The 72,089-nt window shown below is 32.2% G+C and overlaps 2 protein-coding genes across 2 annotated transcripts; one reads left to right on the plus strand and one right to left on the minus strand.

Annotated features, from left to right (window-relative positions):
* Positions 1-19,794: 19,794 nt before the first annotated feature.
* On the plus strand, positions 19,795-21,456 carry LOC126883586 (matrix metalloproteinase-16-like). Its single transcript, XM_050649235.1, has one exon. It carries the CDS (start codon positions 19,795-19,797, stop codon positions 21,454-21,456), a length of 1,662 nt encoding a protein of 553 aa, XP_050505192.1.
* A 19,027-nt stretch (positions 21,457-40,483) lies between these two features.
* Positions 40,484-52,015, minus strand: LOC126883587 (uncharacterized). Its single transcript, XM_050649237.1, has 4 exons — positions 51,863-52,015; positions 49,383-49,672; positions 47,037-48,636; positions 40,484-40,489 (listed from the first exon to the last, which is right to left on the minus strand). Exons 1-4 carry the CDS (start codon positions 52,013-52,015, stop codon positions 40,484-40,486), a joined length of 2,049 nt encoding a protein of 682 aa, XP_050505194.1.
* Positions 52,016-72,089: the final 20,074 nt, after the last annotated feature.

Consider the following 72,089-nt stretch of genomic DNA (forward strand, 5'->3'; position numbering starts at 1 on the left):
GTCCAAAACAAAATTTAAATTTTTTAATTCGACAAAATATTTCCACGCACAGGCTGTGGTCTGTATTAATTCGAGAACCAAGAGAGACAGCTCATTAACCGCCTTTCATTTTTTCTTAGAAAATAAACGATCTCTACACAAAGTACTTATAGGATAATACGCCGCCGTTATGAAATGATTGTAGGATGTTAAAATGACGAAGGATGTTTTACCCGGAAATCCGAATTTTATATACTTTTGTTATATTTAATACCCTAATAGCACACGACGTCCTTTGGACGTCCAAAATAGGTCAATTTTTGGTCCTAACGTCCATGGACCATAAACGGACGTCCTTTGGACGTCCGACGCTGGACGTACTTCGGGTGTACTAAATATGTACGTCCTTTGGACGTCCGGCGTTGGACGTCCGGCGTTGGACGTCCTTCAGGTGGACTGAATATGTACGTCCTTTGGACGTCCGGCGTTGGACGTCCTTCGGGTGGACTAAATATGTACGTCCTTCGGACGTCCGGTGTTGGACGTCCTTCGGGTGGAATAAATATGAACGTCCTTTGGACGTCCGTACTCGGACGAAATACGGACCTTTTCCAATCGTCCATATTGGACATATTCTACCAATAAGGGGATTAAACAGCAAAATTATTTAATAAAATATTAACTTAATTATGTTAATAAAATAGTTTAAATGGAAAAGATTATAAATCATATTTAATTCAAAACTGTATATGTAGTTTAATATCTAATACATGTTTTTGTTTTTATGTAAAGTGTGAAAATCTGATCGGTAAATTATTCGTTATGTCCACTCTACATCAACAATAAATTGAACAAGAAATTGACTAAGTTATTCAAGGCCAAATTTGACGAGTACAAAATGTATGATTTGTAAAAGAAAATGAAGGAATTTGATGAAATAGAACAATGGGATATGTTTTATTTTGTCAAATTTCTTTATTTTCTGTTTATTCACGGCAAAATTGGAAGTAGAATTGTGTTTTGTATAAGCCAAATTTGACCTTGAATAACTTGTCGTCAATTTCTTGTTCAATTATTGTTGATGTAAAGTGGACTTTATAATGTTTTATTATTCCCGTTACCAAGATGATAGAAGTTTGGTGGTTAATTCTAATAAGCAAAAATATAATTTTTATCAATGTATCCTTACTACAGATGAATATTGAGAGCATCTTTTTGAAGTTGAGCGTACGTGTGCCCAAAATAGGTCCAGTTTTAGTCCTAATGCGGATGGACTATAAATGAACGTCCTTCGGACGTCCGACGTTGGACGTACTTACGTGTTGAATAAATATGAACGTCCTTTGGACGTCCATTGGACGTCCGTGCTCGGACGTCCGTTGGACATTGACATCGATCCGTGAGCGTCATCTGCAAAGAAGAAAATCACAAGCCAGGACAACCAATCCAAATAGTGAGTGTTTCAAACTTTTGTGTTGTGTTGTCAAAAGTTTATTTAATTATTTATGTTTTTCCTTACATACTTACATATTTTTTCAAGCTTTTTGGTATATTTTTCATATTTTTTACTATATTTCGATAAAAAAATTCTTCGCAGTTTTATCCTAATCAACATCATCATCATTCTATCCAAAAAGGCAAATCGCCAAAATCGCAATTTTATCATAACATGATATGTATATTTGCATTTTACCACATTTTTTCGATGTTTTGAAACATTTTTGTGTATCTTTTGTGTATCTATCTATATTTTGTATATCACCCCTCCTCGGGGTGAAACTCACCCCCCAAATTCACATACTAATTTGTAAGTACACATACTTTGTAAGTATGGAATAAAGGTTGCTTAATATTAATCAGTTTATCGAAGTCCGGACTTATTTTGAACGTTTTTCACCCCAGAGAAAGAGTGAAACTCACCCCAGGGCAATAGCACACATTGGCACAATATCACTTTTTTTCTTTGGCATGTTAGCTATGCGTATGCCAAATTTCATGTCAATCCTTTAAAATTTACAGCAAAAACCATCAAAGAATGTAGTAATTCTTGTTTTCATGAAGTCGGTGATAGAGTTTGACAAATCTTTATGGTTGTTAAATATCTTTTAATTTGTGTATTCGATTTTTAAAGGTAGGTACTATATACGTCCATTTGGCACAATAAAAAATAACCTTCGACCGGTACATATTGCTTGTATCGATGCTCGGTGCATTGTTCAGTCATAAATTTTACCTGTCCCTATAGCGTCGGCCGTCGGGTCCTATTGTAAATTATTATAATAATAGTCCGTCTCGGTATTTTATTATTTCTGTCATAAGTATCTCTGTGGAAATGCAAATGCTGCTTGTAACATCCCAAAAACCAGCTCTACTATTAATTGTACTCGTATAAATAAGTGTATAATATGTACCTACCTACTTATTTATTGTATTCATTTATAGACCTGGATCCCGCGTAATAAAAAAAGTTGATTAACAGCAAGCTGAAAATTTGTTAATAGCTTCACGGTGTCTAGTCGGACAAACTTTGATGTACGGGAATACTGGAACCGGGGAAGTTTTAATTGTGGAACAGGTTAAAAACTTGGAACATCAGACTACCGAAAACGTTCCATGTATTTTGTCGGACAGAACTTCCAATTGATTTGTTACCATTTCATTAAACTCTTATGCAAAAATCAGACTGCGTACCAGTCTACTTTTATTCTCTTAATATTTTTACTTAAAAAAAGTGTACTACAATCATCTCGCTAAACTTAATATAACTGTTTTCGAGATAAACCCATTTTAAATCTGCGATATAACATAATTTTTTGCATAATATTGTAGTTAAATCCGAAAAATCAACTTAAAACCATAATAATAATTGTGCCAATTCTCATTTATGTCATTTATATTTTTGGAGATTTTTATGGTTTATAAGTTATTTTTCGAGTTTAGCGAGACGAATGTAGTATATATTTTTTAAGTAATAATATTAAGAGAATAAAAGTTTTGATTCGAAAAGTATATGTAATGTAGAGTTCCCTCAGCGATGTGATATAATATTATTACAGTATAGCTCCCCGTGCATGACAAGCTTATGGAGGTAGCCCATATAGCCTAGGCTATAATATTATTAAAAAAATCACTTAGATGGGACAATGGCTTTAGGAAATTCGAGACATCAAAAATGGCCCATTTTTAAGGTGGTGCGTTAATTTCTTAGAGAAATGTAATTATAATTTAATGTAAATAATCTAATATCCAATAATTGTAAATTAATATAAGATGTAATATAAGTTCCTTAAAAAATATATTTTTTATTTCCCACAATACATTCTCCACAGGTATAAATATCGTCTCTAGACGTCCACCGAACGTCCTCCCAGGACGTTAGATGGATGATCGGCAGCAATACATTGGACCAAACTGGGACGTCCTATGAAGGCCCAATTGACGTCCACCGAACGTCCCTTCGGACGTTAGGTGGACCTCCATTGGGCGTTTGGCAACGTGAAATTTGGACCAAAATTGGACGTCCTGTTAAGGTCCAATTCACGTCCCCTAAGACGTCCGATTAAGATCCAATTTACTCCGATTAAGGTCCAATTTACGTCCGATTAAAGTCCAATTTACGTCCGATTAAGGTTCACTTTACGTCCGATTAAGGTCCAATTTACGTCCGATTAAGGTTCAATTTACGTCCGATTAAGGTCCAGTTTACGTCCGATTAGGGTCCAATTTACGTCCCCTAGGACGTCCGATTAAGGTCCAATTTACGTCCGATTAAGATCCAATATATGTCCCCTCGGACATTAGATGGACGTCCAATGGACGTTCGGTAGCGCGACATTTGGACCAAAATAGGACGTATAAAGGACGTTCCTCGGACGAAAACGGACGTCCAATGGACGTCCCTAAAGTCCGTGAAGGACGTCCATTGGACGTCCTTGTGCTATTAGGGTAGGTACCTACCTATAATTCTGGTGATTTTTTAAATCCTCTATTGTTAAGAGAATTTACACCTTTAGCCAAAGTTTTACGATTTTCTAACGGAAATTAACAAGTTATTTTAAATACGCACCAATTATCGATGTTGAAAGGAGTTTTTCAAGTTATAAAAATATTTTGTCTGATCAAAGAATATGTTTCCTCGTAAAGAATTTGGAAAAACACATTGTAGTGAATTATAATCGAAGATATATTTATAGTGATATTGTTGTTTTATTTTAAATAGGTAACTATTGGTAGCAGTTTTTGTAAAAACTGTGAATAAATTGCATATATAAAAAATGTTTTTATTTGAAAAATAATAAATAAGATTACTAAATAAGACAGAAAATTTGTGGTTTCCCGAAATGCGCATTTTTTGAATTTTTGTGCATATCTTGCGCATATTTCGTAATTTTTTACCGCATATATATGCGAATATTTCATCAAAATTGATCGCATATAAATCCGCTCCCTAGTCATTGTATTCTGTTGGCTGATTCCAATGATTTGAGCCGCCGTACGACACGTTGGGACCAATGGGAGTGAAGATACGTAACTAATACCTATCAAGAGGTTTACTCAAACTTCTTTTCTGTACTTATACCTACCACTCGGTATAAGTACAAAAAAGAAGTTTGTGTAAACCTTTGCACAACTGTGTAAATACTAAAGAAAAATCTAAAATATTAAAAAAAAATAGTGGAATCCGTTAATCTGTTCTCGAAAAAATTAGCTATGAAAATGAGCATAATTTTCTATATCCCTAACTTTTGACGAGCAGTTTAGCTTAAATGGGGAAAAGCGGTAAGCTTAGACCAAACACCAGTAGGAGGCATTCAATTAATTGAGGAAAAAAATTAAATGGATAACAATATTCATTTCAGTTATAGAAAAGGCATTGCCCCGCTAGAATGGTTGAAATCACAAGTAACAATTAATAGTCCTACAAAAAAGACAGGCGCTTGAAAGTGATAAGACCATTGAACAATAAGCCTGCGAACTGCCTTTTAAACACATTCTTAAAAATAATCCATAACACAATTAAAAAAAGGTTTGTTAAGAAATTCTTTTATAAACTAAAAGGGAAGTTCCCTAGGTTGGCTGTATACCATATAGTTAAAAAACTCTAACAAGAAGTAAAACCACTTCTATGTAAATTGGTATATTTATTAAAACTTAAAATCCCAAAGGATTGAATAAAATATGTCCAATTCAGAACGTTTTCAGACCTATCGGTCCATCATCAGTGAATCTACAATAAAATAAGTAATCCCACCATTAGAATTGAAAGATGGTTGAAAATTTTTTTAAAAAGCTAAAAATGTGGTTAGATTACTTACGTGCATACTTGCTAAATAGCCCCAGAACCAAACAATGGTTGAATTTAAAATTCGATTTACATTATTTAAAAATAATATTCAACAGGCTAAACGCCGATGTTACAGGATATTGCCTATGGGAACATGGTGAAACCCTACCAAAACCTCAATCAACCATCTTAGGCCAACTTTGACTATAAAGTGACACTAGTGTGTATGGAACTGTTTGAAGTGACATTGACAGTAGAGAAAAAGGTAGTCGATTTTACAGTTAATTAACCAATAGGTCATGACCCACAACAAATGATAAAAATTTTAATATCTGGAAATGTCTAACATTTTAAATCTATTGGTTATTGAAAAGAACTTGTGATATTCAAAATTAATTTAGAAAATAAGATTATTTATATTGACTGTATACCATAACATTAGATTGATCAAATAGATAGAAAGAAAGTTGAGCTGCTGTCAATAATGATAAAAAGATAAAAATAGATGAAGGTGAGAAAAAGAAAGAATCAGTATTAGTTGGAATGTTATTGTACAAAATGAATAAATTGGTAGGCAATTTAATCTAGTCTATATTGTATTGGTGGTTGTACATGTAAAAGGAAAATATTGTTATTTAAAAAAAATAAATGTAAATTTTTGTAAATAATGGATTTGAGTTAGGATACAGTCAAATAATTAAAAGTGTGTAATATGTGAATGAAAAAGAATTGTAATTATTATGAGATGTTTTATTTTTTTAATTTTATTTCAAAAGTTTTGAGAGAATTCTTGTGACAAAGTGAGGGTATGTGAAGTTAGAGATAAAGAAAAATATGATTATATCTGTTAAGTCCAGTTGATACAGGAATGAAATTAAAATGAAAATAATATTGAAAGTGTACTGAATAAAATAAAACCAAAGTAAGAAAAAGAATATTGATATAATTTAATTGTAATGATAATGGATCTGAATGTGAGAACTGAAATTAAGTGATGTGATGTTAGTTAGAGAGGTAAAAATTTTCTTGGAAAAGTCAAAGACAAAAAGTAGAGGGCTGTGGTGTAGGGTATAAAGACAAGATTTTAAGGGAAAGAGAGGGATAAAGAAAAGATAAGGTGTGGAATTAAACTGAACGAAGTAATGAAATGAAAAAGAAGTAAAAAGATAGTAGGGTGAATTAATGAGGTGATGGTTAATAGGGTTCAGTAGTTAATAATGTTAGTCGGGTAAAGGAGTTTGAAACAGTGAAGGATAGAGGAAATTTTGAAAAAGAAGGGAGAGAAAGTTGAGAGAGAAAGAATAGGATAAAACGAGGAAGTTGAAAAATAGGAATTATGAGAATAATTGGCGGTGAATGGGGACAAAGTTGCGGTTAAGGGATGTTTGTCTATTGACACAGTTGGGACTCTTCTTCATGTCCTTGCCAATCTCCAAATCTTCGTATAAGTCTAAACGGAGTGTATTGTTTTGTTGAATATTGTGTATCAACTGGACACCTTCAGGAATCTTAAGTTCATGTTTATTGACTTTTAAATGGTGTGAAAATGCAGAAGTGGTATCTCTCTTGCTGTGTTCAGCAGATCGGGTAGAAAGGGATCTGTAAGTTCTGCCGATGTAGGTGGCATCACAATCTGAACAAGAGAGTCTGTATACCCCACTCCGGTTCATATAATGGATAGGATCTTTGGTATTAGTTAAACTTTTGCTGAGAGTGTTATTAACTTTTGCTGAGAGTGTTTAATTCTTTTATAGACTTCAGAAATTCAACAACTTCTCCTGATTATGTTTAAAAAACGTACGGAATGCACTAAATGAAAAAAAGAAGAAAAAGATTTATCATACCGTTATACTCTAATATATTCTTACGTTGAATATTTGATGCTTCCCTGTAGAGTATAAAACGGACAGTTGTGTTTTTCCCGTGAGCTGCCTTGTTTAGTCTTCTTTGTCGTTCTATTCGTTAAATCCTATCCTCTCAAGTCACAGCGTCAGAAAGCAGTGGGTATATGCAGTGAACGGGAGACCTATGTCGAGCAGTGAACGTTGGGGCCCTTTCGCGTTAATCATATGTAGAGAAGTCGCTTGTCAAAACCTGGACGTATGTAATCGTATTCTATTTGTTAAATACTCTCACCTAATATGTCATACCATGTGTGTTAATCCATTTTATTTCTACAATTTTAAAGTGTTATTACATGCCGTTATTTTCATTTGTCTACACCATCTTATTCTGCCAGTTAAATCCCATCATTTCAGACGCTGTACGTCACGATTGAACCAATAGAACCGTAGATACAAGACTAAGGCCCTTTTGACATGATGCTGTAATTGATTTTCATACGTCATTGTATTATATTAGTCAAATCCAGTTATTTTAGGTGCTGTACGCCACGATTGGACCAATAGGAGCGAAGATACGTAAATAAGGCCCTTTTGACATATTGCTGTATTTGATTTTTCTGTGTCATTGTATTCTGTTCATTAAACCCTACCATTTGAGCTGCTGTACGTCACAATTGGACCAATAGGACTAGATATACATAACTAGGGCCCTTTTGACTTGCTGCTGTATTTGATTTTTCTGTGTCATTGTATTTTATTTGTCAAGTCCTATTATTTGAGATGCCGTACGTCACGATTGGTCTTATAGGACCGAAGATACGCGACTAAGGCCCTTTTGACATGAGGTTGTATTTGATTTTTCTCTCATTGTATTCTGTTTGTCAAATCCTATCATTTGAGGTGCTATACATCACGATTGGACCAACAGGACCGAAGATACATAACTAAGGCCCTTTTGACATATTGCTTGTTTGATTTTTCTGTGTCATTGTCTTCTATGATGTCTAAGGCATATCTCTGATATGCCCTATTTTTAAATTGGACTTCGTAAGTCCTAGGTTTTCACCCAAAAGCTTTTATTTGACACCTCATTTGTCATTCTACCCGGTATAATGGCGGAGGAGTTATATTGGCGGTCGTACGGACCGACAGAAAGAGTACCCAGCTCAAATATCTCACCTTTAGTACCATCCTTGGATTATAAGCTTTCATTTGACACCTCATTTATTATTATAGCTGGTATAATGATAGAGGAGTTACATTCGCGGTCGGACGGACCCACCGACAGACCGCCTAGGTCAAATATCTCACCTTTAGTACCATCCTTGTATTACCAACTTACATTTGACACCTTATTTGTCATTCTACCTGGTATAATGACGGAGAAGTTATATTCGCGGTCGTACGGACCGACAGGAAGATTGTCTAGGCCAAATATCTCACTTTTAGTACCATCCTTGGATTATAAGCTTTCATTTGACACCTTATTTATCATTCTACTTGGTATAAAAGTAGTGTAATTATGTACTAGCAAAATGAGCAGAAATGAGCAAGGGCCATCTGGCAGTGAACACCTGCATCCGGTCTAAAAATAGGGTGGGGGAATATATGATATTGTATGAGCAAAATGAGAAACATCTGGCATCCGGTCTAAAAAAATAGGGTGGGGGAATATATGATATTATTGTGTGCAAAATGAGGAACATCTGGCATCCGGTCTAAAAAATAGGGTGTGGGAATATATGATATTGTGTACAAAAATGAGGAGCCCAATGAGGGTATATCTAGTCTAATATTTATCCTTTTAGGGAGAGAAAAAGATTCTAAACAATATCCGCGTTAAAAATAGTCTAATTAACCACTGGTCACCCACCCAGCAGGATATCGATTACTAAACAATAATTTTAAAGGTCATTTCTGGCTGGAGTGGGCATTTTTCAAATAAACAAAAAGAAATTATTTTAATTTTTATCATAAAAAATAAATTACATAACTCCATTACCGATGGACATCATGGACAGTGGTCATTTCTGGTTGGGTTGGACATAGTCCCAAATAAACAAACATAAATTATTTTAATTTTTATCATTAAAAATAAATTACATAACTCCATTATCGATGGGCATCATGGACAGTGGTCATTTCTGGTTGTACTGGACAGTCCCAAATAAACAAAAAGAAATTATTTTAATTTGTATCATTAAATATAAATTACATTTACCGATAAACATTGATCACGAAACAATAATTTTAAATGAACTTCTAGCTGGCTGGATTGTCGCAATGCATGTTAATTGCATAAATTAAAAAGTCATTCCCGCCAAATATGAAAACTAATTAGACGGGAATGTAAAATACCATTCGTTCCCAGTGTATAATTACAAAACAAAACAACAAAAAGTTGGTTTTTTAGACAAACATATTCCCCCGGCAAATTAACTGCAATAGTGTCTGACTTTCAATTCCCATCGCATCTTTAATCACATCTGGCTTGCTATTACGCACCATAAAAAATTTTCCATATATGCGGGATGTTTGCCTCTACTTATTATTAAACGTTATAGCAAGCACAGGGGCGTCCTAAGATCTATTTATCTCTCTTTAAGCTATCAATTATGTATACATATTTTTTAAGACAAAAATTATTGAAAATAACCATATAATAATGCTCTTATTAATAATATATGTTATAGCAAGCACAGGGGCGTCCTAAGATCCATTTTCCTCCTCTTTAATCAATTTATGTATTAATATTTTTTAAGACAAAAATTATCGAAAATAACCATATAATAAGTTGTCATACATTGTTTCTGTCTTTTAAAATCAGACTCATTGAAAAATTATTCAATAGATGGCTACGTTTTTATTATAATCGGTTGCATGTGATTTTTTTCAATTATTTAGGTATGCTTCAAAAAATAAGTTTTATAACTTAGTCAAACTTTGGTTAATGCAAAAATCTTTATGTAAAAATTAATAAAGCGTCCTTTTATCTTTTCAAATAATTATCAGAAATACGCAAACACTGTTTAAATTTTTTCTTAATAACAAATGAGAGAAAACACATGATATTCATGTGGGAATTCATTTCATGGTTTTTCTCACGCAAATTTGAAGTTGTCGTAAAGCATAAAAGACATCTGGACCTAATTAAAAATTTAACTGAACCCCTACACATACGTGGGTGGTATTTTTTGTGAAAAATATAACTATGCAGAAACATAACACAAACAGACTGTGAGAGACACATGGATGGTGTTTTTTTTGCAAAAATCATATAGATGGTGATTCAGTTCCCACAGTTCCTTAAGAAGGAAGCTCTATTTCCATGGAGGGGGGGTAAAAACTTACAAGCCAAGCACCGATATGGGCGTGGTCTAGCTATCCCATTGGTGTGCCTCGTGGGTAACAAAATGTTCTAAGAAGCGGGGGATTTTAAAATTTTTAGATTGGTCTACTTTCTTTCCCACTTCAAAAAGCTATAAAACCATATGTAGCAAGTAGATTAGTTTTATTAAAATCAGTAAGTTCTGTCGAATATTCCAAAATGAAAGTGAAGTTTGCAGTACCTGAATGTTCGAAATCAAGTGCCAAAATTATTTCGCACTTCAGTCCCCCAATGGGAAAAAATTTAGTGAAGTTAAACTCCGGCGCGGACGGGGAAACATTTAATGAAGTGATCTTCCAGCGTGGAACTAACCGAAGGAGATTTTACTTGCCACAGACCAATGGAGGCCATTTGAGCAACAAGTTATGGCGTCATCCACCCCAATGATCGACCCAAAATACGATACATCTGACGACGAAGAAGAAGAAGAAATAGGTAATCTTATTCAGAGTGATGATTTTAATGAAAGCATGGAAGTGTACCTCATGGTGAAAAAGAAGAAGACGATCTAAATATTACCACAAATTATGATAATATTGACAAAACTGTCAAAACTACAGATGATGAATATGACAGTAAACATTTGTAAGTGAAAATACTCGTTATTTGGAAGAAAACCAGATGGGCTGTGCTACTTAAGAAGATTAGTGGTTATGAGAAAAAACGCGATAGGGCGCAAAGGAGTTTGGACAAAGTTTGGACATTGGCATCTGCAACCAAATTCTGACATCTATAATGACCTGTAAACCTGTGGATAATTAGTGTGGATTGCAGTGATAAAAAACGTTATATTTTTATGTTGTATTCTAAATTGTTTGCTTAACTATGTAAATTAATTGTTTTTTTAACTATGTAAATTAATAGCATTTTTTGCTTATTGGTTTATTTAGTTAAACAAACATATTCCAAAATGAAAATTTTACTTTCATTTTGGAATATTAGACAGAACTTACTGATTTTAATAAAATAAATATTTTATATAATATTTTAGTTTTTTTTACCCACACCTTAATAGCAAATCGTCGGTGATGTGGCAATACCTTCTACCTGCTATTACATGATTTTTTGCAGAAGTGATAAAAAACCTTTTTCCTGTTTTCATATGATATTTTTTGACTTATTTTCTAGTAAATTCATAATGAATTTACTAGAAAATAAGTAAAAAAATATCATATAAAAACAGGAAGTGAACCTAAAAAAAGACGCTTGGTCGCTTCTAAAAAATCATGTAATAGCAGGTAGAAGGTATTGTCACATCACCGACGAAGTGAGTTATACTATAATGCACACAATAATAACATGCAAAATTACAAAATAGAGCCAACAATACAACTACCTAGTTTGCCAATAATTACCTCGTAATATATAAACATTCACCTATGTAATATTCCGATATTTGTCATCACAAAACACAAATCAAATTCCCTTTATAAACTTCACTAAACACATTATTTGTCCTTCTCGAATATGACCCGCATTTCAACCGGAGAAGACTAAATTTAAAAATAGGCGCCGTGCTCTCTTCATTATGCGAGAGGTCAGAATGTAGAAATGCATCCTAAAATAATTATGTCATAAACGTACTCGAAAAATTTTTAAGCTAAAATATTTATTGATTTAAAAATTAATTTTTCACTTCATTTATGAAAATTAAGAAAAGATATTTTAGAATCATATTTTAGAAGTATAGGTCTAATCAAAACTTGAAAAACAAATTTTTATTAATAATTTTTAACAGGGACCCATCAACAAAAATTTTGTCAAAACAATATAATGTTGCATATCAATAGGAAAAAAAATAAATTCAAAAATATATAACTTATTTAAAATTTAATACAGGGGGCGTTTCATTTGTACTTAAATAAAATCATTTCACCACTCATTTATGAAAATTAAGAAAAGATATTTTAGAATCATATTTTAGAAGTATAGGTCTAATCAAAACTTGGAAAACAAATTTTTATTAATAATTTTTAACAGGGACCCATCAACAAAAATTTTGTCAAAACAATATCATGTTGCATATCAATAGGAAAAAATATCAAATTCGAAAATATATATAACTTATTTAAAATTTAATACAGGGGGCGTTTCATTTGTACTTAAATAAAATCATTTCACCAATCATTTATGAAAATTAAGAAGAGATATTTTAGAATCATATTTTAGAAGAATAGGTCTAATCAAAACTTGGAAAAAAAAATTTTATTAATAATTTTTTACGGGGTCCATCAACAAAAATTTTGTCAAAACAATATAATGTTGCATATCAATAAGGAAAAAATAACAAATTCGAAAATATATAACTTATTTAAAATTTAATACAGGGGGTTTTTCATTTGCACATAAATAAAAATTAAAGGGAAAATGGAAAAGGGAATTGAATAAAAACCTTTTTATTGTTGTAGATTTATATTATTACAAATAATACAGTATTTACATAAGCAGTATATATACAAGTTCATATTGCAACAAAAACAACTACGTGTACTAAGATCATCTGCTTTCCCACTTGAATGTTCCGTAATATGAACAGCTGGAACGTATGATGGCACTCCGCTAACAGTCTCAAAAAAAACAAGAAGGGCACAAACTGTCATTGTCTTTTACGTAATAATATTTGGTCATACATACTGTTTGTCCGCTTTCATATGACAGAAAGCGGACATTGTTGACATCATCCACTTTCATTATTTTGTTCTCTGCCTCTGGGGAATCCATATCCAACACCTCACAATCTTCCAGGTCTGACAAATTTTCGGTGGATATCGAAAAAACAAAACTTTCGTTAGAAGAGGCACTATCACTATATTCAGCTTCATTTGGTGGTATGACATCCAATGGATTAATAACTGCTTCCTCCATTGCCTGATTTTCATGATCACTATCTTCATGTGGTGGTATGACATCCAATGGATTAATAACTGCTTCATCCATTGGATTTATAACTGCTTCATCCATTGCTTGGTTTTCATTTTCTAGCACCATTTTGATATTACCACAAAAATTATAAATGCATCAGTTTATATATTTTCAAGTAGAATAAAGAGGGGGAGTTAGTGCCATATGCTTTTCACATCTAAAACTAGTTCAAGGGTCAATTAACTGGACATCTGGTGTGTCTAGACAACATCCGGTCTAAAAATAATTCAAGGTTAACGGCCAATATCTAAAAATAGCTCAAGGTCAATGAACTGGCCATCTGCTTGTCTAGACAATATCCTGTCTAAAAATAACTCGGGGTTAAGGACCAATATCTACAAATAGCTCAGCGATCTGGGCATCTGTTAGTCTAGACCATATCCGGTCTAAAATGAGGTAGAGGGGGGGGGGACCCATCTGCAACTGGTATCAATGAGAGTGGGGAGGATGTAAGAGTACAGAAACATCGATAATGTTAACAGTATGTGCTCAAGAAGTCTTCGTGAACGTGTTGAACAATTTAGTAAAGGTATTAACAGAATAAAGCGTGATATTTTAGTTTATGAAAAAACAAGAAATATTAAACAGTTAGAAAAGAAAACCAGTTAATAAAAAAATATAAAGACAAAGAATATATGTTTAAAAACTTTTCACGACTTAGTATAAGTGATGCGTTTGCGTAGTGGAATACTCCAGAAGAAGAAAATAGACTATTTTTTGTTTCCGCAATCGAGGAGCAAAAGTGGATAGACTTGGTGTTTAAAAACATTAATCGTTTTAACAATAATGGAATGTTGCCAGAAAAGAATTGTGATGAATCAACACCCACAAAAACCTTTGTACCTATTCACAGAAGCAGAACTACAAAACTTTACCATACCATACATTAGAAAATTTGTGGATCCATACGAACTACTTCAGTCTTGGCATCTCCTACCCCAGAAATTTGTGCAAGATTTTGAAATTCGAACTCGACTTCCGTGTTTTGTTCATTTCAATCGTCCCGAATGGAGAACAGAGGAAGAAGGATTAGCTTCTGCCCAATCCAGTTGCCGTTTATGCAGATTTGCACTGGAAAATTTATGTAACAATTATAGCGGTTAAATAAAGTACTATTTTTTATTAAGGTTTTTTATTAATAAAACAAAATGTAAAAAAATTCTTTATTACATCATAAAAGTATCATACAAATAAAATACATTAGATAACGCACATACACTATTATTTAAATGGTAAGGACATTTGGGTTCCATAAATTGAGTAGGGAGCCGCGGAAGATAAAAAAACAAAGAAAAACTGTGGGTTGGTTTAGGGTCATATAATAATAATAACTTTTCTGGAAATTAGCAAACATCTCACATAGTTTGGTAAACCTATTAGTTTTAAAGTCTAGTTGAAGGTCATTATAGGGATATCTTTCAGAATTTAAAAACACTTTGATATTTTTTAAATTGCAATGATCAAATTTACTCACATCTTTTGTTAATTTCAATTTTTTGGTTCCCACTGACCATGTATGACGTGTATAGTTAGTTAGCGCTGGATATGGTAGAGTTATATAGTGCATAAGACTAGGGTAGTTAAAAGTGTAACTATGGTAGTTTCACCCCAAAAGTTCCAAATTCTCCGGCAAGATGGGAGGGACTATTTTAATGGAATCTACAATATAGGCTGTCATAGTTCGGTTATTATCCGCTAGGTGGCTATTTTTACGACATTTTCTAATTTTAATTAGAAATTAATATGAATACATAAAACTTGATTGTTGTAAGGATGTAGGTATATTCATAAACTAAACATATTTCTTACAATTAACTATATATAGATGTAAGTTTAGATAGCAGAGTCTTTAATTGATATAAAATATTTTCGTTTGGACAAGGCACTCCAAATAGATTCCAACTAAATTGTCCACCTGCGACAACTTTTACTTTAGTCGGACGGAAAACTGAATGGTGATAAGTTTTCCAGTTCCATGCAGAAGCTTCAAAAGATAGTAATGGTGATTGCCTACCTCCGTGGAGGGAAAGGTATGTGGAGAAAAAATATAGAAGGTGGAAATAATAAATTTCGAAATAAAAAACACAAAAGAGAAAAAGGATTTAGACCGCGAAGATCATGAAGGAGGACATGGAAAGACGGGGACCTCATTTGGCAGGTCAAAGGAAATGTTGACGGAAATCGACTGCTTTCAGTATATCTACGAATTACTTGAAGTGAAAACGGAATGCAACTCTAGTAAAAATTCAGAAAGTATATGTCTTCAAAAAATATGTTAAATTAAAATTAAATATTACAAAAAAATAAATTTATAAGATTTTAAGCATAAGTAAAAAGATTGCAATACTCAATTTTTAGTATCAGTCAATCATAACTAGAATATACAACCTGAAATGAAAACAATAACTTATTAAAACCATTTAGAAGGACCTATCTACGTCTCTGGTAATCTAAAAATACCATATTAGTAGTTCAAGTATAAAAATATACGGTCATAAACTTCCAGATGCGAAATATGAATGAAAACGTAACGCGTAAAGGCGGTGTAAAAATAATTCTTTAATATTAATAAAAATACATGAAATAATTATCTTTTCAGTATGTTTATTATTAAAAGTATGCTATATTTATAAATTCTTCCGAAAAGATTGTTAACAGCGGTTAGAGAAAAAAATTTAGTTCAAACAAATATTTAAACACAACAATGTTTTGTGTGTTTTTTTAGAAACATTTGATTTGATTATATATGAGCTAGCGTCAGAATTAGGTAGTATTTCGCCTCGACATACAAGAAAGAATGAGGAAAAGAAAACAACGGTTTACAGTTTTAAAATTAATGTACAATATGTTAGATTTAATTATTTCGATTATAGTCTAAGTGAAACACTCTCTATAATTTACTGAATTTATTTAAACAAAATTTTAATAATTGTTAAGTTATAAAGACTGAGCATGGTTGAAAATAGAAATTCGTAGTATAAAACAAAAAAAAAACATATATTAAAATCATTACTAGGTGATTTCAGAAAGGAGGATTAAATAGTTCAGTAATAAATTTAAGTTATTTTAGAACAGATGTAGGATAGATTTAGATTTCGTGTGAAAATAGGGACACATCAGGGATCCATGTTAAGGGCATATTTCTCCCCATTAGAGCTGAATCAGTTAATATCCAAATTGAGCCATGAACTCCGCCTCCACTCTTGTCTGTGGCTGCTTTTCCCCATACACGGACTCCTAAAAGAGCTTGTACGTCGCTGTTTACTGTGTCTTTCCAGCGCATTCTTGGCTTTCCAACTGGTCTCTTTCCCTGCATTCTAGCATTCAGTGATCTTTTTGGTAGCCTATCCTCTCCCATTCTTATCACATGTCCCCCCCCCCCCCCCAATCTTTGTATTCTAATATAGTCTGACAGAGGTGTTTCCTTATGAACTAACTGACCCAACTGAAGCCAGCAATGGGATAAGACAGGGGGATTCCTTGAGTCCTTTATTGTTCAACCTGATCATGGACGAAATGGTAAAAAAGTAAGAACTAAAAAAAAAGGATACCAAATGGGAGAAAAACAACTTAAAATAATCTGCTATGGGGGACGATGCAATACTAATCTAAGTGAAGACGATTTACAACGTATGCTGCACCAATTCAACATAATCGCCAGAAAATTTAACATGTTAATTTCCTCAAAAAAGACAAAATGTATGGTTATAACAGCAAATTTACTAATATATAAATTAGAGCTGGAGGGTCAGGTAATAAAACAAGTGAAGGAGTTTAAATATCAAAGCATCACACTATCTAGCTACGGACAGATCGAAACAGAAGTGGAAGATCAAGTGAATAGAGCAAACAAAGCCTGAACGACACAATATGGAGAAATAAAAATATTGGAAAAGAAATGAAAGGTAGAATTTACAAAACACTCATCAGACCGATAATGACATACGCGACAGAAACACGACCTGACACAGAGTGGACAAAAAGATTGCTCAAAAGAGCGGAGATGAAAACCTTTCGAAAAATCGATGGTAAGACTCTATGGGACATTGCTACAAGTACAGATATACGACGGAGATGCAAGGTAGATAACATTAATAACTGGGTAAGAAACAGAAGAATAGAATGGAATGACCACAAAAACCGAATGACAACAAATAGGGTAGCCAGGGCAGTGAGAGACGGTTCCCACTAGGAAGACGATCAGTGGGAAGACCACGAAAACGATGGAATGACAACTTACTAGAGGCACATTGAAAAAACACACAGAGTCATGTCTATACAAAAAAAAGAAGAATAATAAAGTATTTAACAAACAAATTGCAAGTAGAAATCGATAGCATACAAAATTTTAATATTTAAATTGTTTTTTTATTTATTTTTGTGTTTTGTGATGATATTATCTAATTATGTTTAATATTTTCAAATTACTAATTATAGAAATAGCTTCCATAACTTCATCATTTTTCACTAAATTTTTTAATCTACCTACTAGAATGTTTGAATCGGTTTCATACTTAAAGTTTTCGTGTAAAAACAAATGTTTCGTAACTCTCACATTATCAGTATTCTGTATATGAGAACATAATCGTTTATTTTTTTTAATAAATAGAGATCTAATGATATTTCCAAATTTCTGTGGGTCGGCTCGGTGGTTTAATCTACCTTTTAAATCACGGTGAACACCTGTTATTTCTAGAATTTGCTTATAAATATATAAATCTTCTTGCGTAAAGTTGGTTGGTTGTTTGAAAAATATTAAATTAAGTAATCCGGGGGTAGCCTTAAATTCTTTTGTTTCAAGATAAATTTTTTCATCTTTAAAAGATATTTTATAATTTCCCATATTCCATATTGAAGTTCTCCAGTTATAGTTAGGACCGTATGCTTTATCGATATCTATTGAATCTTGCCAATATTTTTGAAAATATGAATTCTGTAGATCTTTTATAGTTTGTGTCAAACCAGATTTTGGTGTGGATTCCTTATTTACCTCATTTTGATTCATTTTTAATTTTATTGAGCTGTTGTACTGGTGCAATATTATAAACTGAAACTTATCTATGTTTTCCTTATATATACGGTTAATTCTATAGACAAAAACAGTGACGGGATAGGGGGGGCGAGATAAACACGTGATAACCACGGGATAAGCACGTGATAAGCACGAGATAAGCACGTGATAAGCACGAGATAAGCACGTGATAAGCACGAGATAAGCACGTGATAAGCACGAGATAAGCACGTGATAAGCACGAGATAAGCACGTGATAAGCACGAGATAAGCACGAGATAAGCACGTGATAAGCACGAGATAAGCACGAGATAGTGACGAGATAACCACGTGATAGGGGCGGGGTAGTGACAAGGAATGAAAAATAATTTTATTTAAATTTTTTTATTAATTATCTAAGTCAATAATATTTTCATCAATCACCTATCATTTCTGTCCATCGAGTCTTTTCCACCCTTCCTCTAAAGTTCTCTTCCAGAAATTTCTTTCATCTTCTCCTTGATGAAGAAGCTTTCTTCTAAGTAAGTATCTCTAAGTTAATATAGGTCTCGATTCATTCATTCTAACAGAACTATCATTCGTTACACTTAGTTTTCATTTTTGCGTCTAATGTGACGCAACTTCAGTATTTGTTCTTAAATATTTTTTTAAAGCCTTAATCAAGCCGTTCCTGTTTAACTTAGCATCAACTGTAACATTTTCATTTCAGCTACCTCCATTTTTCGAATCTTCTTTATATACTACACTTCACCAACACACTCTCATTACACTCTTGAATAGCTTTTCTTCCGACCCTTTTCGATTTTGTGTCTTTCAAGTAATCCAAAAAGTGTCATAGTCGGCTTTTATCTCACTTTTTTATTGTTTAACAAAGACCATTTAAGATTTATTGGTCATTTGTATTAAGATATAACTCCGTCTACAGTTTGTGTGACTGTGACGATTATCAACGATACCGTAATCTCTTTTGATATAATAATTTGTTAAGACGAAGGTTAAGTGGTATGACTATTTATAGCGATAAAAAACTATTACATGAGATTTAAGAACTTATGTCAATATTTGTTGGGTGCAGCATTTCGATATAATAAAGTAAATAAAATTTGTAATGCCATTTTTGCAGTAAGGCAATGATAGAAGGTAAAGAAGACATACTGCAACTATCTTAAATAACTCATGTGGTCCTGTTTGCTGGATAATTAAAAGTGAGAATAAAGTTGCAGAGCGTAGAAACCTGGTGTCGCTTTTACGAACTTGCACGGTCCCAATATTCCCATCACCAATATGAATAAAAGTAGAAATCTTAAAAAATTCGTAAGCGATTATATTCTTGTTATTTAATATTTTAAAATTAGTCTTCATCAAGATGTTGAATGGGGTAGATGTATTAGTTTTTCTCCTAAGTCTCACATATGTGCTTTGTGCCGATTTTTCTGAAAAAGATGCTATTGTTTATCTAAATAGATATGAACATAATATCGATAATAAAACAGATCTCTCAACTTCGTTGATTACCTTCCAAGAAAGGTATAATTTACCGGTGGATGGATTGCTTAATAATGAAACTATCAAATTTATGCGTCGCCCGCGTTGTCAACACAGTGATAACGATTTTATAGCAAGAACAGCATGGAAGAAACATCACCTGCAATGGTATTTTCCTCAAAGAACGGTTGATGCTCAGAAAGATGCGGAAATGGCTTTTCAGATGTGGCAAAATGTTTCAAACTTAACATTCACAATGGTTACAACTCCAGGTGTGGATCCTCCTGATATTACCATAACTATGGTAAGTAAAACTCATTATTTTAGAAGAAATTGTATGGGTGGTGATGAATGCCCAACTAAAGTAGGTGGAGCTGTTTTAGGGCATTCTTACTTTCCTAATGCCGACGGAACATGTATAGAAATCCATTTAGATATAGATCAGTCCTGGCATTTTGGAACTGATTCTATTCCCGAAGGTCGTACTAGTTTTCTTATGGTATTAGTTCATGAAATCGGACATGCTCTCGGAATAGCTCATAGTGCTACTCCAAATGCTATCATGTATAGCGTCTATGCAGATAAGATTCGTGTTTTACATGATGATGATATAAATGCTGTGCAATATTTATATGGGGCTAAAAGTAAATACGCTCCAATCCCAAAGTTCACAAACATGCATATACCAACAAATATCTCAACAACCACAATACTACCACCTTCTAGTAGGCAGTCAATCCACCCGCACCATACAACGCCACATTTAACATCAACTACAACCACAAGACCAGCACCTCCTAGGCAGTCAATCCACCCACACCATACAACGCTGCATACGCCATCAAGTACAACGACAAGACCTACGACTCGTAAACAGCTGATCTTCAAAAATTTGTGTGATATTATTCCAGATTTTATGTTTCTAGCCACTGCTCCAGAGTTCTCAAATTATCGATTATATATTGCTCATAACAAATTTATATGGAAACTAGACTTGAATGGAATGATTATTCCATCTCAACCAGAACTCCTTATCGATTATGTACCTACAGAATTACGTCAGTACACTTTACAACACATTTTTCAAACAACAAGCGGTGATTTGGTTACAATTGTGTCTCCCAACAAATATTTCTCAGCATCATTCCCTAGTATTCAATATATTGATAATTTTTCACTTAATATACCTAATAAAGCGCGCATCAATGCTATTTTTCAATCAAATGCAGGGCGATCCTATACTTTTTATAATAATATGTCATATATAGAATTTTCTAATGATTTTATGACTGAGAGTGGTAGAGGTAAAATAAAAGACCTATTTCCTGGTATACCTGAAGATATTTCTCTCGCATTCCGATGGACTGATGGCCATATTTACTTTTTCCGTCAAAGTAATTACTATAAATTTAATGAATTTACAAGAAAAGTTGTCGCAGGTGGACAATTTAGTTGGAATCTATTTGGAGTGCCTTGTCCAAACGAAAATATTTTATATCAATTAAAGACTCTGCTATCTAAACTTACATCTATATATAGTTAATTGTAAGAAATATGTTTAGTTTATGAATATACCTACATCCTTACAACAATCAAGTTTTATGTATTCATATTAATTTCTAATTAAAATTAGAAAATGTCGTAAAAATAGCCACCTAGCGGATAATAACCGAACTATGACAGCCTATATTGTAGATTCCATTAAAATAGTCCCTCCCATCTTGCCGGAGAATTTGGAACTTTTGGGGTGAAACTACCATAGTTACACTTTTAACTACCCTAGTCTTATGCACTATATAACTCTACCATATCCAGCGCTAACTAACTATACACGTCATACATGGTCAGTGGGAACCAAAAAATTGAAATTAACAAAAGATGTGAGTAAATTTGATCATTGCAATTTAAAAAATATCAAAGTGTTTTTAAATTCTGAAAGATATCCCTATAATGACCTTCAACTAGACTTTAAAACTAATAGGTTTACCAAACTATGTGAGATGTTTGCTAATTTCCAGAAAAGTTATTATTATTATATGACCCTAAACCAACCCACAGTTTTTCTTTGTTTTTTTATCTTCCGCGGCTCCCTACTCAATTTATGGAACCCAAATGTCCTTACCATTTAAATAATAGTGTATGTGCGTTATCTAATGTATTTTATTTGTATGATACTTTTATGATGTAATAAAGAATTTTTTTACATTTTGTTTTATTAATAAAAAACCTTAATAAAAAATAGTACTTTATTTAACCGCTATAATTGTTACATAAATTTTCCAGTGCAAATCTGCATAAACGGCAACTGGATTGGGCAGAAGCTAATCCTTCTTCCTCTGTTCTCCATTCGGGACGATTGAAATGAACAAAACACGGAAGTCGAGTTCGAATTTCAAAATCTTGCACAAATTTCTGGGGTAGGAGATGCCAAGACTGAAGTAGTTCGTATGGATCCACAAATTTTCTAATGTATGGTATGGTAAAGTTTTGTAGTTCTGCTTCTGTGAATAGGTACAAAGGTTTTTGTGGGTGTTGATTCATCACAATTCTTTTCTGGCAACATTCCATTATTGTTAAAACGATTAATGTTTTTAAACACCAAGTCTATCCACTTTTGCTCCTCGATTGCGGAAACAAAAAATAGTCTATTTTCTTCTTCTGGAGTATTCCACTACGCAAACGCATCACTTATACTAAGTCGTGAAAAGTTTTTAAACATATATTCTTTGTCTTTATATTTTTTTATTAACTGGTTTTCTTTTCTAACTGTTTAATATTTCTTGTTTTTTCATAAACTAAAATATCACGCTTTATTCTGTTAATACCTTTACTAAATTGTTCAACACGTTCACGAAGACTTCTTGAGCACATACTGTTAACATTATCGATGTTTCTGTACTCTTACATCCTCCCCACTCTCATTGATACCAGTTGCAGATGGGTCCCCCCCCCCCTCTACCTCATTTTAGACCGGATATGGTCTAGACTAACAGATGCCCAGATCGCTGAGCTATTTGTAGATATTGGTCCTTAACCCCGAGTTATTTTTAGACAGGATATTGTCTAGACAAGCAGATGGCCAGTTCATTGACCTTGAGCTATTTTTAGATATTGGCCGTTAACCTTGAGTTATTTTTAGACCGGATGTTGTCTAGACACACCAGATGTCCAGTTAATTGACCCTTGAACTAGTTTTAGATGTGAAAAGCATATGGCACTAACTCCCCCTCTTTATTCTACTTGAAAATATATAAACTGATGCATTTATAATTTTTGTGGTAATATCAAAATGGTGCTAGAAAATGAAAACCAAGCAATGGATGAAGCAGTTATAAATCCAATGGATGAAGCAGTTATTAATCCATTGGATGTCATACCACCACATGAAGATAGTGATCATGAAAATCAGGCAATGGAGGAAGCAGTTATTAATCCATTGGATGTCATACCACCAAATGAAGCTGAATATAGTGATAGTGCCTCTTCTAACGAAAGTTTTGTTTTTTCGATATCCACCGAAAATTTGTCAGACCTGGAAGATTGTGAGGTGTTGGATATGGATTCCCCAGAGGCAGAGAACAAAATAATGAAAGTGGATGATGTCAACAATGTCCGCTTTCTGTCATATGAAAGCGGACAAACAGTATGTATGACCAAATATTATTACGTAAAAGACAATGACAGTTTGTGCCCTTCTTGTTTTTTTTGAGACTGTTAGCGGAGTGCCATCATACGTTCCAGCTGTTCATATTACGGAACATTCAAGTGGGAAAGCAGATGATCTTAGTACACGTAGTTGTTTTTGTTGCAATATGAACTTGTATATATACTGCTTATGTAAATACTGTATTATTTGTAATAATATAAATCTACAACAATAAAAAGGTTTTTATTCAATTCCCTTTTCCATTTTCCCTTTAATTTTTATTTATGTGCAAATGAAAAACCCCCTGTATTAAATTTTAAATAAGTTATATATTTTCGAATTTGTTATTTTTTCCTTATTGATATGCAACATTATATTGTTTTGACAAAATTTTTGTTGATGGACCCCGTAAAAAATTATTAATAAAATTTTTTTTTCCAAGTTTTGATTAGACCTATTCTTCTAAAATATGATTCTAAAATATCTCTTCTTAATTTTCATAAATGATTGGTGAAATGATTTTATTTAAGTACAAATGAAACGCCCCCTGTATTAAATTTTAAATAAGTTATATATATTTTCGAATTTGATATTTTTTCCTATTGATATGCAACATGATATTGTTTTGACAAAATTTTTGTTGATGGGTCCCTGTTAAAAATTATTAATAAAAATTTGTTTTCCAAGTTTTGATTAGACCTATACTTCTAAAATATGATTCTAAAATATCTTTTCTTAATTTTCATAAATGAGTGGTGAAATGATTTTATTTAAGTACAAATGAAACGCCCCCTGTATTAAATTTTAAATAAGTTATATATTTTTGAATTTATTTTTTTTCCTATTGATATGCAACATTATATTGTTTTGACAAAATTTTTGTTGATGGGTCCCTGTTAAAAATTATTAATAAAAATTTGTTTTTCAAGTTTTGATTAGACCTATACTTCTAAAATATGATTCTAAAATATCTTTTCTTAATTTTCATAAATGAAGTGAAAAATTAATTTTTAAATCAATAAATATTTTAGCTTAAAAATTTTTCGAGTACGTTTATGACATAATTATTTTAGGATGCATTTCTACATTCTGACCTCTCGCATAATGAAGAGAGCACGGCGCCTATTTTTAAATTTAGTCTTCTCCGGTTGAAATGCGGGTCATATTCGAGAAGGACAAATAATGTGTTTAGTGAAGTTTATAAAGGGAATTTGATTTGTGTTTTGTGATGACAAATATCGGAATATTACATAGGTGAATGTTTATATATTACGAGGTAATTATTGGCAAACTAGGTAGTTGTATTGTTGGCTCTATTTTGTAATTTTGCATGTTATTATTGTGTGCATTATAGTATAACTCACTTCGTCGGTGATGTGACAATACCTTCTACCTGCTATTACATGATTTTTTAGAAGCGACCAAGCGTCTTTTTTTAGGTTCACTTCCTGTTTTTATATGATATTTTTTTACTTATTTTCTAGTAAATTCATTATGAATTTACTAGAAAATAAGTCAAAAAATATCATATGAAAACAGGAAAAAGGTTTTTTATCACTTCTGCAAAAAATCATGTAATAGCAGGTAGAAGGTATTGCCACATCACCGACGATTTGCTATTAAGGTGTGGGTAAAAAAAACTAAAATATTATATAAAATATTTATTTTATTAAAATCAGTAAGTTCTGTCTAATATTCCAAAATGAAAGTAAAATTTTCATTTTGGAATATGTTTGTTTAACTAAATAAACCAATAAGCAAAAAATGCTATTAATTTACATAGTTAAAAAAACAATTAATTTACATAGTTAAGCAAACAATTTAGAATACAACATAAAAATATAACGTTTTTTATCACTGCAATCCACACTAATTATCCACAGGTTTACAGGTCATTATAGATGTCAGAATTTGGTTGCAGATGCCAATGTCCAAACTTTGTCCAAACTCCTTTGCGCCCTATCGCGTTTTTTCTCATAACCACTAATCTTCTTAAGTAGCACAGCCCATCTGGTTTTCTTCCAAATAACGAGTATTTTCACTTACAAATGTTTACTGTCATATTCATCATCTGTAGTTTTGACAGTTTTGTCAATATTATCATAATTTGTGGTAATATTTAGATCGTCTTCTTCTTTTTCACCATGAGGTACACTTCCATGCTTTCATTAAAATCATCACTCTGAATAAGATTACCTATTTCTTCTTCTTCTTCGTCGTCAGATGTATCGTATTTTGGGTCGATCATTGGGGTGGATGACGCCATAACTTGTTGCTCAAATGGCCTCCATTGGTCTGTGGCAAGTAAAATCTCCTTCGGTTAGTTCCACGCTGGAAGATCACTTCATTAAATGTTTCCCCGTCCGCGCCGGAGTTTAACTTCACTAAATTTTTTCCCATTGGGGGACTGAAGTGCGAAATAATTTTGGCACTTGATTTCGAACATTCAGGTACTGCAAACTTCACTTTCATTTTGGAATATTCGACAGAACTTACTGATTTTAATAAAACTAATCTACTTGCTACATATGGTTTTATAGCTTTTTGAAGTGGGAAAGAAAGTAGACCAATCTAAAAATTTTAAAATCCCCCGCTTCTTAGAACATTTTGTTACCCACGAGGCACACCAATGGGATAGCTAGACCACGCCCATATCGGTGCTTGGCTTGTAAGTTTTTACCCCCCCTCCATGGAAATAGAGCTTCCTTCTTAAGGAACTGTGGGAACTGAATCACCATCTATATGATTTTTGCAAAAAAAACACCATCCATGTGTCTCTCACAGTCTGTTTGTGTTATGTTTCTGCATAGTTATATTTTTCACAAAAAATACCACCCACGTATGTGTAGGGGTTCAGTTAAATTTTTAATTAGGTCCAGATGTCTTTTATGCTTTACGACAACTTCAAATTTGCGTGAGAAAAACCATGAAATGAATTCCCACATGAATATCATGTGTTTTCTCTCATTTGTTATTAAGAAAAAATTTAAACAGTGTTTGCGTATTTCTGATAATTATTTGAAAAGATAAAAGGACGCTTTATTAATTTTTACATAAAGATTTTTGCATTAACCAAAGTTTGACTAAGTTATAAAACTTATTTTTTGAAGCATACCTAAATAATTGAAAAAAATCACATGCAACCGATTATAATAAAAACGTAGCCATCTATTGAATAATTTTTCAATGAGTCTGATTTTAAAAGACAGAAACAATGTATGACAACTTATTATATGGTTATTTTCGATAATTTTTGTCTTAAAAAATATTAATACATAAATTGATTAAAGAGGAGGAAAATGGATCTTAGGACGCCCCTGTGCTTGCTATAACATATATTATTAATAAGAGCATTATTATATGGTTATTTTCAATAATTTTTGTCTTAAAAAATATGTATACATAATTGATAGCTTAAAGAGAGATAAATAGATCTTAGGACGCCCCTGTGCTTGCTATAACGTTTAATAATAAGTAGAGGCAAACATCCCGCATATATGGAAAATTTTTTATGGTGCGTAATAGCAAGCCAGATGTGATTAAAGATGCGATGGGAATTGAAAGTCAGACACTATTGCAGTTAATTTGCCGGGGGAATATGTTTGTCTAAAAAACCAACTTTTTGTTGTTTTGTTTTGTAATTATACACTGGGAACGAATGGTATTTTACATTCCCGTCTAATTAGTTTTCATATTTGGCGGGAATGACTTTTTAATTTATGCAATTAACATGCATTGCGACAATCCAGCCAGCTAGAAGTTCATTTAAAATTATTGTTTCGTGATCAATGTTTATCGGTAAATGTAATTTATATTTAATGATACAAATTAAAATAATTTCTTTTTGTTTATTTGGGACTGTCCAGTACAACCAGAAATGACCACTGTCCATGATGCCCATCGATAATGGAGTTATGTAATTTATTTTTAATGATAAAAATTAAAATAATTTATGTTTGTTTATTTGGGACTATGTCCAACCCAACCAGAAATGACCACTGTCCATGATGTCCATCGGTAATGGAGTTATGTAATTTATTTTTTATGATAAAAATTAAAATAATTTCTTTTTGTTTATTTGAAAAATGCCCACTCCAGCCAGAAATGACCTTTAAAATTATTGTTTAGTAATCGATATCCTGCTGGGTGGGTGACCAGTGGTTAATTAGACTATTTTTAACGCGGATATTGTTTAGAATCTTTTTCTCTCCCTAAAAGGATAAATATTAGACTAGATATACCCTCATTGGGCTCCTCATTTTTGTACACAATATCATATATTCCCACACCCTATTTTTTAGACCGGATGCCAGATGTTCCTCATTTTGCACACAATAATATCATATATTCCCCCACCCTATTTTTTTAGACCGGATGCCAGATGTTTCTCATTTTGCTCATACAATATCATATATTCCCCCACCCTATTTTTAGACCGGATGCAGGTGTTCACTGCCAGATGGCCCTTGCTCATTTCTGCTCATTTTGCTAGTACATAATTACACTACTTATAAAGACGCAGAAGTTATAGTCGCGGTCGTACGGACCGGCGGAAAGACAGCTTAGGTCAAATCGCTCACCTGTAGTACCATCATTGGATTATCAGCTTTCATTTGACACCTCATTTGTCATTCTACTTGGTATAAAGACGCAGAAGTTATAGTCGCGGTCGTACGGACCGGCGGAAAGACAGCCTAGGTCAAATCGCTCACCTGTAGTACTATCATTGGATTATCAGCTTTCATTTGACACCTCATTTGTCATTCTACCTGGTATAACGACGGAGGGGTTATATGCGCGGTCGTACGGACCGACGGAAAGACAGCCTGGGTCAAATATCTCACCTTTAGTACCATCCTTGGAATATAAGCTTTCATTTGACACCTCATTTGTCATTCTACCTGGTATAATGACGGAGAAGTTATATTCGCGGTCGTACGGACCGACAGAAAGATTGCCTAGGCCAAATATCTCACCTTTAGTACCATCCTTGGATTATAAGCTTTCATTTGACACCTCATTTATCATTCTACCTGGTATAATGATTGAGGAGTTATACTCGCGGTCGGACGGACCGACGGACAGACCATGTAGGTCAAATATCTCACCTTTAGTACCATCCTTGGAATATCAGCCTTCATTTGACACCTCATTTCTCATTCTACATGGTATAATGACGGAGGAGTTATATTCCCGGTCGTACGGACCGTCGGAAAGACAGCCTAGGTCAAATATCTCACCTTTATTACCATCCTTGGAATATAAGCTTTCATTTGACACCTCATTTGTCATTCTACCTGGTATAATGATGGAGGAGTTATATTGGCGGTCGGAGGGACCGGCGCACAGTTCGCCTAAGTTAAATATCTCACCTTTAGTACCATCCTTGTATTATAAGCTTTCTTTTGACACCTCATTTGTCATTCTACCTGGTATAATGACGGAGGAGTTATATTCGCGGTCGGAGGGACCGACGGAAAGACAGCCTAGGTCAAATATCTCACCTTTAGTACCATCCTAGGATTATCAGCTTTCATTTGACACCTCATTTGTCATTCTACCTGGTATAATGACGGATAAGTTATAGTCGCGGTCGGAGGGACCGAGTCACAGACCGCCTAAGTCAAATATCTCACCTTTAGTACCATCCTTGTATTATAAGCTTTCTTTTGACACCTCATTTGTCATTCTACCTGGTATAATGACGGAGGAGTTATATTTGCGGTCGGAGGGACCGACGGAAAGACAGCCTAGGTCAAATATCTCACCGTTAGTACCATCCTTGGATTATATGCATTCATTTGACACCTCATTTGTCATTCTACCTGGTATATTGATGGAGGAGTTATATTCGCGGTCGTAAAGACCGACGGACAGACCGCCAAGGTCAAATATCTCACCTTTAGTACCATCCTTGGATTATCAGCTTTCATTTGATACCTCATTTGTCATTCTAGCTGGTATATTGACGGAGGAGTTGTGGTTACAGACAGACGGACAGACGGACGTGGATAATACAAAGTTTTCACATTTTTTCAAAATTGGGTGAAAACAATAAAACATGATGCCAGACTGATTTCTTTATGAAAATAATATATACATTCTCAAATTGTCTATTTTTCGTTGTGAATAATATTGTATTCAACAGTGATGCCAAATTTCTGATGCCAAAATGATTGATAATGAAAGTGGGATATACGTTTTCATGTATATAACGGCAGCGACAAAACGGTAAAACACTGAACTAAATGTATATAATATTTTCACTGTACGATCATTTTGGACTCAAACATTTTATGGAATAAACTTATATAACTTAGTAAGAGGTAAACAAGGAAAGCTGATATATTAAAGTAACATCAAGGAATCAAATCTCTAACTACCGAGCTGATTAGACTTCTGGTAGCAAGTACAGGAATAAAGTTATTAAGGTAGTGTAAAGTAGCATCGATATACAGATGCCACTTTGCAAGACGATGCCAAATCGATGGTAAATGCATAATCGATATCGATATGCATATCGATGCCAAATTGATAGTAGGATGTATATATATATATATATATATATATATATATATATATATATATATATATATATATATATATATATATATATATATATATATATATATATATATATATATATATTGTATTTGCGTCCCTCGTGGCTTCTGTATAGTTTTGACTCTTCGTGACTTCCGATCAATATACAGCGTGTATATTAACAAGAATAATTTCATACAGTTAGCGCTCGCTTTGGCATCCGTTATACTGGCAACAACGTACTTATAATATCAAGTAAAATATTTAACCTTGGTCGTGTTTAAGTGCACATTTAGTTGTAGAACCCAGACAAATTCTATTTATAACTTTTGCCAATTAGGTGGTTTTGCTCGGATATACGATAAGGATTTGCTGTAAATTGTTTGTTTTCGTTTTTTTATACTCTTAAATCAGGTTAGAAAAACTTATTTCTTGGGTGTAGTTATGAATGATGTATTTTCTAAACTTTTAGATTTTCTATTTTATTTCGATGGAAGAAGATTATAGATTTCGGAAGATTTCGATGGAATAAGTTATATTGTAATATACTTAACAATACCACTATATACCCTTGACAAATTTTTATTTTTTAAAGTTAATAATTGTTTGATGAGCCTTTCGATAAGTTAGGTTAGGTATATTATTAAATTTTATTTTGATAATAATCGGTACTGTTTCTCTCTCTCTCTCTCTCTCTCTCTCTCTCTCTCTTCCTGTAATCCATTCCCAGCGCATCCTTATCTGTTTTATTCTTTCGAAATTTGCTATACAAATATTTTCCATTGCTCTCTGTTTCTCGCTCTCTGTTTGACTTCTCTCCATCTCAGGCCAATTCTTTCATGATCTCTTATTACAGTTCTTCTCCAGCTATTATCAGGTCTTCCTCTTCTTCTTCTTTCGTCTGGTTGGTATTCGAGTGCTTGTTTGGTTATATTATTTCGATCCTTCCTCAGAGTCCGTGTAATTCATTTCCATTTCCTATTTTTAATCGTGACTGTTATTTTCTCTTGTTTTGTTCTTCTCCGTAGATCTATGTTTTTTATTTTATCTGGCCAGTATATTTTTAGGATTTTCCTCAACGATTTATTTATAAAGGTTTTTAATTTTTTGCTAGTTGTTTCTTCCTGTCTCTTCCTGTAAATATTTTGATTTTGGTTAATTCTGATATATCGCGTGTGTTCAAGATTTTCCTTAATGCATTATGAATATATAATGAGTGCATATTGTGCCTTTACTATCCTTTTTTCTACATCTGATCTACTAGCGCCTTTTTTCCATGGTTGATCCCAGATAATATGTAAAGTTATCTACCTCCTGTATTTGTCTTCCTTGTATTTTAATTTTAGTTTCTTGGTTGCTGTTTTTAAGTTTTGTTTTTTTTGTCTTTATCTTCAGGCCCATTACCCTGGAGTATTTTGCAAGCTTCTTTTGCTTATGGCTGCTATGTTCGGTTAGGGGAAAAATGTCATCTGGGAACTACAAATCCTCCAACTAGTCATGCAATTTCAATCTAATACCTGTTTTATTATTGCTTACTTTCTGCATGATCCAGTCCGTTATTATTAGAAATAATGTCGGGGATAGCACACATCCTTGCTTAACTCCGCTTTGTATAACTACATCTACTACCATTTTTCCCGCATGTTCTAGTCTGGCTGTATATTTCTTGTCAAATAGTCTGATTAAGTTGATGTATTTTATCGGTAGTCCATATAGTTTTAGAATCTTCCACATTTGTTCTCTGTTTATACTATCGAATGCCTTTTCAAAGTCAAAGTCAAAGTAAACATTATGTTTATATTTTTTTGCCATTCACTAGCTTGTTCCAAGATAATTATAGAGTACAGGAGATACAGCGGTACAGGTACAAGATACAGAGGTGCTGATAGAGTACAAATGTGGTCGATAGTGGAGCGTTTTGCGCGAAAGCCTTCTTGGTTGCTTCTTAGTCTTAGTTTCTTGTCTATTTCTGGCTTCAGTCTATTCAATATGATATTTGACATTATTTTGAATGTGGCACTTAGCAGTGTTATTGCTCGCCAATTCTCGCATTTATTTAAATCGCCCTTTTTTGGTGTCTTAATGGTTACACCCTCGTTCCATTTCTGTGGGAGCTCCTGGTCGGCCCATATCTTGAGTTTGTGTAACATTTCTACTAATTTGTTTGCGTCCGCCTTTATTAAATTTATCGGTAGGTTGTCGCTTTCAGCGGCTTTGCCATTTTTTTAGTTGATTCAGTGTGTTTTGTATTTCTTCTTTCGTAATTTCAATTGTTCTAATGTTTATTTCCTGTATTACGTTATCTTCGTCTATATCTGGTGTTGGAGTATATTTCCTCGCAGTGTTGTTTTCATCTTTGTATTATTTTATGTTCTGATTTAATTATATTTCCTTGTTTATCTTTGATTTGTTTATTACTGTTTAGTGTTTTCCCTGTCAAATTTCGGATGATATTGTACTGTATCTTCAGGTCGTTTTCTTGCGCAGCTTTTTCTGACATTTTTATCATATCATATACATAGTATCTTTTATCTTTCCTGGCTTGCTTTTTAACCGCTATATTTTTTCTTTGTATTTCCTTTCTACTGCTTTTTCCTTCTTCGGTTGCTTCTTTTTGTAACATTTTTTTTTTAAGTTTCTTTCTTTCTTCTCTTAGTTGCAATAGTCCAGAAAAATAAGGTTTTTGTCGGGACACTTGACCAGCCAGGTTGCAAATGGGTTTTTTCGAGTTATACCTATTACATTATAAATACAACAATGCCCGTCACAGTTCGGACGAGAATTTTAGTAATTAACAAATAAGGGTCAAATATGACAGTTTTTAGTTTAAATCGCTACAGGTAAAAATAAGGTAATTAAATATCTTATTTAGATTATTCACCTTTTAGTAGATAAGCAAAGGTTTAAAATTTTTTAAATTTTGATCCGATTATTTGTTACTTCGGAAATTGCAAAATAAAACTAAATTTCGAAAATAAAAAAATTGTTATAACTTATAAAAACATTGTTATAAAAATGAAATTAAGGCTTTGATATTCCATGAAATGTTGAGTCAAACAGTCCATAATGCACAATAAATTTGAAGACGATTTGTCAATTAGTTTAAATTTTATTCGATTTGTTTATCACAAAGAGCTTCAATGTTATTGTTCAGAAAATTATAATAATACAGCAATTCTGTGGAAATCACAGGAAAGAAGAATACTTATATTTTTAACTTATTTAAAAAATCAATAAGAAGCCATTTTTAGCATTCTGAAAACATTTTACGAAAGTAGAATCATTTTTGGCTTCTAAACAATTTTAATAACCATATTAACATATTGACTAAATCTGCGTTGGGATTTGAAAAGCTGATATTTTTACACGAATTTTCAAAAAAAACTTTTCGCCTAGGTTAATTACGAGCAAAGTTAGCCACTTTTATTACTTATTTAATTCACAGTTACTTCTATGTACATAAAATTCTCCTGTAACAGTGTTAGTTATCATATTCCTCCGAAACGGCTTGACCGATTTTTATGAAATTTTACATGTATATTCTGTAGGACTGAAAATAGGTGGTAATCTATTATTTACACCCATACGTTATAAGGGGGGTTGCCCCCTGCCACTTTTTTATTGTTTTGGAGAAAATTGTCTACCTTCATTTTATATTATGTACCATTAAAAATATATACAACCCTTAATTTTCACCTTTCTACCACCAACCCTATTTTTTAATAGTTATCTATTTATTTACATATATAAAATTCTCCTGTCGTAATGTTAGTTGCCATAATCCTCCGATACCGCTTGAACGATTTTTATGAAATTATATATGTAGATATACATATACTTGTATATGTATACATAACATTTTGTATTGTTAGGTGGGTATATGTGTACATAACATACTCTACAAAACTACAGGTATATATAAATTAAAAAAATAATGATCAAAGTCCATCAACAAACTACGGAGATATTAAGCGCAACATATCTTTGAAAAGTTAATTTCATTTTTTGAGTGCACGGATTTTAATAATTCCGCTCCACAGACCACGAGTCGATTTCGTTAGGACGTCATTTTTAAAGATATATTAACAACTCTGTTCAAGTTTACTCAAACTTTTACACATAAACTATATACATACCTTGAACTTTAAAATAGCGCTAGTTAGGTTTTTTAATTGTTATAAAGAAACTAGCTGTGAATTAAATAAAAAAAGTGCCTAACTTTGACCGTAATTAATCAAGGTAAAAGTTTTTTTTAACATTTATGTAAAAGTACACATCGAAAACAATGTGATAACTACAGGGGTAATTTGTGTGTAAAAGATAAATTTTTCATATCTACAGTATTTTTTGATAAAATGCATATTTTTCGAGGTATTCTCAAAAAACCCTCTAAAAAAGTCGATTTTTTCGTCGAAAAACTGTTACTTTCAAGCGCGAATAACTCGAAAAATATTAGTTTTACGAAGAAAATGTAAAAAACATTTCTTTCTTAGAATTACTTTTTACATCGATTTACATGGTTAAAATGCAATAAAAATTTACCGTCCCCGAGATGGGGTGGCAACCACCCCAAGCTTTTAGCGTACAGCGGCATGATATAGAAAATGATCCTTGGCCTATTCCCTACGCCCTACCTTCTGTGAAAATTTCAAGTAAATCCATTCTGGACGAAAAAATTGCGAGTCAAAATGCTTCATTTCCTCGACTATAGAACGAGGAGAAACAATCAGTAAATGTAACGAATATAAATACCTGGGTATGAATATGAAAATCACGAATGATGGAACACTAGACGGAGCCGTTAAAGAACGAAACACTCAGGGCAGGAAAGCAATTAGGCTCCTAAACTCAGTACTCTGGGACAAGCAGGTAAACAACCAAAACAAGAAAAAGATCTATAACGCCGTAGTGAAAAGCATTATAACATACAGCTGCGAAGTATGGCATATGAAGGAAAAATCAAAACGAATGTTAGAGGTCACCGAAATGGATTTCTGGAGAAGGGCTGCAGGAAGATCAAGAAGAGAACATGTCACCAATGAACGGATACGAGAAATAATGAAGGTCACACATACAATAAATGACGAAACCAACGAAATACAACTACGATGGTTTGGTCACGTATAAAGAATGCATGAAGACAGAATCCCAAAACAAGGGCAAAAATGGAAACTGCAAGATAGAAGAAGATGAGGTAGACCGAGGAAAAGTTGGCAGGCAGGAATAAACAAAGCCATGGATGAAAGAGGTCTGCAAGTAGATCAATGTACGGACAGAGAGGAATGGCGAACGGGTATCGGAAGACGAAGAACGTTATAAACCGATAATATAATAATAATGTAAAAGTACCAGCTTTTTAAATCCTAAAGTCTAGGGATGGCGCTTGTTGAACAAAAAACCGGTTTTTGGTTATACCGGTTTTTTTAACTTACGGTTTAACCTGGCGGTTATAACCGGTCAAAAAATCGGTTGTTCCAAAAACAGGTTTTCGGTTTTTTTTAATCAAAAGCAAATACTCAATAAGTTATAATGTTACATTTATATTGCACTTTAGTTTGCTCAATTTTCCTCCCGAAAAATTCACCAACCAATTCAACCTATAAAAATTTTCCCAGGCGCTTTCAAGTTACCCTAAAAATGGGCCAGAGTACCCCAATCTCTGATTCGTCGCTCGTTGTAGACGGCGTCGGCGTATGTTGCGTTGTCAATAATTGGGATATTCCCAAAAGTGATGATCCTATCGATCTATCAAAATGTCCCTTGGATCTATCAAGTTTTAAAAAATGTCCAAATGACTTATAGGTATTTTACAAAATAAATTCGATAAACCAATTCAGTATTTACTTCTCTATTGCCATCAAAAAATTTCAGTAGGTAATATTTTTTAATACGTTTGTATAATACCTACCATTTATTTCGTAAGAATTATTTATTGTTTAAAAATTACATAATGGAGATTCCTAATCGTATTTCGGTATTCACATTATACAAGACTCTCAAGTCTCAAGTACTCAAGTATAAACAATTTTTTAGCTGATGATGGTTGGAATATCGATTTCAAGCAGATCACATACTTTTATGTAAATATTATCATCACATGCACCATTTCACCAGTCTTTGAAATTTGAAATATTTATTAATCTAAATAACTATTCTCAAAATTGTTTCATAAAAGCTGATGTGACACTTTCGTCCAGTTCTCTATTAGTAAATAAAAGTTGAATTATGGTTGTTTGGGTTAATTACTTCGCATTTATTATTTATAATATTATATGATTAAGATCGAAAATATATAGAAATTTCTTCATTTTTCTCTAAATTAATTTTTTTCCACAGGCAACTTATTCGGTTTTTCAATGGTTATTACTTTAAAAAGAAAAAAACCGGTTATAAACGGGACAAAAAAACAACCGGTAAAACCGGTTGTTTCGAATTAAAAAAACTGGGTTTAGGTTATAACCGGTAGGTTTTTTCCATCCCTTAGTCGATTAATTTAGTTTGCAGTCAATACTAACAAAGTTATTCAAATTGTTTATAAGCCAAAAATGACTCTACTAAAATATTTTCGGAATGATAAAAATGAGTTTTTATTATTTTTTTAAAAACTTTGAAAACATAAGTATTCTTCTTTCATTTAGTTTCCACAAAATTGCTGTATCATTATTATTTTATGAAGAAAAGCATGCTTTATCATTGCAAAGAAAAGGATTTTTTATTAAAAAAAATGAATAAAATGTAAACTAATTGACGAATCACCTTGAAATTTTTTGTTATATTAGACCAGGGTAGAAAAATAAAAACGGGAAAAAAATCAATACAGGTATTTGAAGGTGCTAAATCGTAGGGAGTATATAGTTAATTAAAAATACATACAGAGGTACCCGTAAATCGACCTCATTTTTTTATAAAAAAATGCCAAAGTCAGAAAATATTGTTTTTTGCCTATAGCATTTTTAGTATCATATTTACAGCAAAAGTTGTATTATGAAAGTTGTGTATCACAAAAAAACGATTAATTTAAATTTTTACAAGTTAAAATCCATCAAGAATTAACCGAGATAATTGCAAAAAACCACGTTTTTTGCACTATTTTGGAAATGTTAATAACTTTTACTAAATAGGTTGTAAGGACCTTATTGTACCTTGATCATAAGGTAATTAAGTGCCTTTATTAGTTTACAAAATCCCAAGAAGATCTGTTTGTTAGTTTACAAGTTATGTTAAATGTTTATACCAGACATCGAATGTTTAAACAATCATTGTTGCCCAAGGAGTGTTTTCAGAGCTTTTTGGCAAAGTGCAATAACTACTTAAAGACTCAAAGTAATAAGAAAATATAAAAAAATAATGTATTTGTTTTTTAAATGTTGTTAAACAAGTCGATAAAAAAATGGTAAGTTTTTTCTTAATAAACAATTAGAATATCTTTGCCATTTTTTCTGATAAATAATTATAATTGGTTGTGTCAAAAATCTGGTAAAAAAATGCACATTAAAATGAAAAAAATAACTTTCTAGGACCAATAATAGCCAAGTTATACTTTTTTTTTTTGAAAAATCACATCTCTATTGTTTATAAATATTAAGAGTTGAAATTTTTACAGTATGGTAATAAATATCTATATTTTATATGACAATTGATAAGTACCAAATATCTTCTATTTAAAACGAGTAATAACCCTGTAAAATCAAGTTACTCACGCTGACTGAGCTGGGACCGTGTGATATGGAAGAATGTCGGAGTTCAGTTTCTCTAGTCGAGATTTTGCTATAGAAAGTTCAATTTGGAGCGCTTGAAAAATTTTATAATATCTCAGCTTCCAGAGAACGTAGAGCCTTCAATTTTTTTTTAAATTGGGGTAACTCGACGAAAGAATAACAACTAGCTAATTTTCATTGACCGGAAAAATCGGAAAATTCTGGAAAATGGATTTTTTTATTCAACATTCTATTTACAACGTTAACAGTAATATATTTTGATAAACATTTTCATAAAATATTATAAATTTGTGAATAAATATTAAAATATAATTATGGTATGTACCTATATATTTATTTATATACTGTTCATTTTATTGTTCATTTAATGTGTATTATATTTTATATATATTGTTCATTTTATTCGCCTCAGTGTTTGTACGGAAAACGACTTGATTTAAAAAAAATTCTTCATAGAAATATACAAAGCCATTAACACTACAATATAAAAATAATATGAATTATACAGGGTGCTTCAAAAAAGAGTGGTATGTCAAAGATATATTTTTTATGGAACACCCTACACCTGATGAAATTTTTGAATTGCTCAAATTGAAACAATATGCTAGCTGCTAGCTAGACTATACCTAAGTACAGGGTGTTTTAATTCATTTAAATTTTTAGAAAAATGTAAAATTTTAGAAAAAAATAAATATTATGAATCTAAGAATCGTTGACAATTTTTTCTTGGATCTTCATAATAGACTATTTCGCATATTTAAACAGATGTTTATTGTAACAAAATTTATAATTACTTAGGTCCAATTTCACCAACAACAAATAAATCAATCAATGCTATTCGTCCAATAAAATGTATTAGATGTTTAAGTTTATATTTTGTTTCAATTAGTCCTGTCGCCAGGGGGGGTACAACGGCCTCCTTAATTCAGATGGACTTACCCAAGTTTTTTTTTTATATATTTTGACCCGCAGAATACGAATTTTTTGGGTAACAGTTGATCCGGATGTCGATAAGATTGTTATAGACAAAGAACTTGAGGAATTACATAACAGCGATTTCTCGCAAAACGAAATATCTTTTTGTATTTTTTGGGTCATTTTAAGCAAAAAATATTCCTACAAGTTTTTTCGTAGAATGCATAGTTTTCGAGATAACCGCGGTTGAACTTTCAAAAAATCGAAAAATTGTAATTTTTGAACCCGAATAACTTTTGATTAAAAAATAAAGTAGCAATTCTGCTTACCGCATTTGAAAGTTTAAGTCAAATTATATCGGTTTTGATTATTTTCATTGCTACAAATTTATTATTTTATTGTTAAACAAAGTTATAAACACCTAGTATGTGAGTGATGTTTTCAATGATTTCTCATTTAAAATCGAACGAGTAGGTAGAGTAGCTATAAGTGCAAGCGAGGCAATTTCTACGTAGCATGCGTTAAAACGCATGTATTAGGTACGGGAAACACTATGTATTTATAGATTTGTTTAACAATAAAAAAATTAATTTTTAGCAATTCAAATAATCAAAACCGATATAAGTTCACTTAAACTTTCAAATGCGGTAAGCAGAATCGCTACTTTATTTTTTAATCAAAAGTTATTCGGGTTCAAAAATTGCAATTTTTCGATTTTTTTAAAGTTCAACCGCGGTTATCTCGAAAACTATGCATTCTACGAAAAAACTTGTAGGAATATTTTTTGCTTAAAATGACCCAAAAAATACAAAAAGATGTTTTGTTTTGCGAGAAATCGCTGTTATGTAATTCCTCAAGTTCTTTGTCTATAACAATCTTATCGACATCCGGATCAACTGTTACCCAAAAAATTCGTATTCTACGGGTCAAAATACAGTCGAACCCGCTTATTGGAATAGCCTTCGTGCCAAACAAAAGTATTCCTATAACAGGGATATTCTAATAACCGATCATATGTGCATAGTAAAATCGTTCTGGTATAAAACCGGTATTCTAATAAGCGGGTTCGACTGTATATAAAAAAAACTTGGGTAAGTCCATCTGAATTAAAGAGGCCGTTGTACCCCCCCTGGCGACAGGACTAAATATAATTTTAATAATTTAAAGTGAAACTGGCGAATTTACTCTCTTCTAAATATTTACAGTCAAATTAACTTGCCAATTTAGTCAAAGAGTAAGTATTTTTTTGATAAATAAATAAAATAATATGTCAGTTTATTGGTCGAATAACTTTAATCATAGAATAAACTACTATTCGTCGTTGGTGAAACCGGCCATTGATCGTACATTTTAAGATTTAAAAACTAATTGGAAACAAAAACATTCTCAAATTAAGAAAAAATGTATATGTATAGATTATAATTATTGATCTTCGTTAATTATACACAGTTTATGTACAGATTTATTAATTTCTTAAACATTATCCCTAATTTTTTTAAACAAATCTTCTTCAACTTCACTTTTGTCATCTATAATAACTGTCAAAAGGTTGTAGCATCTTTTTTCATCAGTATCATATTTGCAATTTATGCAAAGCTCGGTACAATTGATTTATTTTAAGAAATTATGGATAATGTGGAAGAAATTGATGAACCTGTACAAAAACTGTGTAGAATTAACGAAGATCAATAATTATAATCTATACATTTTTTTTTCAATTTGAGAACGTTTTTGTTTTCAATTAATTTTTAAACCTGAAATCGTACGATCATGTAATTATAAATTTTGTTACAATAAAAATCTGCTTAAATATGCTAAATAGTCTATTATGAAGATCCAAAAAAAATTTGTCACCGATTCTTAGATTCGTAAATATCTGTTTATTTTTTTTTCTAAAACATTACATTTTTTTTAAATTGAAATAAATCAAAACACCCTGCACTTAGGTATAGTCTAGCTTATTGTTTAAGGGCAAATTCAAAAATTTCATCAGGTGTAGGGTGTTCCATAGAAAATATGTCTTTGATATACCACTCTTTTTTAAAGCACCCTGTATAATTCATATTATTTTTAAATTGTAGTGTTAATGGCCCTGTATATTTCTATGAAGAATTTTTTTTAAATCAATTCATTTTCCGTACAGACACCGAGGAGAATAAAATGAACAACCCTGTATACATACTATAATTATATTTTAATATTTATTCACAAATTTATAATTTTTTATGAAAATATTTATCAAAATGTATTAGTGTTAACGTTGTAAATGAATGTTGAATAAAAAATACATTTTCCAGAATTTTCCGATTTTTTCGGCCAATGAAAATTAGCTAGTTGGTATACTTTCGTCGAGTTACCCCAAAAAAAATTAAAGGCTCTACGTTGTCTGGAAGGTGAAATATTGTAAAATTTTTCAAGCGCTCCAAATTGAACTTTTTATAGCAAAATCTCAACGCGAGAAACTGGACTCCGACATTCTTCCATATCACACGGTCCCAGCTCAGTCAGCGTGAGTAACTTGACTTTAAAGGGTTATTACTCGTTTTATATAGAAGATAGTTCCTACTTATCAATTGTCATAAAATATAGATATTTATTACCATGCTCTAAAAATTTCAACTCTTAATATTTATAAACAATAGAGATGTGATTTTTCAAAAAAAAAAGTATAACTTGGATATTATAGGTCCTAGAAAGTTTTTTTTTTCATTTTAATGTACATTTTTTTACCAGCTTTTTGACACATCCAATTATAATTATTTATCAGAAAAAATGACAAAGATATTCTAATTGTTTATAAGGAAAAAACTTACCATTTTTTTATCGACTTGTTTAACAACATTTAAAAAATAAATATATTATTTTTTTTAACTTACTTAGTACTTTGAGTTTTTAAGTAGTCATTGCACTTTGCCAAAAAGCTCTGAAAACACTCCTTGGGCAACAATGATTGTTTAAATATTCGATGTCTGGGATAAACATTTAATATAACTTGTAAACTAACAAACAGATCTTCTTGAGACTTTGTAAACTATGCTAAACTAATATTTTCTGACTTTGGTCTTTGTTTATAAAAAAATGAGGTCGATTTACGAGTACCTCTGTATGTATTATTCACCATTTATTATTTATTTACAAATTTATATGTTATGAAAATATTTTTTTCGGTGAATGGAAATTAGCTAGTCGTTATTATTTCGTCCAGTTACCCCAATTTAAAAAAAAAATGAAAGCTCTACGTTCTCTGGAAGCGGAGTTATTGTAAAAATTTTCAAGTGCTCCAATTTGAACTTTCAATACCAAAATCTCGAAGCGCGAAAGCGGACTCAGAGATCCTTCCCCCATCACACGGTCCCAGTTAAGTCAGCTCGAGTACCTTCATTTTAAAGGGTTATTACTCATTCTAAATACAAGATATACTGTAGTTATTAATTGCAATGTAAAATATAGATGTCTATTATGATTTTTTGCAAATTTCGACTCTTAATATTTATAAACAATACTGATATGATTTTTCAAAAAAAAAAGTATAAGTTGGGTATTATTGGTCATAGAAAGTTTATTTTTTGTTTTTGATGTGTGTTTTTTTACCACTTTTCTGATACAACTAATTATAATTATTTGTCGTGAAAAATAACAAAGTTATTCTAAATGTTTATAAGGAAAAAACTCGCTATTTATTAAACGACTTGTTTAAGAGCATTTAAATAATAAATGTATCATTTTTTTTTAATTTATTAGTAGTTTGAGTCTTTAAAAACTCATTCCACTTGGCTAAAAAGCTCTGAAAATACCCCTTGGGCAACAATAGATGTTTAAACATTCAATGTTTTGGATAAACAATTAACGTAACTCGTAAACTAACAAAACGATCTTCTTGATACTTTGCACTCTAGTAAGGGCACATAATATCCTCATAGTTAAGGTACAATATGTTCCTTAGGTCATATTTAGTAAAAGTTATTAACATTTACAAAATAGTGCAAAAAATGTGGTTTTTTGCAATTATCTCGGTTAATTATTTATCGATTTTAACTAATCAAAATTAAAATTAATTGTTTTTTTATGATACACAACTTTCATAATACAACTTTTGCTGTAAACATGATACAAAAAATGCTACAGGCAAAAACCCATATTTTCTGATTTTAGCCTTTGTTTATAAAAAACTGAGGTTGATTTGCGAGTACCTCTGTATGTATTTTTAATTAACTATGTCCCCCCTACGATTTAGCACCTTCAAATACCTGTATTGATTTTTACCCTGAAATCGCTCATTTTTATTTATCTGCCCTGGCGTATATCTGGACTGAACATGGACTGTTTGACCCAATTTTTCATGTAATATCAGTCTTAAGTTTATTTTTGCAACTTCCGAAGCAACAAATAATCGTACCAAAATTCAAAAACTGCCATTTTAAACCTTTGTTCATCTACTAAAAATGAATACTCTATCTGATATAAGATATTTAATTACTTATTTTTACCTGTAGCGACTTAAACGAAAAGACTGTAATTTTCAGGGCCGTGCCGTTCTATGATGCGGTGAGGCAGCCGCATCAGGCGGCATCACAAGGGGGCGGCATAATCAGTAAAATCTAATATCTTCTTCTTCTTCAAGTGCCGTCTCCTAATCGGAGGTTGGATATCATCATCACTATCTTTAATCTATCCACCTCTGCTCTAAAGAGTTCTATAGAACTGCATCTAAACCAGTCCCTTAAATTCTTTAACCGTGACATTCTCCTTCTTCCAATGGACACGCGCCAACTCGTAACTCTTAATGACAAACTTTTTCAAAACAAAATGTACACCGGCCAATTCGTAACTTTTTTACTACCTGACCCTCCCAACTTGCAACTTATACAGGTGAATTCGAGACCATTGTTTAATTCTAATTCTATTTACACATAAACATTACATCTACTGGTAATGCAGCAGAGTTATGCTCCACGTAACGTAGAGCCACACCCAGAGCTTTAGTGGCATCTGCGTGTGACACTCAATATGACAGGGAAACTTCTTCCTCGCTTTCTTCATCTTCATTAGTCATTAGGGTTGCCTTGAGGTTGAACCAAGTCTACAATGTATTCATCCGTAAATTCTTCGCTCCCTTTGTCGTCAGCTTCAATCCATTCTGTAATTACACTTTCTTCTTAGTTTTCTGATCCATCTTGTATAGAGGAACGGGGAAAAATGGAGCTTATTCAAATTAGAAATCAAGCCATGGAGTTAACGACTAAGCACAAATGATGACACTGGCTCTGCATCAGTGACATCAATCTGAGATGGGTGGAAGAGGGAGAGAGACAGGCACAGCGACTCAAAATCAACGACAAAGTAAACTTTCAATTATTAGTTAGGCTAACTTTCGGATAATCCGACCTTTTCGGAATCCGAACAGGCTGTCCCCCCAATTAGTTAGGATTTGCGGGGTTTTACTGTATATAGGTACCTACTATAATATCTGCGTTCCAATCGGCTGGTAGTCTGTTTTGTTCATATTTTTTGTTGTATTAGCTGGTTTATTTCCTTATGTAATTCTCTTCCTCTGTATTTTTTTCCACTGTTATTTCATTTTCTTCTGCTGCTTTTCCGTTTTCTATGTTTTTAATATTTGTTTTTGTACGTTTTCTTCTGTGAAAATTTCTACTTCGTTGTTATCTTGTTCTTCTTCATCTGTTTCCTTCATACCGAATAGCATTTTTTCGTAATATTCTTCTCATATTCTGCTGATCTGTTTGTCTTCAAACAGGGTTTCTCTTTTTTTTTTTTGTTTTTTAGTACTCTTGTTTTAATGCTGGACGTATTTTTTTATCTGACTTTTTTGTAAAATTGTTATATTTGATGGTTTTCTGTCTTTTTTAATGTCCTCCAGCGAAACCGGTCATTTTTCTTCTTTTTATTTGTTGAGTTTGCTGTGTTTCTCGCTATTTTTTATTCTTCCCAGTTTTGTTTTGACGGATTGGTTGTTTATCCACGTCATTCTAGCGTAGTTTTTTAGTTTTCTGCGTTTCGCAGTCTTGATCGTACGTAAATTACACATTTAAAATTGAAAAGGATTTATAGGTTCCAAATTCGCTAAAAGACGGTGTTTCAATCCCTGTTTGTGTATTATCGCTCCAAACCCTTCTTGGCAGTAGCGCACCCAGGGGGGGGTTTGGGAGTTAAACCCCCTTTCCCCCAGGGCATATGAAAAATATATAAATAATAGCAGGAAAATGTAACTTGTCTTTCACAAAATATAGAAAAAAATTTCGACGCCCAAGCCAACCCCCTTCCCCCCAGAGAAAAATTATAGGTGCGCTACTGCTGCTTGGATGTGTCCCGTTTTTTTCAAATTTATGATATGGTCACCCTACAGTAGAAACGCTTCTTAATTCACGAGAGTATTCTACACACTTGTTCTTAATCCAGGATACAGTTTTTTGTGTCAAATTAGAATTTCATAATGGTAGATAAGTTTATTTTAATTTTCTAATCTATTTCAACAGTAGGGCCCCCGCATACTGCAGACTTTTTACCTGCCGATAGTTTAGTCGGGTTGGGCAAAATTAAAGATTTTTCTTTTTAAAATATGTAAGAATGTAGTTCGTTTGGTATGGCATGAGTGCTTTAATTTTTTTTAAGTATGTATTCTATTTGTTTTTAATTTTGTAGACTAGCAGACTTAACTACTTTATGTAATGTGAAATTTAAGACTTACTACTATATTTTAAATATTTTTCAAAATATTATTTTCTATATCCTTACATAAAAAAATACATTGAGTGTAGATAGATAGATAGATTTATTTAACTACTTTACAAAAAAAAAATTGTTTGTAGCAAGTCAAAATTACAAAGTCAAAATAAGGAATATAAAAATTACAAGGTATATAAAATCACAAGGTATATAAAACAGAAATATAAAACACAACTTATAAATATGTATCACAAACAAGAATATAGATTAACAAAAAATATTTTGTGTCACGGTAAGCATTTCAGTAGATGTTCTGCAATGAGTCATATATTCTTCCGAGCAATAAAAGCAATGTTTCAACAGATACCTTTTTATTACTTTTTTGAAACTGTTATAGCTTAGCTGTTTAATATCTTTTGGTAAAATATTGTAGTAGTTATAATTAAGACAATTTTTATCTGAAAGACGCAATCTAGAGCGATTTGTTCGTAAATAGTGAGAGTATCGCGTATTGTGAACGTGAACATCAGACTGCTTTGTTAAATGGGACCTTTTTCTGTGAATTTCAGTCAGAACTTGATATATCAACAGAGTAGGTAGCGGCATAATTTTTAATTTGATGAAGAGAGGTCGGCAATGTTCCAGATAACTAACCCCTGCTAAAATCCGGATAGCTTTCTTCTGCATCCTGAAAATTTGAAGAGCATTTGTTGAATTGCCCCATAAGATTAATCCATAGCTTAGGTGTGAGTGAAATAAAGAAAAATATGTCACCTTCAATGTCTCAAAGTTGACAACCCTTGCTAGTTGACGAATAAGAAACAATGAACTAGACAGCTTCGCCTTTACTTGTGAAATATGAGCCGACCAGTTCAATCGATTGTCTATGGTTATTCCTAATAGTTTAGCAGTGTCTTTGTCATCTGGATCGCCATGTAAACCACTTGCAGATATAATCAAGTCCTGCGTTTTTTCAGTATTGAGTTTTAGTTTGTTCGCAGCAAACCATGTGCTAGATTTATCAGAGACTTCCTCGTAAGCCATTTTTAAATCCTCATTTTTATTACCTGATATTATGTATGTCGTATCATCCGCAAATTGTACTGATTTGTACGGAGATATGAAATGAGGCAAATCGTTGACATATATAATGAATAAAAGAGGGCCCAAGACCGAACCTTGTGGGACTCCATGTTTTACGGGTCGAAAATCGGAGAGATAACCTTTAGACACTACAGCCTGGTGTCTACCACATAGGTACGAAGAGATAAGCTTAAGAGGGATACCTCTGATTCCATAATAGTTTAATTTGTGGAGCAAAATGTCATGTGAAACGCAGTCAAAAGCCTTCGACAAATCGCAGAGAGAAATTGTTATGCGATTGCCACGTTCAAGCCCCTCAATCACCTCGCTCACAATATTATATACCGCGTTTGTAGTAGAACGAGCACTTCTGAATCCATATTGCGAGTTGGTAAAATAACTTTTAGACTCAAAATAAGAATATAATTGTTGTTTGATCACCTTTTCAATCACTTTCCCGAATGTAGAAACAATGCTTATGGGTCTGTAATTGTCAGCTTTCGAGGAATCACCTTTTTTATAGATAGGTAGTACCTTTGAGTACTTTAGTGCTTCTGGAAATACTCCAGTTGATAAAATTAAGTTAATAAGATGAGTGAAAGGTGTTAAAACTATTTGGTAAGTTTCTTTTAAAATTTTGCTGTTTATTTCGTGAACGTCCTTACAATTGGAATTATTAAGAGATTTAATTATTTGAGAGATCTCATCTTCCACAACGGGTCGGAAACAAAAGGACTTACTCGGGGAAGGATAGTTTCTGTAACTGAAGAGGATATCGTTATTAATAGTGGGAAGGGATGTAATTATATTCTCTGCGATTGTAATAAAAAATTGATTTATTTCGTCTGGAGATAGATCTGGTTGTACCGAACTGGATCTTGTATTGCCTCTTTCGAAGTTTAATATTTTCCAGCAGTCTCTAGGTTTATTATTGGAGTTAGTAATAAAACCAGAGTAAGCCGACTTTTTAGCATTTTGTAACTGCCGATTATATTCATATTTTTGTTGTTTATATAGTTTGAAAATATCGGGATCCTTAGTGACATCTGCAATGTGTTTAATGAGAGAAAGATTAGATCTGTAAGACCTTAATTCGTCATTAAACCATTGCACGGGTGTTATTTTAGCAGTTTGTCGTACTTTTTTTAATGGAAAAAACTTTAATATTAAGTTGTTATAAGTTTCAGTTAAAAAGAACATCAAGACATCGGGATCGTTATTGGTGTCATAGAAAAAGTCCATCTTTGTACTAGCTAGTGCATATTTAAGCTTCTGCAAACCAGAAGAAGTAATAGACCGTTGAAGTGATTGATTAGTGTCAACAACTTTAAGATCAGAATCAATAGATATAAATTGTGCTCGATGGTCAGAGAAACAAGGTTCAAATACGCCCACCCTGTAGATATTTTCAGAAAAGTTAGTCATAATGTTATCGATGCAACTACTGGATTGAGATGTGATTCTAGTATAATCGTTTATCGTTATTTCTAGACCAAAAGACATTAACAGATTTTGAATATCATAAGAAGATTCAGATTTAATTTTAAAATTTATATTAAAATCCCCAAGTATAATCAGTTTGTCTGCTTTGTTAAGTAAGAATGCTATAACATTCTCAAAATTCACCAAGAACAAGTCACAGTCACCATTACCTGATCTGTATACAGTTAAAACATTGGTTCTCATTGAAGGTATATAAATTGCACAAAACTCTGAAGTTTGCTCTACGTTATATTCATTTAGATTAAGAGAAGAATACATAAGATTTTCTTTTACATAAATTGCAACGCCACCTTGCTTCTTTTCAACCCTACAGAAAAAGTTAGCTAGTGAAAAGCCGGAGATGTTAATTAATTTTAGATTTTCTTCAGTTTGCCAGTGCTCTGAAAAACATATGACGTCATAGAACTTTTTATCCGCAAGAAAAGCATTGATCATATCGACTTTATTTGATATACACTGTAAATTGACATGAAACATGCTTACCGTGCCTTGTTGAATTAGGTTATTTTGAAAATTTGATGGAGGGTTAACGGTCGTTTCTTCATCCTTCATTTTATTTGAGTATGTGTTGGACGCTTCATAAAAAACCTGCTTACATAAGAGCCTACGGGCCATAGTTTTGGGTCCATCGCTAAACCAAAATGTTGTTCAAAAATTGAGACTTTAAAGGATGAATATATGTTGGGATGCTTAGCCGTTAAGGACGTACATATCACTTCTGGAAAGTGTTTTTCTAACATCTTCTTAAGATTATCTGCCGTTGTATGCTGGTTTACCCTAGTAACATGAAGATGACTAAATTTTGGGACACCACTGATTTCAGAGTTTTCATTATTGCCAATAACAATAGGTCCATTCCTTCTTTTATACCTAACAGTTTTCCATTCTTGCCCATTATTATTTGGAACTGGAACCGAATTTTTACTCTCAGTATTTATCAAATTCTCATCGTTTGTTAAATTAATGATATCTGAACATTTTGCCTCCGTTTGTATTCTTAAAATATCAGCTGATAATTGTTTATTATTTTCGATTAAGGAAACAACTTGTTTATTTTTATTGGTACTATTTTTAAATAGAGTTTTTGTTGGGGAACTCCTTTCTTTATCAACAACAAGACTTTCATTTACAGCAACATTTTTTGCGGGTGTAGTGTTTTCGTTTTTTGGATATATTTTACTGCTAGACTGTTTCGGTCGTTCAAAATTTGGGTCTCTGTTTGAATGGTTGATTGAATTCGTATTTTGTTTTGTAGATGGCGACTGATCAGCTATTTGCATATATTTAAATAAATCTAGTTGTTCCTTCAATAAATTTATCGTAATTTGTTGATTTGATATTATTGTTTCATTCTGATTAATAATTTTCTTTAAGTACCTTATTTCAGTTTGTCTCGGATCCTCATCGTCAGCCTCACTATCCAAGGTTTTGTTTGGTGGATCACTTAACCTCACACTCTCCTCACAGCATATAACTGTCTCATCATCGATATATTTGATCGATTTTAGTTGCTTCAGGCAGCCACTATGGGATAACGTTCCACAATTCGCACATAATAGACCACTTTGTGCAACTTTATAACACTTTTTACAACACTTAACTTCCGAGTCGTAAACACGACCGTTCTTCTGAGGCGCCATGTTTCTCCTTGAAGTAAGCCTTTTCTCCTTGAATAAGTAAGCAATGTTTTAAACATTTTTATTATTTTCCAGACACCTTTGCACCTATTAGTTGAACAAATTATATTATTAAAAATTTTGTACTTACTTTACTTAAGCCGTCCTCTTGTACCCTACGCTGTCGAGGTAAAAATTTTGTAATAAAAAATTAAGAATTCAATTTTAACACTTCTATAATATGTTACAATTGAGCAATTAGACCAGCATATTCGGCAACTGGTTATGATAAATTCATCAATTTTAATGAACATACTTTTTAATTTTTTATTTTTGCAGTGAAAAAAAATACATTGTTAATTATACAAAAAAATATCATTAATATATCACAACAATATTTTTTTCAACATACTACAATAATCAATTATAAAAATATCCGAAGTCTAAATTCCAACATTTGAGGTGACAACAGCGCAGTGGAAGCCATGAGGACATAAACTCAAATATACGGAGACCACTACAACCGCAAACTGAATAAATATATATTTGGATGCCATCAAAACCGTTAAAGTGATTTTAGATATACAGCAAGCGAACATGGCGCGCCTGACGGCAATTGCTCCAAGTAATGTGTATATTATTATACAGATAACGTGACTGAGGACGTCCGGCCAATATTTTGTGTAAGCATTGTAGGAAGTGGTACCTTTCATTTGCGATACATTTTAGGGAAAGTCCTCGTGGCAACCGTATATCGGAGTTCACGAAGACCTGGAAGCCACGAGAGACTACGGTTTAACATGGGGGGACGTCATAAGATGCTAAAAATAAATATATATATATATATATATATATATATATATATATATATATATATATATATATATAAATATATAAACAAGAAAACTGGAATATTTGAGTCACATTACCAGAGGAGAAAAATATGAGTTGGTGAAAATTATTATGCAAGAAAGTATCCAAGGAAGAAGAAGCATAGGAAGAAGACGCATCTTCTGCCTGAGGAACCTTAGTGAATGGTTTAACTGTAGTTAATTACAACTGTTCAGAGCAGCAGACAACAAAGTGACAATAGCCATTATGATATCCAACCTCCGATAGGAGATGGAACTTTAAGAAAAAGAAGGCCTGATGAGTGGTGTGAATCAACGTTTATCGTTTACGTACTGCTTCGTAAAGGTCATGTCTTCGTTATTATTTAGTCCATTATTATATTAAAGAACAGTGGGCTTAACGAGTCACCTTGTCTGACTCCGCTTTGTACTGATATAAAGTGTGTTAGTTTTCCATTTATATTTGAAAGTATTCGATTATGGAAGTAGATGTTTTCGATGGTTTGTATAATATTGATTGGTATGTTTCTCCTATACCTACAGTAGGTGTAAGACGTCTTCGACTTGGATGCGATCGAAAGGCTTTGTCAGGTCTATAGAACATAGATACGCTGGTTTATGGTACTCCGGCGTCTACGCAGGATCTTCCGGATCTGAATCCTTGTTGTTCATCTGATAAAGTTGTTAGTTTATTGATTCTATTGGTCACGACTTGTGTGGTTAGCCTAAGTGCGGTGTTCAGTAGATTTATACCTCTATGGTTGTTGGGGTCCTCTTTATCTCGTATCGTGAACATTGGTATCAGTATGCTATTTCTCCATGCGTCTGGTATCTCGCAGTGCAATATTAGTTTTTGTATAAGTTTTGTCATCTCTAGGGTTATACTCTCTTCTCCGTGTTTTAGAAGCTCTTTGGTTATTCCGTCTGGTCCTGGTGACTCCATATTTTTGAGTGAATTTATGGCTATCTCTACTTCCTGAAAACTGAATTCTATTTCGTGTCGTAATTCAGGTACGTTATTGTGTTGATTTTTATTTTCCTTTCCTTTAAACAGTTCCGTCAAGTATCTTTCCCATTCGTTTGCTGGTATGTTATTGTATTCCTTCAATTCTGCAATTTCTTTCCGTTGGTTTCTTATGAATCTCTATATTTGTTTTAGTGTCCCGTAGAAGTCGCTTTCCATCCTTTTTGTAAACTGTTCCCAGTGCTCATTGTTTGTTCTTCTTACCAACTGCTTTGTTTAATTTCGTATTCTTCTATTGGTGTCTCTGGATTCTGGAGTATTTGATGTTTTACACTTCGTGTAGCCCTTCCGTTTCTCTTTACATTTCTCTTTTATTTCTATTGTGAACCATGGTGTATTGTTGTTGTTTCTTTTGTTCATTATGACTTTGCGTTTTCCTAATGCTTCGGTAGCTGCCTCTTCAATGTTGTTTTTAATTTTCTCCCAGCTCGCGTTTATATCTTCGGTGTCTTTATTTATTTCAGCTGTATCTTTTGTGCTAGCCTCCTTTTGTACATTTCTCTTGTAGAGTCGTTCCATAGTGATTCTACATAAAACCATATTATATTGTTAAATATAGATTGTGATGATGTACGTAGGTACTATAGTATTATCTTTTTGGTTAGTTCAATTTCAGTTTCAAGTTAAACTCGCATGAGTAAATTTTTAAAAACTGTTTTGTATTCCAGCATAAAATTACCTCTTATTTAAATTTACAAAATACATACGTTCAAATGGCTTAATCATTTAATCAAAATACAATGTTCGGTGTTAGTTAAAGACATAAAAGGAAACACGATTTTCAGGCAAACGATGACTTGATATTGTCAAGAATTATCAAGTAAAACGGTCTAAAAGCACAGGAGGCGAATAAAAATGTCATTTAAACGTTGTGTCACGAATAGCAAAGAGTTTAGAGTCGCCTGCTCCCAAAGAACCATTTAGAAACATCTGGGGATACCTAAATTTGCACAACACTTCGTATGGTCTAGAGCTTTTGCCAGTAGCGTAACACATATATATTAATATTCTTAAAACGTTGCGCCGCTTCTACAATAAAGTTTTGAAGACCCGCATTATATTAAAATTTAAAAAAGAACAATATGTTGTAAATATAAGCATATTTTTTGTAAAAATAATGCAATATAATAGCACGAGATCCCACTGTAGATTCACTATGTTCATAAGTTTATGTACATTTGTTATGTTCACTATGTACATTTTTATAAAAATTTAAGAATAGGAGGATACTTTGATAACAGGTTTCCAGTCAAAAGGAGGGCGCAAATAGTTTTAATTAAATTAATATTAATTCATTTTTGAAAAAAAAATCGTTCATGACGTAAGTGCATGTTTTATGGTCAAAGCCCGAATTTCAGGCACTCCTAGGTTTGACTAGGCAATCCTCAGGTCTGACTGACGGTCTTAGTCAAAGCCCGAAATAAATTACAGTTTCGGCCTTTGACTAGTCAATCCTAGGAGAGAGTATGTTGGTCAGGCAAAGGTCGAAATTTAATTTTATTAAATTGATCTAGTCAAACCCAGATCAGCTATTAACATGTCGTAATTTGTTAGAATAGGTTTAATAAAACGTACTTTTTTAATTTTAATGTTTATTATTTTTATACTGTCGTAATTAAAATTAAAAAATTATTGTTTAGTCTCACATATTGATGCATTATAGCATTTAGAGTTGCACAATACGTTAGACATTTTTCACTTACATCATTTTGAAGAGCATTTCTTATTGCAGTAGCATTTTGTAAAGCCTGTCGTCCAAATTTAGAACCTTTTGTACAAACTCTTTATAGAGACAGCTTAACATCTGGAACATCTTCGAAATTAAGGAAATTCTCTTTGCATTATCTTATTTGATTTCTTTAAAAACGTAGTTTGGTTTGAATATGAATTTTATTTTAGCACAAACAGATGGAATGGGAATGTTATCGTCAACTGTGAAAGAAGATATTGCAATCGGAGAAAAAACTAAGGATCACCATAATACTAAGGAAGCCCCTGGGCCGTCGTCACTAGGAGAGGAAGAAAATTGTCAAATAATTCAGATTACTTCTTCAGAAGTGGTTTGTTATATTTGCCAAAAAGAGAGCTCTGACGCACATACGTGCATAATTTGTAATTAGGTGGTACATGAAGGTTTTGACAGAAAAGGTACATGCATGCGTTGTGCACAGACAGAAAATATTAAAATAAATAAAGGAAAGGCGATTGAAGGTCTTCATTCCCAGGATAATGCTATGAATCAATTAAGTGAAAAAAATTCCTTCAATTCCGATCGGAAAAACTGTAATAATACCTCTTCCCATAGGGTCAAAGGAGATGCTCAAAATATTTCGGATATCATGCAAGATAAAACAATTGACGTTTTATATAGAGTTAATACGAAATTAGGAACAATAAACAAACTTTTTTGAAGAAATCAAATATACATTTTCTTAATTTCGAAGATGTTCCAGACGTTAAGCTGTCTCAAAGGGAAATTAGTACAATAAATTCTAAATTTGCAGGACATGGCTTTATAAAATGCAATAAAAATGCTCTTCAAAATTATGTAAGTGTACCTAAAAGGTCTATGCCTCAACATGTGAGAATAAACACTATTTTCTTAATTTTAATTGAGACAATATAATAATAATAAACATTAAAATTAAGAAATAACGTTTTATTAAACCTAATATAACAAATTACGACATTTTCATAGCTAATCAGGGTTTGACTAGTTAAACCCCGATTTCATAAAATTAAATTTCGACCTTTGCCTGACCAACTTAGTCTCTCCTAGATTTGACTAGTCAAAGGCCGAAAACTCTAATTTATTTCGGGCTTTCACTAAGACCGTCGCGTCAGTCAGACCTGAGGATTGCCTAGTCAAACCTAGGAGTGCCTGAAATTCGGGCTTTGACTATAACATATATATCAAATTAAAGCTAATTTTACGATGATATTACCAGAGAACGGCAGTTCTCGCCAGTGGCGCACACCTACACCCCCTACACGCGACACTATATATAGGTACACGAAATTTTCGATTTTCTAAATCTGACTGAATTGAAAATTGTGCCAACTCCCATCTTAAAATTCAGGAAAAGACTCACCCATTCATATGTCAACCATCCATTTTGGTCCAACGGTGTGGATTTTACGGCCCTATTTAGGGTCTGTTTTTCGTTCTCGTCCCCAAAACTCCCAAAAACTTCGAAAATTGAACTCCGACCTTTGCGGCTTCTAATAGAAGCGATCATTACCTTTCCAACGCATGTCTAATTTTGAAAATCGGTTATACCGTTCAAAAGTTACCGAGCTCAGAAATATGAATCAATTTTTAATTAAAAAAGGGAAAATATTTGTGGAATATGTATATATAGACCAGGGCGCATCTGTAAAAATATTAGTACATTTGGACGTTGAGAGGTGACTCAAATTTTTTTGCAGAAATTGCTTGAAAATAAACCAAATAATAATATTTGAGTTATCCTCCCTCTCAAAAAGGTCCGGAACATTGCTTAAATAATCAAAATGTCAAAAATTGAAGGAAAAATTCGATTTTTTTCTTCGTTTTTTGATTATAACTTTAAAAGTGTTCATTTCCGAGAAAAGTTGTACTGACATGAAAGTTGCGTAATTAAATTTCCTGCAATAGAGAATTGGTTAAAAATTTAAAAAATAGTCACCCTTGTTGGAAAATAGCAATAATTCTGAAAAAACATACAAAAACAAGTATTCGTATTTTCCCTTTTTGCAACCATTTATGCTACACTTAGGACCTTCATATTTCACCCTGAAAAACTTAATGATACATTAAAACAATACTGTAAATTTCATTAAGATCGGTTGAATATATTTTGCAAAATAAATTTTGCAATCCAGCTTTCGTAAAAAAAAATCATTTTTTCAAAATGTTACAGGACAGAAAATAAAGCAGATAGAAAGTTGCAATTTTTTTTGCATATAAAAGTGTACTGTACCTTTCATTTGCAATTTTTCAAAATTAAAATCGATTAATACCACGGCGTCAGGAATTTTTTTAAATAAACATTAATTATTGGTGCTACGCGCAGGACAGCGGATAGTTTGTTCTGATTGGGCATTCCAATGACCTTTGATAATGATTGATACATTTTAATGTTTATTACGTTTCGATATAAATAAATAAATTTGTTTATTGAAAAATAAAAACACGTACTCTATCCTTTGAAATAACACTTTTATTAGCAAAAACTTTCTTTGTTCATATATTTTAACTTAAATAATAAAAGTTTATTATTTTTAAACATATGCAATTGTTTAAACAATATTTTACAAACAATAATAAAATTAGTTTGATTTTTGTGGAATTAAAATATTAAAATACAACAAAATATAGAGTAAGAAAATAATATATTAGATAAAGATTGAAAGAAATTTTGGTGGAAATCAACTTGTGTGAATCGAACACCGCTGTCCTGCGCGTAGCACCAAAAATTATTGTTTATTTCAAAAATTTTCTAACGCCGTGGTAATTAATCGATTTTAATTTTGAAACTTGCAAATGAAAGGTACAGTACACTTCTATAAGCAAAAAAAATTTCAACTTGCTATCTGCTTTATTTTCAGTCCTGTAACATTTTGTAAAAATGAATTATTTTTGCGAAAGCTGGATTGCAAAATTTATTTTGCAAAATCTATTAAACCGATCTTAATGAAATTTACAATATTGTTTTACTTATCATAAAGTTTTTGGGTGAAATATGAAGGTCCTAAGTGTAGCATAAATGTTTGAAAAACGTAAAACGCAGATACTTGTTTTTCCATGGTTTTTTCGCAATTATTGCTATTTTGCAACTAGGCTGACTATTTTTAAATTATTAACCAATTCTATATTGTAGGAAATTTAATAACGCAACTTTTATGTCAGTACAACTTTTTTCGTAAATGAATACTTTTATAGTTATAATCAAAAAACCAAGAACAAAATCGAATTTTTCCTTCAATTTTTAACATTTTGATTATTTTAACAATGTTCCGGACCTTTTTGAGAGGGAGGATAACTCAAATATTATTATCTGATTTATTTTCAAGCAATTTCTGCAAAAAAATTTGAGTCACCTCTCAACGTCCATCTCAAAACAGATGCGCCCTGGACTAATATGTATGTATGTGTGTGGAAAAGTTAAACCGATCTGAATTTTTTGGGCGGTCAGATTCAGAACCGGTGTAGTTTGTGAGTTTTGACGACCCATAAGCCAGCTATAGGACTTGGTAGGTACAAAACGGCATATATTTTGGCGGTCTATACAGTTGAGTCCGGGAATCTTTACCCGTGAGTCATCATTTAAAGCATACGAAATAAGTCGATGATAAGTCGGAAATTGAAATTTACTAAACGCAACAGCAAGTCACTTACTGTCACTTGCTGTCACTCGTATGCTTTAAATGATGACGCACGGGTAAAGATTCGCGGACTCAACTGTATCTTCAGTTCAAGAAGAGACATGAGAACAGTAAATAAACCATATCAATAGCGTTGAGTTAAGCTTTCAAATGGTGTCTAAGCTGTGAGGATCAGACATACACACGGCTCAGTATAGCCGAAAAACTGAAAAACTAAACTTTAAAAATTTTGGTTTTTCGACAATTACTCAAAACTTCAACTTACGAATTACGCCAATAACTGAGCGTTTGTAGAAGGACTCTAGACGAATCTACTGGTGTATACCTTATATCCGGGAAAATTCCATTTTTTAAGTTATAGGCTTCATAAATATGACAGATCTAGTTCATATGAAAAAAAAAACGGTTCTTCAAGCTCAATAATTCCTGTAATGGCTTCAGTTATCATACTTTTGACCTTAGATGCATAAGATACTACTTGTCAATACGTTTCAAACTCATGTTTAGTGAACAAAATCGGTTAAGGCGTTTAGAAGTTATTAAGCTACAAAAGTATAATCCAATTATCGATTATTCCCTAAATGGTTTATGCAGTTGTAGTGGTTACGACGCTAATTTGATCTGGCAACGGGCAATCCGAGTTCATTTCCCGGCCATCCCAATATTTTTTTCAATATATTTCGAATAGAAAAAAATCTAGTGTACATTCGATGGACACTAGATAATTTGGGAGATAATGCGACAAAGGCGACCATTTATAAAGCTTAACGTGTAATCGAGAAACATTGCATTCAACTTTATACATTTAATTTATAAATAACTTTGAAAAACTCCTGATACAAAAATAAAATCCGCAGTAAAAATGAGTGGCGCATACAATATTCCAGCTACAAAAGATCTGATATTAATATTTCGTGGCGCGAAAATGTATTTTCATTTTGATGCAAAGCAAAATTCTAGTTTTATTTTAAAAGATTTTTTCATAATTTTTGCTAAATTTGAAGTAAACGCGCCACAAAAGGGTTTCAAAATTCAAACTGTATCAAAGTTACTGTTTTGTGGCGCGTTTTACTTCAAATTGGGCAAATATTATGAAAAAATCTTTTAAAATAAAACTAGAATTTTGTTTTGCATCAAAAGGAAAATACATTTTAGCGCCACGTAATATTCATATCAGATCTTTTGTAGCTGGAATATTGTATGCGCCACTCATTTTTACGGCGTTTAGCGGTTTTTTATTCTTGTACGAGTATACTGCGAGTATAAGTTAGGGATATAGAAAATTATGCTCATTTTCATAGTTGATTTTTTCGTGAACAGATTATCGGATTCCGCAAATTTTTTTTATTGTTTTAGATATTTCTTTACGGCGGGTGTAATTTCCTCACCAAAATAATCTTATACCTGAGTTTGGAAGGGTATGTCATAATCCGACAGGTATTTTCCTCACCAAAACTGAAATGGTTGTTTCAGGTAGATTTTACTAAAAGGCATTCAAGGAAATTATTTATCTACTATAAAATTACAGTAGGTACCTATAATAATTAATTCATTAATTTTATAGTATTTTATTTTAGTCATAATTGGAATTTTGACAAAAATGGCATGTTTAATAGAAAGTAATCACGGTATTTGAAAATTTTATTTTTTATAAGGTGAAAGTTTTAGAAAGTGAAGAAGTGTTCTGGAGGCAATAAAATAACTTTTAGTGCGAAATTGAATACTATTGGGGCAAATTTTGCAATAACTAGAAGTAGCCTACAACATAATCATGAACCAGATCTGCAGAAGATAGATCGAAAAATTGTTTCTAACTCTTGTAAACGTAAAGCCGAAGAGAATGTACTGAAAAACCGCCAAAAATCATTCGCCAAGAGCTTGCAGCTAATTTGCCTGAAACGATTACTACGATCGATGTCTGTTACATAAGAAAAAATATATATAATTATCGACGAAAATGATGCCTGGTCGACTTTCTTCCAATATTTATGAGGTTCAAGAATTTGTGAAAAGCTGTGCTCAAAAAACAACCAAGGAGGAAAATTTTCTCTTTATAAACTGTATCAAAAGTAAGATAACTGTATTTAGTTGTGAATGTGAAACAAATATAAGATTTTTAGCAACATTGAATTTTATACAGAGAGGGGCAAAATTATGGAATATATTCATTTTCTCTAAAATGGACGATTTTGGACAAAAAACCCCGAACCACGTCGATTTTTATTTTTAAATCACAATTTCTTGGCATATCTATATTTCATATTAGTGACGTCATCAATCAATCAATCAATCAATCAATCAATAATTACATTAATGTTTATATTACTAAATAGAGAATATAACAACCTTTCAAATAAGCTACCACACGACCCCTATTCCCATTTAAAAAAAATCATTGATTACGTGATCACGCACAGTTAGATGACGTTACTACTATGAAAATATAGGCCAAAAAATTGTAATTTAAAAATAAAAATCGACCTGTTTCGGGGTTTTTCTGCAAAATCGTCCGTTTTAGAGAAAATTAATTAATTCCATAATTTTGCCCCTTTCGTATATTATATGTATGGCACAATTACCGTACCACAAATTATTTGCAATTATTTACTATTCATGGGCCAATTAATGGGCATTATATTTCTTTATTATACTGTTTACTGTCAAACAAAAAAAAAACAGAAACTTAAAACAATCTTTTCTATTTGTTAAAATCAGAAATTTTTAAAGCTCTCTAAATTGAGTTTAATCCTAGTAAAGTTTTTGTAGATTTTGAAAAGGCTATATTTATAGATAATGCAATCATTCAAATGTGTCCAAACACTGAAATACATGATTGAAGATTCCACCCAAGTACACCAAACTTGGTATAGAAAATTCAGTCTCTTGATTTAACATCAGAATATACAAATGATTCTGAAGTAGGCTCAAACATACTTTTGGCCTTACATTATATAAAACCGGAAGACCTATCAGATTGTTTTGTGTTTGATTTAATGTCATGCAAACTATAAAATGAATTTTTTTTATTACTGCAGTCTGCAAGTAAGCTGAGAAAAAGACAGAAAATTTACGTACGACTGGTCCATTATTTGACAAATAATGACATTATTTCGAAGTCAATTAAGTACGATATAACGCCCAAGGGGGTGTTATAGAAAAATAACGCCCTAGCGCCTATTAAATTTAAATAACCAGTTGAATAGTGTCAAGTTGACAAATAAAACTCTAAGTAAAACTATGGTTACCACAATTACGTTACGACTATTTCTGGTAAATGTACTTATTCGAAAACTAATTAATTCAAAATTTATTCAAATTTCTTGCATATAAAGAATAATTTAGTCGGACATTAAACGTTAAAGGCATCACGGGTATTATAATAATAAAATAATAATAACGCTTTCGGTCAACGTATATACCTCGGGCCGAAGGCCCTCGGTCTATACACTATTGACCTCAAGCGTTATTATCCTTATAATAATAATACCCTTGGTACCTTAATAACTATAATAAGTTATCAGTCTAATCAAATGACTATAATGGATTTTGTAAAGTGTGTTTCTTATTATAGTAAATAATAAATAATAAGTTATACGTTTTGCACATTATCTATATTATAAATTATTATTACAACGTAAGGAAATGAATGTCTTTTATTTGGATTTCGGATGCTTTCATAACAATCATTCTTAAATTACATTTATATTTTTTATTTTATTACCTGAGTGAGTTGGTGAGGAAAATACCTACAGGATTATTACGAACCCTTAAACTTGGTGAGGAAAATACCTGTCGGATTATATGGTTCTACTGGTTGGTGAGGAATTTACCTCCGCCCATTTCTTTAGTTTGTACACAATTATGCAAAGGTTTACTCAAATTTCTTTTTTGTACTTACACCGGGTGGAAGAAAATAAGTGTTTTTCTTATGTTAAGTTTGAGACACCCTGTAGGGAGAATAAGGTACAAATGTGGGTACATATCGGAATCATATTGTAATCTTATGTTTTGTAAACGTTTTGGCTTTTGAATATCCGTGATATCTTTAAAAACAAAGAAAATATACGGTTTTGTAATTTAACAGTTTTTTTTAACCTAACTAAAAGTTTGAGATATCCTGTAGGGAGGAAAAGATACAAAGGTAAGGTATACATCGGTATTACATAATATGTTGTAGTCTCACATATTGTGAACATTTTATTTTTTTAGTTTCTCTGATATTTTTACTAACAAAGAAACAAACGGTTTTACTCTTTAATGTGTGTTTTAACCGATGACATGCAATAAGTGAGGCGATCATGTCTTATCATACCACTAAGATGAAATTATTTCCGATAAATAGTGCGAAAGAAACAGAGTGTCCAAAGAAAAAAAATATGTGTAATGTACCTCTCGCTATTTAAAGAGCCTCCACATAGACACCAAATCCGTACTTGCTGTCAAGGAAATTTCACCTTAAAACATCAGAGAGCCTCCATTAAACAATCTCGTCTCTCTTATATTGCGCTGTGCATACCACTTACCTGGTCTACAAATAATTCTTATAGGTGTCGAGAAGAACTGTTTACGTTATGTGCCTTTCTGTTTTTACAGTTTTGTTAACTGTTATTTTTTATTGTTAATTTAGTTTTGTTTCAGTTAAAATATATGCTAAAGAGTAAAACCACCTATTTTCTTTGTTTCTAAAGATATCAAGAAGATTCAATAAACAAAATGTTCACAAAACATAAGACTAAAATACGATTCCGATGTATGAGTAAACCTTTTCACAACTGCGTAAATACGAAAGAAAAATCTAAAATAATTTAAAAAAAAAATTGCGGAATCCGTCAATCTGTTCACGAAAAAATCAACTTTGAAAATGAGCATAATTTTCTAGATCCCTAACTTATGCCTCGCAGTGTAAGGTTGCCTGTAAAAAATGGCCGCATATTAGGGTTGACAGCTGTTAAAAACACAAGGTATCGGAGATAAAGTGAAAGAAAGCTAGCGCACAACGTCACTGGTTTGACAAGATTACAGCTTTAACAACTCCGATTCGCCATCAAACATTGTCAACCTTGTCCAACCAGTGGTGTTGCGCGCTAGTTTTCTTTCACTTGATCTCTGATACCTTGCGTTTTAACAGCTAGCAACCCTAATTTGCGGCCATTTTTCACAGGCAGCCTTAAAATATAGTAGAATAGAAATATGCTTTATTGTCACTGAAAATTATACAATTCTATGAACAAAGCTTAACACAGGGTCAACAAAATAACAATAACAAATACTCAAATACAATTTTCAGTAATTAGATAAATCGTCAATATAAAAAAACACAAGTTAATAAAGTAAAGAAAAAAAACAATATATTGTAAAATTAATAATAAATTGCAAATTGAACATACAACATATTAATAATAAAATACAATCATGAGAACTAACAAGTTTAAGCTGCTGTATGTGACACCCAAATATAGATAAATATACTTTAGTTACTTGTACATTCCTGTAATTTCTTGGTTAGTCATTAAGAAACTCTTCTACTGAATAATATGGTCTTTTAGATAGATGGGCTTTTGTTATTTTACGGAACTTGGAGAAAGTTTGTGCAGATTTAAGTACATAGTAAAGGGAGATGGTTGTATAGTTTTTTTGCGGAAAATAATACATATTCCTTTACTAACTCAGAGGACGGGATCGGTAACTAGACATTGAAAGTTGAATTTCTGCTGGAGTAGTCTTGATGAGGCCTTGCTGGAAAGACATGTAGGTGTTTACGAATTAAGCAAACAGTTTCTAAAATATACAAAGATGGAAGACATAAAATTCCGTGATCTTTGAAGTAACTTCTGTAATGTGTTGGTCTTCTGAGGCCAAATAGATATCTTATTGATAACTTAATAACATAAAATTGGGCAACTTTACTAGAACCCCAAAAAGAAGAACATATCGAAGATGAGACTCGAACAAAGAAAAATATGTTGTTTTAGAAGATGCTAAATTGAGTTACTCCGAAACAGGTCTTATAGCATAGCAGGCTGAGACGAGTTTCTTACTTAACCAATCGATATGAACATTTAAGGATGCTGTCTAAAAGAATACCAAGAAATTTGACAAAATCAGCGGTAGAGATCTACCTGTTATTAACAAGCAGGGATTAAAGAGCACCTTTATAGGGTAATACTATTGTCTTATTTACGTTAAAGAAGAGTATATTAGAGTCAGACCAGGTTTTTATCTAAGCAGGTCAGAAGTTATAGTTGCATGAAGAGTTGCAATAGTTCAGTTGCTCCAAGTGATACTGGTATCATCAGTCAAAAGAAATTTTTTTCCATTGATTTTTAAATGTCATTTATAAAGATAAGGAAAAGTAGAGGACCCAATACTGAACCTTGTGGTACTCCACATACAATGTTTTTGAGACTAGAGTCAATATCATTTGCTCTAACTAGTTATTTCCTATTATCCAAGTAAGATTGGGACCCATTCAAAGAAATACCTCGAATTCCATATAAGTTTTTTAATCAATATGTCGTGTCTTACACAATCAAAAGCCTTATAGCCTTATAAAATCTCCGCTGAAAAGCAGCTTCAAAATGATTATTCTGAATTATTTCATGACCACACAATGGTCCATCTCGATATGTTTATGTGATAATTTAAAACTTGTTTTATAACTTTAATATATTTGTTAATATATTAATTAATATAATTTATTTATAACTTTAATATGTTGCGTGACATATAAGTTACGTGATAATAATAATAAACTTGAAAGCTGTTGAGATAAAAATACAAAATTGTATAGCTGTTTTACTTAGCCCCACTAGGTTTCTCAGCAACCCATTTTCCGATGCTTTATGTTTTTATTCTTGCTATGATGGTGTATTACCCATTTTTATATTTTTTTTATTCTTCTCTTCTACGTAAATTACGCAATCTAGGACTGTGGTAGTCCTAGACTGCATGGAGGAGAAGCTCTGAACTGAGTAGGTGCTTTACAGTACTTCAAGGAAGACGGACTGGGCAGGGAAAGTCCTCAACCTCGACACGGCGCATCCCAATAGTTGGTAGGGAACGTTCCTGTATACAGGGTGTAACCAAAATATAGGTCATAAATTAAATAACATATTTTGGGACCAAAAATAGTTCGACTGAACCAAACTTACCTTAGTACAAATATGCACATAAAAAAGTTACAGCCCTTTGAATTTACAAATTGAAAATCAATTTTTTTCCGATATATCGAAAACTATTAGAGATTTTTTAATGAAAATGAACAAGTGGCATTCTTATGGCAGGGACATCTTAAAAAGAAATTTTAGTGAAATTTGTGCACCCAATAAAAATTGTATGGGGGTTTTGTTCCCTTAACCCCCCGAAACTTTATGTACGTTCCAATTAAATTATTATTGTGTTACCATTAGTTAAACACAATGTTTTTAAAACTTTGTTGCCTCCCAGTATTTTTCGATAAACCAGTTTTAATCGAGATGGGGCTTCTTTTTTAATATGTTTACATAAAAATTTTATGGGGGTTTTATGCCTTTAAACCACCCAAATGTTTGTGTACGTTCCAATTAAACTACTACTGCGGTACCATTAGTTAAACATAGTGTTTTTAAAGGTTTTTGCTTCTTAGTATTTTTCCCATAAGGCACCTTTTATCGAGATGTGGCTTCTTTTTTAATATGGTTCGAAGTATACCTCAAACTTTAATTTATAAATAAATTTTCATAAATTACCAGGTCTCTTTCATCGTACTTAACAGTATGCAAATATGCAGTGGATTTGATAAATATTCAAAATATCTCGATAAAAACTAGCTTTTCGTAAAAGTACTAAAAGGCAAAAAAGTTTTAAAAACATTGTGTTTTGTGGCACCAACTAATGGTGCCACAATGAATATTTCATTCATAGGAGATTCTGACCAATAGAAAGCTACAGAAATCTGAATTAAATCCATAATTTTTGATAATTGCCCGTCGTTAAGTATATTATTTCAGATGCCGTTCGTTGCTACGAAAAAATACATTCAGTGACATTAATGACAATTAATGTTTTAAAAATTATAAAAGTGATGACTTCCAATTGTCAAATATTTATAAAAACTTTGTGTTTAATTGTACTAATTTGTACTTACATAAATAAATTACCATAAAATTTTGATTTTGAACAGTTTTATTCATGAAATAATCGCAACAAATTGCACTCGGCCTCTGAAATTAATATAGAATTTCAGAGCTCTTGTGAAATTACTACTGATAATTTAATTGGAACGTACACAAAAAATTGGGAGGGGTTAAGGAAACAAAACCCTCATAAAATTTTTATGGGGTGCACAAATTTCACTATAATTTTTTTTAAGATGTTCCTGTCATAAGAATGTCACATGTCCGTTTTCAATAAGAAACCTCAAATAGTTTTCGATATATTGGAAAACATCGATTTTCATTTTGTAACTTCAAAGGGCTGTAACTTTTTTTATGTGCACATCTGTATTAAGGTTAGTTAGGTTCAATCGAACTATTTTTAGTCCCACAATATGTGATTTAATTTATGACCTGTATTTTTGTTACACCCTGTGTATTCAGAGCATAAGCGAATTAAGGTTCAAACAAATAAGTACTCGCACACCAACTAGGTCATTATTGCACTGGGACTGTATAATTGACCTTAAAAATAATGGCGGCGTACTACCTGCAGAATTCCCTGAGACTCAAGCCTTTCAAAACCCAAGTCTGCACTTTCCACCATCGCGCAAAGGAAGCCAAACGAACAGTCCAAATGGCGTTTAATGGTAATGCATTAGAAGACACAGTTCAACCTTTATATCTTGGAGTAACTTTGGATCGGTCCCTCACCTACAGACAACATTGGATAGAAACTAGAGGAAAAGTAACAACTAGGAACAGCATACTCAGAAAGCTAACGGAAAGTAAATGGGGTGCATATTCTGGTGTCCTAAGAACAACGGGACAGGCACTGTGTTTTTCAACTGCTGAAAATGCGTGCCCCATTTGGAGCAGATCTGCCTACGCAAAACAAGTTGATACTCCGCTAAATGAGACATGCAGGATAGTAACGGGGTGCATGAAACCGACGGCGCTCTCAAATCTATGTAACGCAGCGGGTTTTGCAGAACCCTCAATACGCAGAGGTCTTGCTGAGCATATAGAGAAGATTAAACCGATCGCGGACGAGCCGCATGCCCTATGCCCTATACAAAGCTCGAACACCACGAAAGACATGGTTTAATCAAGTTTCCAACAGAGGCTTTATCAAAACTATTTGTCGAATAAGAAGTAATCAATGTCTGACTCCAGTCTACAAAAGAGAAATAGGACTTGTAGATAATGATGAATGTTTATGTGGAGAGCTAGCTGATCTACAACATATGCTGTTAGAATGTCCTTTACATTTTATTGAAATATCAAATTTCTATACCAATCTATTTCAAGTTAATGTACAATTTCCTTTTAATCTTATATACCTTTTACAATCAAACAATCTAGATGTTTATAAAATTTTAGTTACCAGACATCTCGCAACGCGACAGTTCGTAACCGGACAATTGGTAACGGACAACTCGTAACAGAGACAGTTTGTAACGTCGACAGTTCGTAACTATACAAATTCGTGACGGACAATTCGTAACGTCCAAATTGAACCATTCTGTTTATTTTTGTTAACGTCGAAACTAACTGGTATTACAGTTACAATTGAAATTATGTTTATCAATTTAACGAAATAGTAGGTACCTGGATAATAGTATATTATGCAACGAGCATTTAATGATGGTCATTATGAAGCGGGCATGAGGGTTACGAAACGAGCCGTATGCGGCGAGTTGCGTATAGAGTACGAGCTTCATAATGGAAATTAAATGCAAGTTGTATACACTATTTTTTCTATGATCATTCACAACAAAAAATATACTCAAATATATTAATTTTGTAACACAAATAAATTCAGTAGTTTGTCAGTTTGACGTTTTGTTTACATATTGAGAACTGTCAAAGCGTATGTATTTGACTCGCCATTGGTCACTGCGCGTGTACCATCTTTATCGCGAATGCCATATCGCGATCCTATTGGTTAAAAATCTGTATCATAATGAAAATCTGTATCATAATGAAGTTCATTATGATACAGGTAGTGACAACATAATTGACATATTATAGTATGAGAATAGAAAAATATGTTTAACACATTTTATATTTCGTGTTTCAGAATGTATTAAAAGTCTTTAAACACATACAAACTTTAAATATTTAAATACATACAAACTTTTGACAATATTTTTAAAAGTTTATCCCTCTTATTGTTCCTTAAATTTGCATATACCTACTTAGACAAAGGAATAATAAAGTAATTCGTGAAATATTTAAGCCGACAACCGTCTTTAGACATTCCTAACTTTCTAAGTAAACATTTTTCTAAGTATTTTATTTAAATAATTTTTATTTGCGTGTTCAAATACTTTTATTATATCCTGAAACACAAAATATGAAATGCCTTAAAATGTTTATCCTGATACTGATTCGTTAAATTGATAAACATAATTTTAATAATAATAACAGTAGTTTCCACGTTAACAAAAATAAACAGCATAATTCAATTTGGACGTTACGAACTTGTATAGTTACCAACTGTCGCCGTTACGAAGTGCCGCCGTTACGAACTGTCGCTGTTACGAATTGTCCGTTACCAATTGTCCGGTTACGAACTGTCGCGTTACGAGATGTCATGAAACCGAAATTTTATACAACCATGTTAATTGTTTAAAATTAAAGCTCTGAAAAAAAATAATAAAAAAATTTAAAAAAAAAATAATAATAAAATAAAATAAAAAGTTACTAAAAAGATCTAAACCTCCGAGAGGTTGAATCGGGTTTAGGTCTTAACGTAGTAAAAAAAATATACAAAAAAATACATAAAAAACAAAAGAAAAAAACTAAATAAAAAATATATTAAAATATAATAAAAAATTGTTAAAAAATATATTAAAAAAAATAAAAAACAGAGTAAAAAAACTTAGTAGTAGTAATAGTTCTAAAATTTAGATACTAAGCATATACAGGGTGTTTCATTAATAATTGTCCATATAGTAACTGGAGAAACCTTAGCACAAAATACGAAGATTTAACCCAAAACACTTAAATAAAATGTGGTTCCTTACTGAATTACAGGGTGTTTTATCTAAAAATTTAAAAACTATTTTTGCTCAGCATTTTAAAACTATTCGACGTATCCTTTTCATACTTTGCAGAAAGTGCGACTACTATACACCCTACTAAATTATGGTAAACAAACGTTTCTAGCTACTACCAGAGGAGTACGACAGGGGATAGTGAATGGTTGACCCTTCTCAAATTCTACGCCACTGGTGCAATTACTATTTTAGGTGCCATTTTTAGATTCTCCAATACTTTCTACGTAAATAGTATACTCCTCATTGGTAACGATAAAGTCATTAGTTTTCGAGATATTTGAAGTTAAATATGAAACGGCACAGTTATTTTGATTAATTTATGATATGATTTATATGAATAAAATTTAAAAATTATTTGTACCCAATACTTTAAAACTATTTGGCGTATCCTTATCATACTTGGCAGAAAATGTAGGTACTGTACACCCTACTAAATTAAGATAAATAAACGTTTCTAGCTACTACCAGAGGCGTACGACAGGGGATAGTGGCTGGTTGACCCTTCCCAAATTCTACGCCACTGACGAAATTGCTATTTTAGTGTAATTTTTTGATTTCTCAATACTTTTTATGTAAATAATATACTCTTCATTCGTAACGATAAAATGATTAGTTTTCGAGATATTTGAAACTAAAAATGAAGCGACACAATACATTAATCAAAATAACCGTGTTGTTTCATTTTTAACTTCAAAGATCTCGAAAACTAATGACTTTATCGTTACGAACGAAGAGTATATTATTTTCATAGAAAGTATTGGAGAATCCAAAAATTGAACTAAAATAGCAATTTCGCCAGTGGCGTAGAATTTGGAAAGGGAAAACCATTCACCTTCCCCCGTCGTACGCCTCTGGTAATAGACAGAAACGTTTTTTTAACATAATTTAGTAGTTTGTACAGTACCTATACTTCCTGCCAAATACGAAAAGGATACGTCAAACAGTTTTAAAATGCTGAGCAAAAATAATTTTTAAATTTTTAGATAAAACACCCTGTAACTCAGTAAGAAACCACATTTTATTTAAGTGTTTTGAGTTAAATCTTCGTATTTTGTGCTAAGGTTTCTCCAGTTACTATATGGACAATTATTAATGAAACACCCTGTATATTTTGTAAGAGAGAATTCAAAACACATTGACTGGCCAGTTGGTTGTTTAAACCAGTGCCAATAAAATATAAACACACACACAACACCACGAAAGCTACTAAAATCCAGGAAAATCTTATTTGGAAGAGTGCAGGATGGACCGGCTGAGTTTACCTATTCCTTATTAAGTTCATTAGACCGGCCAATGTCTGTGGAAAGACAAAGACGTAGAAAACTATGACTATGAATAGGATAAGAGCAGGGGTCGCTCCAAAAAAATTAAACATGATAAAATGGGGGAAAATAGACCAAGATGATGTGAACGACTATGGAGAAATACCGAATATGGAACATATTCTTACATGCAGAAACTGTCCTCATCGGTGTACCCTCGAAGTTTTGTGGCTCGCCAACAATATGGAATCTACGTAGCCCGATGCTGGGTCAAAATTATATGAATAGGGAGTTTTTGTAACTGCCTAACGTAACGTATCTCCCTATACGTAAAGCACTAACGTACCGTAAGAATGATGAACGTTACTAGGTAGTTTTTGTAACTGCCTAACGTAACGTAAAGTCATTTTTAAATTCCGTTGACATTAAAAAAATAAAACAATGTTCACACAATATAGGTAGATAAAATTAATATACAAATGTAAAAAAAGAAAAATGTGAATGATTAAATTGTATGGTTTTAATTGCTTCTATTTTAATATAAACATACTATTTTTTCTTAGTTTAAAATTTTTTATTTTTGTTTATACCTACTTTTTAGTTGTAAATTATTGTACCTACATCAGAATTCCAGTATAATGTAAATAGTTTGTTTATTTTTATTTAAAAATTTTACTGAAATTAGGTCATTTGTTTATCTAGTTATTGTGGTGATCACTGTATTTCTTAAATACAATATTTGTTTGTTTTGTTTTATTAATAGACATCTTAAAAAACAATCAAATTTTAAATCTATTATGTATGGGCCATTCCACGAACATACTCCTGTTTTGGATTACTTCGTCAACGAATATTTTGCTGTGCAACATAAGAAGTACGAAAGTAAATGGCGCTAATATTTATTCCAATAAACAACAATGTAATTCGCAATTTACTTTTGTTCTTCTTATTTTGCACAGTAAAATATTCATTGTCGAAATAATCCAAAACAGGCGTATGTTCGTGGAATAGTGTATAGTTCCAATATTCCAATAACAAACAAAGAATAATTTTACTCAAATAGACTAAACCACTATAACCTTAAAATGTTTATAGGTACACGGGCAATCCGCTGCGCTAATGAAATGTTAATTTGGTATGGTAGGTAATCGCCGTAATCGGGTATAGTCCAGAAAGCCACTGCGCATTTGCTAGGAAAAATATTCCGATTCGGATTTTTTGCACAATCTTACTCAAAAAGGACCCCTTTTAACAAATTTGCATGTTGCCAGGACCAAAAGTGGGTCAAAAATGTTTTAAACTTTTTTTTTTGTTTTTTTCCTAAAATTATTTTTTTGCACGGAACAAAGTTTTTTTTAGGTTTTTTGGATCATCCCAAACAGAAAAGGTCTTTAGTGACATTTTTCTAAAGTTGATAGTTTTTGACATATAAGCGATTAAAAATTGAGAAATTGCGAAATCGGCCATTTTTAACCCTCAAAAACTATGTGAAAAACTGAATATTTGAGTGTTGCCAAGGTAGGTAGTTATTCTTTAAACATCGATTGATGAAATCCCGAAGAGTTTTTTGCAATACAATATTCAAAACTCCTTTGTTTTTTCATTCCTAATCAAGCGTGCGCGACACTATTTTATACCGACAGTATGGTGCAAAGGAAAGGAATAAATTCGTTATTTCGTAAACCGGCGATTTTGAGAAAAAATCCCGAAACAGGTCGGTTTTTATTTTTAAGTTATGATATTGTGGCATATAATACGGTATACTAGTGACCTTATCCATCTGGGCGTGATGACGTAATCGATGATTTTTTTAAATGAATATAGGGGTCGTGTGCTAGCTCATTTGGAAGGTTCTTCAATTCTCTATTCAGTAATATAAACATTCAATTCATTCAACAAATTCAATTCTCTATTTACATAATTATTTTTACAGGGTGTCCTTCTACTTCTTTTTTTGTCAATTTTGTCAAATAATTTAATTTAATAAAATTTTTTGGACACCTTGTATAAATAATTATGTAAGTCTATATATTAGTGAATAGAGAATTGAAGAGCCTTTCAAATGAGCTAGCACACGACCCCTATTCTTATTTAAAAAAATCATCGATTACGTCATCACGCCCAGATGGATGACGTCACTAGTATACCATATATGCCACAATATCATAACTTAAAAATAAAAATCGACCTGCTTCGGTATTTTTTCTTAAAGTAGCCGGTTTACGAAATAACGAATGTATTCCTTTCATTTGCACCATACTGTATACTGTTATGATCTGCTTCTTATTAATTTTATATTAATTATTATTTATTTGATTAATTATTTAATTGTCGCAAAAAATCCCGAAACAGGTCGGTTTTTATTTTTAAGTTATGATATTGTGGCATATAATATGGTATACTAGTGACCTTATCCATCTGGGCGTGATGACGTAATCGATGATTTTTTTAAATGAATATAGGGGTCGTGTGCTAGCTCATTTGAAAGGTTCTTCAATTCTCTATTCAGTAATATAAACATTCAATTCATTCAACAAATTCAATTCTCTATTTATATAATTATTTATACAGGGTGTCCTTCTACTTCTTTTTTTGTCAAATAATTTAATTTAATAAAAATTTTTGGACGCCCTGTATAAATAATTATGTGAATGTATACAGGGTGTAACGAAAAGACAGGTCATAAATTAAATCACATATTCTGAGACCAAAAATAGTTCGAATGAACCTAATTTACCTTAGTACAAATATGCACATAAAAAAAGTT

This window comes from Diabrotica virgifera, chromosome 4, assembly GCF_917563875.1.
Source record: "Diabrotica virgifera virgifera chromosome 4, PGI_DIABVI_V3a".
NCBI lineage: Eukaryota > Metazoa > Arthropoda > Insecta > Coleoptera > Chrysomelidae > Diabrotica > Diabrotica virgifera.

Excerpts from the sequence above, each read along its gene's own strand:
- LOC126883586 (XM_050649235.1), top strand. The coding sequence starts at position 19,795 with ATGTTGAATGGGGTAGATGTATTAGTTTTTCTCCTAAGTCTCACATAT.
- LOC126883587 (XM_050649237.1), bottom strand. The coding sequence starts at position 52,015 with ATGGAACGACTCTACAAGAGAAATGTACAAAAGGAGGCTAGCACAAAA. Across the intron at positions 49,673-51,862 it reads AAGCATTAGGAAAACGCAAA|GAGAAAAGGCTTACTTCAAG; the intron begins GTCATAATGAAC and ends TACTTATTCAAG. Across the intron at positions 48,637-49,382 it reads CCGAGACAAACTGAAATAAG|CGATGGACCCAAAACTATGG; the intron begins GTACTTAAAGAA and ends ATTTTGGTTTAG.